Consider the following 72,089-nt stretch of genomic DNA (forward strand, 5'->3'; position numbering starts at 1 on the left):
CCCGATGGTCAGCCATTGTGTAGGGACCCTGAAAGAGAGCCGTTTAATCATCGCATTGATCAGCCTCGTTGGTGCCCAGCGGGTTTGACCAAATCACAAAAGAGATGTGTCCAAAGAATGCGTCAGTTGGAAATATTGGAAGAAGAACAGAAATAGACTCTTAGCAAGAAGAGATTCAAATCCCAAGTCTGGCGCGTCAAGCCAAGAGCCGATGATAGGCAGGATCCTGGTTCATCGGATGCGCCTATCAACATGGTTTTCATGCTGCCAAGAGAATTTATGGCACCTGCCGATAGTGATGAAGAACCGGAGTTGGAGAAAGCAGTGGCTCAGTTAGCCTTGGAACCTGTATCGGCTACATTTGAAAAGCCGAAAGATGAAAAGTGTCAGCATCTTAAGGCCTTATTCTTGAAAGGGGATGTTGATGGCAAACCAATCACAAAGATGCTGGTGGATGGAGGCGCGGCAGTGAATATAATGCCATATGCTATGCTGTGTAAGCTTGGGAAAAGCAATGAAGATCTAACAAACACGGACATGATGCTCAACGACTTCGAGGGAGTCCTGTCTCCAGCTTTGGGGGCATTATGCATTGACTTGACAATAGGTAGTAAGACTCTCCCTACTACTTTCTTTGTTATTAATGGCAAGGGTTATACAGTTTACTGTTGGGACGAAATTGGATTCATGCCAATTATTGCATCCCGTGTCCACTATGCATCAATGTCTCATACAATGGATCGGCGATACTGTTGAGATGGTCTCTGCCGATTTGTTGTTCAGTATAGCATCAGCTGAAGCTCACACATGGAGCTATGAAAGAGTAGGCTGTTTCTCTGGTCAAGCATGGGAGACAAATTTCTTGAAGGTGGCCGATTATGAGTTGACACCGATCCAAGCAGTCGGTTCTCCAGATGATTCTTAATGGATGAATTCCTAGAAGATGAAGGCAAGCTTGGGCATGGATTTACGCCGGCTGATGCATTAGAAGAAATTGACCTTGGAGATGGTGACAGGCCAAGGCCGACGTTTATTAGTGCTAAGTTAGATCCTGAGTATAAACATGAGTTAACAAAATTGTTGAAAGAATATAAAGATTGTTTTGCTTGGGAGTATTATGAAATGCCTGGTTTGATAGATCTATTGTTGAGCATCGGTTGCCTATAAAACCGGGATATCGGCCATTTCAGCAAGGTGCAAGATGTTGTAATCCTAAAGTTTTACTAGATATAAAGGCCGAGATCACATGGTTAATTGAGGCTAAATTCATTAGGGAATGTAGATATGTTGAGTGGATATCTAATGTGGTTCCTGTATATAAGAAAAATGGAAAATTACAGGTCTACATTGATTTTAGGGATCTCAATAAAGCTACGCCGATGGATGGTTATCCGATGCCGGTAGCCGATATGTTGATAGATGCTGCTGCAGGGCATAAAGTTATTAGTTTTATGGATGGTAATGCTGGATATAATCAGATATTTATTGCAGAAGAAGATATTCATAAGATTGCATTTAGATGTCCTGGGCATGTCGGCTTATTTGAATGGATTGTGATGACCTTTGGGCTGAAAAATGCTGGTGCCACATATCAGAGCGCTATGAATTATATTTTCCATGAACTCATCAGCAGAATCGTGGAGATTTACATTGATGATGTCATGGTTAAATCAAAGGGGCATAAAGAACATCTGGCCCATTTACGTAAAACTTTGGAATGTACACGAAAGCATGCATTAAAGATGAATCCAAACAAATGTGCTTTCGGTGTATCGGCTGGTCAGTTTTTGGGATTCATGGTTCATGAACGTGTGATTGAAATTAGTCAGAAGACTATCGCAGCAATCGATAAGGTCATAGCCCCGGACATTAAAGTTGAACTTCAATCATTGATCGGCAAAATTAATTTTATATGGAGATTTATTTCTAATCTGTCTGGGAAAATTCAGCCGTTCAGTTCACTGTTGAAGTTGAAGGCCGATCAAGAGTTTGTTTGGGGAGAGGAACAACAGAAGGCATTGGAAGGAATCAAACATTATTTAATATCGCCTCCTGTGCTAATTCCACCTCAAAAGCACAAGCCGTTTAAATTATACTTATCAGCTGATGAACGTGCCATCGGATCGGCCCTTATTCAAGAATTTGAGGGGAAAGAACATGTGATATGTTATGTGAGCAGAAGACTTTTAGATGCCGAGACCAGGTACTCCCCTGTCGAAAGATTATGTCTTTGCTTGTATTTTTCTTGCACCAAGCTTAGGTATTATTTATTATCGGTTGAGTGTGTTGTGGTAAGCAAAGATGATGTGATTAAATACATGCTATCATTGCCGATATTGAATGGGAGGATTGGTAAATGGATTCTAGTTTTGTCTGAATTCGACTTAAGACATGAATCGGCTAAAGCAGTTAAAGGGCAGGTCATGGCCGATTTTGTTACCCAGCATTGTGGGCCAAATATGAATATTGTGGATCTTGCTCCGTGGACATTGTTCTTTAATGGTTCTTCATGTGGAGTCGGATTTGGCATCGGCATAGTATTGGTGGTTCCTCGGGGGGCAACTTTCGAATTCTCGTTTCTGATTGAGGTTTCTGCTACTAACAACCAAGCTGAGTATCGGGCTATTCTTAAAGGAATCCAACTACTCAGAGAGATTAAAGCCGATGCGGTTGAAATATTTGGGGATTCTATGCTGGTAATTAATCAATTGATTGGAGAGTATGAATGCAGAGATGATATTCTACGAGTTTATCATGAAGAATGTCTCCGATTATTGAAAGAATTTAAAAATTTAACTATTGAATATGTTCCCAAATTGTATAATAGATGCAAATCGGTTGGCCCAACATGCTTCTGGGTATCGGCCGATGGATAGCGTGCTGGCTTTAGAGTTAGTGGCCGATGACTGGAGGAAGGAGATTGCCGATTATTTGAGGGATCCAGCCAAAAAAGTGGATCGGAGAATTCGATTTCAGGCAGCCAAATATGTGTTACTTGAGGGGGAATTATATTATCAAACGATTGATGGAGTATTGCTCAGATGTCTTGATAAAGAAGAATCCAAAGTTCTGATGGGAGAAATACATGAAGGTGTTTGCGGATCCCATCAATCGGCTTTCAAGATGAAGTGGGTGATTAGGAGAAATGGATATTTTTGGCCGACAATGCTGGAGGATTGTTTCGCATATTATAAAGGATGCCAAGAATGTCTGAAATTTGGTAATGTACAGAGAGCCCGGCATCGGCTATGAATCCTATAATCAAACCATAGCCGTTCAGAGGTTGGGGAATTGATTTGATCAGCCAGATATATCCGCCATCTAGTAAGAATCATAAGTTTATATTAGTGGCAACAGATTATTTCACGAAGTGGGTTGAAGCAATTCCTTTAAAGAATGTGACATCTAGAGATATGGTGGAATTTGTTAAGGAACATATTGTTTATCGGTTTGGTATTCCTCAAACCATTACAACCGATCAAGGGACTATGTTCACTTCTGGGGAATTTGAAGAGTTTGCCGCTAGTATGGGGATTAAACTGTTGAATTCTTCGCCATATTATGCTCAGGCTAATGGTCAAGCAAAGGCATCTAACAAAGGAATTATCAAGTTAATCAAAAGGAAAATTGATGAACAGCCTAGGCATTGGCACACTACGCTTAATGAAGCTTTGTGGGCATATCGGATGGCTTGTCATGGTGCTACTAAGGTGTCTCCTTATCAATTGGTGTATGGGCATGAGGCTGTTCTCCCTTGGGAATTGAAAATAGGCTCCAGATTTGTGACATTTCAAGACCAGGTAACAGCCGATGAGTATTTAGCATTAATAAAAGATGAATTGGAGGACTTGGCTGGTCATCGGCTAAGAGCTCTTATAAGTGTGGAAACAAATAAGGCTAGAGTGGCTAGATGGTATGATAAAAAGGTCAAAGTCAAAAGTTTTGCCCAAGGGGATTTAGTATGGTCACCTACGTGGGAAGGCCCATAAAGGTGTGTTCCTGGTAATGCGTATATTCTGGAAACACTCGAAGGGGAGGAATTTTCTAGAGCCCTTAATGGAAAATATTTGAAAAGATACTTCCCTATCATATGGGTAGATGCATAGCTGATAGATGGTTGTATCGGCAGAAATATGAGTTATAGCCGATACAAAAGTATCGCCTTTAGTATAAAAATATATGATGAAGAATGTTGGAAAGCCGATTGTGATTCGAGTGCATCAGTTGCTACATGGCCCATGCGATGTGCATCGACCTTAGGGCGATAAGAAAAATTTAGATAAAGGGGTAACAATTATTTTGGGAAATTGATGCTTGCATGATGAATATATGCTGCAAAATATTGTTCACATCTCGATTTGCATTACAGAGAAGTTAAGATGTTTTTCAAGTGTATGGCCCTAGATAATTACAGTAATCCAAGGGAACTCTGGATTACATTTATCGCACGCAGGCGAATTTCATCGGCTTCCTGGATTTCTCTATTATCATCATCGGCCGAACCAGGGATCGGCTGGAGGCTTCTGTGTAGCCGATAAACTTGATGGGCCTGCTCTTGCTTCTCTGCTTCAAGCTTCTCAAGTGCCGATGGGATTTGAGATTAAGTCATTATCTACATTGGTAATTTCTTGATTGATTCGGTTCAGTTCTTGGAGGAGCCGATCGCGCTTGGTTGTCAAATCAGCTTTGGTTTTCTCCATATTGGCCTGAGACTGATTTAGTGAATCAATCTTGTCACGGGTTGAGTCTACAAGGCCTTTGAGATCATCTCTTTGCTTGATGATTTGTTCTTGCTGAAGGCGATCGGCAAGGCACTTCTGGGCTTTGAGAACCTGTGCTCGGCGACTCTCGATGAATGCTGCAGGGGTTAGTGCCACTTCGATTGGTTCCGGAAGTTGGCCTTCTAGGGTTTTAAAGATGGCACGAATCGGCTCAGCATCTTGAACCAAGTGGCTGATGTCTCGACTCAAGAAAGAGAGTATCTCCTGCAGTTTGGCTCTGACATCTTCCGATAATACTATTGACTCGGCCAATGATGCCTCTTCTTCCTGGGAAACTTCTCCGATTTGAAAAGAAAACATACTGTTGTCGGGAGTGTCTTGCGCCTGAAAAGGAAAATGAAAAGTTAGCCGATGGAAATTTCAGAGTATTATGAAATCAACTGAGAAAGACCCTTGCCTGTTTCATGTTTATTTCATCAAAATTTGATCCAAGAGGGGGAGGAAGTACTGTAGTCGGTTGAGCAGGAGGTACGGTCATCGGCTGAGGGGGATTGGTCCCAACATCAGGAGCATCATGGAGTAGAGCAGTTGATTGGCTGGGAGTTTTGAATAGTATCTGCTTGGAAGTAGTGTCTTGTAAATAGTTGTTATAATCGAATGATGACTCAAAAATGGAGGATCAGGATTCTACCTAAGGAGTTGAAACAGCCAATCTTGCCCTTTTGGGTGCTGGGGATAATTTCTTTATCTAAGAGTAGTTGACAAACTTTATTAGTTTGAACATGATATGAGAGAAGAAAGGTAGTGTCGGGATGAAATTACTTGAGCCAAAGGAGATGACAATGGTGATTTGTCATGGATTTCTTCTTCTCTTGTTCCTGTCGCCTGACTATCGGCAATATTGTGGGCATCCTCAACGTGTTCTCCAGCTGACGATGCAACTGAAATTAAGCATAAGAAGTTGGATATACTAATTTGTTTTGGCCTTGGAATTGAAAGTGAGATGATTACCTGCCAATGCAGAACCTGGGACATCTATGATTGGGAGATTAGCAGTTTGTGCCGATGATGCTGCTGTCGATGACTGGATCGGTTGGTTTGAAGAGCCTTGGATCGGCACTTTGTGAGCCGATGTCTTGGTACTGGTAAACTTGCGCTTTTTCCCAGCCAAAATATCATCTAAAGTAGGAGCACCATAGCCGATGAGGGGATACTCTGTTGAAGGAGCATATACGATCGGTCGGTTGCTCTTGCTAACTATTGGAGGGGACATGCTGGGGGCCTGTCAGATAAATTTCAAGATCAGCCAAGGAAAGAATGAATGTTTAACTATTAGAAAATAGAGAGGCATGTACCTCATTCTCGGGTTCTTGGTAATCGGCATCAAAGTTCCTGCAGTAGATACTTGCCGATATGCATAATAGGTGTTCCTGCCACTCTGACCACCATTGCCTGAAAAGGATTGTTGTGAAGGGGATGGTCTGCCAGTCACCCAGTTCAATGGTACTTGCGTCAGGCTCTAGATTCTTCAGCCGATTGTATGCTAGGGCACTTTTGATGGTATCTCTTGCTTGAACTCTAACGGCAAAGAAGAATTGGATCGGCACCTGGCCAAATCCTAGTTGCCGTGCCACTACCGATGGATGGTAAAACTCAAAGCAACAAGTGCCTCGCACTGATGTGAAGTTAGCAGGCAAAATTCATGGAGCAATAGCTTCTCTTAAGCTGGTATTGGTATATTCATCGTCTTTCCAGTCATCAAGCTGAAACTTTACTGGGTTTTCAAAGCTGTGATTTTCATCAAGATAGGCAAACCAGATGATGGAATCTTCAGCGAAGCCGTTGTAGAAACATCTGAAGAACTCGGTCACACCGAAAACTTGAGGATCATTGATTATCATTGATGCTGCCTCACCGAAAGAAGTACATCGGCGAGTTTGGGGATTTATTCCCTCTGCAAAATTCTCCGATGGGAACGACATCTCCCTTAGATTTATGCCCATGGTTCTGTGCATATAAGTGTTCAGCCATAAATGAATGAACCACCAGGGTCCTCCGAGGTTGCCGAGCGGTTGATCGGCTCTGAGTTTGGCTGATACTTGATGGAGTAGGTAATACACAGATCCAAGGAGGTGTTTTCTGAGTGGGATCATGTTGCCTTCTGCCAATGTTTCTGCCATTTTTAGATTATTGGATGTTGGGCCAACGGTCTTGCCGCAAAAAATGTACTTCTCAAGCCACATATTCAGAAAGGCAATGTGCTCTCTGTGGTCGGCAGCGCCAGACTTGGAATTTCTTTCAATATAACCTTTTCAACCTCCGATATTTCTAGTTTCAAGTTTGCAGGATGCTTTGGATAGAAAATCGTAAGATCGGTCGGGGGCAGAAATATTGAGGCCGGTTAGCATCAGAACATCCAACAATGTTGGCGTCATCGGTCCATGGCCAAACAGAAAGACGTTCAAAGCATCAGACCAAAAGTAGGCAGCCGATATGAGCATCGGTTCATTCCTGACCATTTTCGATAAGGATAGAGTAATGCATTGCCCTATATCATAGGTATCCCAATCGGTTTGATGCAATCTGACCATGCGGCGAAACTAATTCCTCCATCTTGGAGTGGGACTTGGCGAAGATCTAAAAGTTTGGGACCAATCTAGATTCATGTTGGTAGTTTTGAAAGGGATCCTGTTGGTTTCCAGGTTGATCAAATCTGTGGTATCTGAGTTACCCACATGACCTAGACAAATCATGCTCGGTTGGTCTGCTAATGGGATGGTAATGTTGTTCCTAAGTTCCTAGAAAAGAACAAGCAGTAACGCGATGAGCTTGAGGTCAGAAATAGTAAAAATGGCGGAAGAAATGGAATAACATACCTGTGGAATATCAGAGAAAGGAGCCATTGTTAAAGAGGAGTGATGAGTTCTTGTTGCCGGAGAAAAGATCACTTGAAATTTTGGGGGCGGCGGGGCAGATCTGTTCTTGAGGAGAGAGAAGAGGAGAGGTGCCGGAAAAGGAGTACTGGCGAGGAAGAAGACGGAATGGTAAGGCAAGATATTTATAGTGTCTGCCCTGAGGGGTATAATGGAAATTTGATACGCCGCCCACACGAGGTACGAGGATTGGTTTGAACACTGTTTGAGGCACCGGTTCAGAAAGGCAATCATGACTGGAGCAAGTTTTGGAGCAAAAAAGATATATTACTCCGAAACTGGGAGGTATATGTTGACGCCATTTTTTAACACGTGTCAAGATGAATGTTGGGGTGGAGAAGGCTACCAGGTTTGGAACGTGTTGTCCATTTGGAAGGTGTTGCCGATTTAAAGGAAGGACAACATGCTCAGAATGGAAAATGGCTGATGATGTCGTTGCCGATGAAGACTCTGTTGAGCGATGGGATTGGACAAGATTCTAGTAGAGTCCGAATCTGGCTTGGTTTATTTTCAATTTGAAAAGTTTGTTTCTTTTGCATCAAGTATTGTATTTACCGTGATCGGCTAGGAGTCATTTTGCTTAGGGTATAAATAGTGGCCCTGCGGGGTCTGGAAAAAACTGATACACATCCAATTAAACAAACCTTTACAATTTCCTTGCAATTTACTTTCTCGTCGATGACTTCGCTATTTTCTTTTTTTCGCAAGTTCTTTCGAGTTGATCAAGGACATCTCACATTCGAGCGACTTGATTTGCTGGTGAGTCTTCGTTTACCGAGTAAATCTGAGCTTTAGTTAACTGGTGCATCGCTGTTGCTTCGTTTAGATCTATTCAATATTTATCGAATATTATCTAGGATTTGATTCCTGGCGCATCGCTGTTTTCTCGTCTAGAGTTATTCACAGTCTATCGATATTTGCTAGATCCATAGGTTTTTCCTGTTGTTTTAGCTTTTATCAGATCTATCCAGCTTGGAGCATGTTCATATCAGCTACTAATCTTGTTACATCGTCAAAATTATCATAAAGCCGATTAGATCTGTTTCAAGTGCTGTCTCGAGTAGCTTTGTTTAAGTTGCACATTCATAGCTTTCACATCGCTCCACGTGTGTAATCAGCTGCCCTAGCCGATTTGTCGTTTCCTGTATCGGTTGCAGTTGCTGATACGCGTTCGTAATCCTTCATACTATTTTATACTTCCATCGTTGTTTCTAGCCGATTTGTCGTTTTCTGGATCGGCAAATCTTGCCGATACGCTGTGTGAGAGACATTCAGAAATCCAGTCGATACGCTCTCGAATTTAACGTTTACCGATTCCTTGTCAATTCACAGGTCAAATTGACTGGCATGCTTGGTTCGAAGGAGTCGTAGTCTGAGCTTGGCGAACGGTGCTCTCAGGCTTTAGTGTGTTGTTTTTCTGCGTCAACAACCTTAATAGGATGACCTATCAAGAAATTGAAGTCGAGATCTTCAAAAACATGAAAGTTTAGGTGCACCTTGACATCATCATGCCAAAAAGACACGTTTTTGAGTACCCTGTAGCTGCTCACAAGAGAACCAGAGGGTCCCTTGAGCTTCCTATCTGTCAGAGTTAATGTCCGATTGCCTAGAAGGGCTAGCGCAAACTCATCTGACATGAGGTTGGCTCTGACAGTGGGGTTGTAGAGAGCATCTACGTCATGATCTAATAGACGGCAACGGAAGGACGAGGAGGGGGAGTCAAGCTGGATCAATTCCAAGGATGACTCTCTTTCCTGCATCCATTCGTTGCTCATTAGAGCTGTCAACTTTTGAATCATCTTCCGAATATAGTCCTTCTTGGAGGGATCCATGGGAATGATAGAGATTGGTGGTTGCTTCTGACAGAAGTAATTCGAGGTGTTTCTGAAATCTTCAAAGAGATCGTCCTCGAAACATCAAAGAAACTCCAGAGGTAGAAGATCCTCTTCCTCTAGTGTTTCGAGTTTAAGTTCAGGAGAGGGTTCAGGAATCGAATCTATTGATTGGCTTTCTAAAGGCTCCGATTTGAGTTTTGAAACTTCCTCTTGACACACCTCGGGTTCTGCTGGGGTTGGCTCGTGTATACAAACAAAAGAAGTTCTGTCAAAAATCCTGTTAAGGACTTCCCTGCCTTTGGTTGGGGTAAGATGAGCGAAAGAACCTCCAGAAGTGAGATTGAGGTGGTGTGCTGACTCCTTGTCAAGAACAGCATAAAAATGCTGGAGCAGTAAATGCTCGGGTAATGACAAGTCAGGGCCTGATTGAACCAGTAAGGTAAATCTTGGGTAAATGCACGGGTAAATTCCTTGTCGCTCTGACGGAAGGTTAAAACTTCCGTTCGTAGAGCGCATATTCGGGAGAGTGGAAAGAATGCAGAACAAAACATGTTCCAAAGTTTATTCCAGCTACCATTTACGCATCCTACAACACGAATGTACCATTGTTTCTCTTCTTCCGAAAGGGAGAAGGGAAACAACTTCCATTTAAGAGTTTTATGTGTCATGCCCAAAATTTTCTGACACGAACACACTTTCTCAAACTCACACAAATGATGGTAGGGATTTTCACAATCCCTTCTTGAAAAGGAATTTTCCTAAACTAAGGCTATAAAGCTTGAGCTGAGTTCATAGCTAGTAGAAAGGATTGGGTCAACGGGTGCTGGTGGCTCATAGAACTCGCTCTTGGGTGTAGAGAGCTATTGAAGGGATAGCTGCTCCAAGGGTAGCGGGGGTTGAGATAGAAGAAAAGAAAATGAAAACGCTTCGAGGATGACTGCGTCCAAAAATAATGTAGCTACCGTTCCCCGGCAACGGCGCCAGAAAGCTTGTTTGTATTTTGTAGCGTCATGAATAAAATCCGCAAGCGCACGGATACCGCTGTAGCTTTCACCCAGGAGTATTCTAGGGTATCGTATCCACTGAGGAACGTGAGTACACTATCTACAGATTCAGGCTCATCCAAGGACACACACGTGTAGGATTGACAGGATAGAGAGGATTTCCTAAGGTTTAGACTCATAGTTTAAAAGAAGAAAAGCTTCGCCTCGTACCTTGGGCTACCGGGTTCCCTGGCTAAATACCAGACGCTCCGAAAACTATGTACTATTTTATGTAACTGAACGTGGAGAATTACTGGGCATGGACAGGGCTATCACCACCTGCAGCTACCTCTACAAGCCGTGGGAATACTAAACAACCAAGTGGTAAAGTCTAGCCTAGACACCACGTCTATGCTATACCATACTATTCCTAGCCCTGGCATGGATTATTCGTTTCCATCAGGAGTCTTAAGCTAGGATCATTTGCTACTTTAAGCAAACACTCAATCCAGTAAAAGTTAGAAACTAGTACTAGCAATTAAACTCTACTACTAAATAACAAAGGAAGTCACAAACACTTACTATGATTGATATGAATCCGTCGTGGTACAAGAGGAGAAGAGTGCCGACAAACCCAGCACTTCCCCCGACTCCTCCTCACTCTCTCCCTATTTTCCTACACACTTAGGCTGCCTAGAGCACCTAGGATGAGCTCTCAAGCTCCAAATGAAGAAGAGAGGTGTGAAGCTCCAAGGTGTGGTGTTCTCATTTCTCACCCCTTCCTCTACTATTTATAGGAGGGAGCCACCTGAGTTCTGCTGGGAATTTGAGCTGACGCCTGCTGGAACTGCCATTCTCCACCAATGAGGAAGCAGGACATGGCAGTTGGAGTCGGTGGGGCCCACTGGGCCGTCGGCTGACTAGGGTGGTCGGCCGGCCACCCAGTGGCACCAATCGCCCCCATCTTGTCCTGATGGGTTGTCCTGGGGGCCCACATGTCATTGGCATGTGGCATGGCCCCTAGTTATGTCGGTTCCCTGCTCTGGTGGGCCCATCAATCCATGTGATGACGTGTGTCGTACTCTGATTGGCCGAAACATTGTGTCTTGGATCATGCCTCACCCTTTTGCTGCAATTTTAGCTCAAAATTACCTGCACACATTCTGAAACCAGCATTTGTGGAATTTGTTAATATATAACCCTATACTAGCATTTATCCCATGATTTGCTTGATTTTTGTGCAGGGGTTGACGATCAAACTGGGTCAAAATAGACCGTCAACAACCATATACACCTTGTTATGCTTCTATGAGAAGTTAGCATTGTACCATCCATCCATTCCACAAAATAAATGCTCCACAAATTGTGTTGGTCTCTATCTCTCTCTCTCTCTCCAGTATATTGAAAAAAAAATATGGACACATGAAGGTCCAAGTATTGAAAAAAAGGAAGAAAGAGAAAAAAAAATATGGACACATGAAGGTCCATGAAAAAAAGAAACAAAGAGATAGCCATGCTCTCAAAAGAGTTTCAAGAGAGAGAGACCATACAAAAAGGAGTCCCCATTTCATCCACCATAATCCATACACGTGCACATCTTGATCTGATTGTGTGATTTGTTTTTCTCTTTGGGTCCCATTTTTGACTTTGCAATACATGTGATACAAGTATGCCTTATCCTTCATATCCTACCTTGAGCTCCACATATAGCCATCACTAGAAGTAGGATGAAGAGAAGGCAAGTCAAATGCCTTGGTAAGGACATATACACATTGAGCGACCTGGGATAATTAAATGAGGAGCTAAGCAAGGTTTATTTTGAAAACTTATTGAAAAATCCCAAGCTGCTTGACATGAGGAGTAGAAGTGATTTGATTCAAGACCATTCCATGCCTCAACCACCCAAGATGGCATGATAGACACTTCATAGTTCACAAGTGCAAGGTATGGCTCGGAATATGTCTTATGCTTGCTTCATACCCTTGAAAGTCATGTTTTACCTTAGTCCTTTCTCCTTTACTCGAGGATCAGCAAAGGCTAAGTGTGGGGGTGTTGTTGACGGCTCCTAAACACCAAATTTAGGCCATCAATTCCTGCATAAGTATATAAAATATGAACATCAACCTAGTGGTAGGGGTTTATTACTAACCATTTCCACAAGTGTTGGTAAATATTTGTGTGCAGGTGTAATAAGGGAGAAAACACACCTCATGAGCAAGGAAACACACTCCTTAATCCAAGACAAAAGGCATCGACCAATCAGAGTGTGCTGTTCAGCCTCACATGGATCAAAGGAGGCCCTCATGAAGAAGTTAAACAGCTTAAGACAAGGCCTAACACATGGATTAAAGAAAAGGGACGCTAGGACAGCCCACCTGCCAAAGTTGGGGGCGGTTAGTGGCAATGGGTCGTCGGCCGACCACCATGGTCGGCCGATCAGCCTGAGGGCCCCACCACCTCAACTTAAACACGTGGCTGCTCCTCATTGGCTCACAATGGCGGTTCTTGGAGGCTTAGCTGCTGAAGGTCACCGTGCTGCCTGTGGCTCCCTCCTATATATATGAGAGGGGGGGGTAAGAATCAAGACATACCACCAATTGTGAGATTTACACCTTCTCTTGTATTTAGAGTTTTCTTGCAATGGCTAGGGGTAGAGGTACTTAGGAGGGGCGCTGGTCTATCGGCGCTCTTCTCCAATTTGTACCTCTATGAGAGTGAGAGATAGTTCGGGAGAAGTGCCGGGGTGTTGGCACTCTGCTCCCAGCTTGTACCTCTACGGATGCTGCTATATTCTTCGGGTTTAAGTAAGCATTCGTGGTTCCTATCTATAGTATTTTACTTGGTACAGTATATGCTAGTAGTGCTTGTAGTTGAGTGAGATTGGTTCTCTTACTCGCGGGTTCATCACTCCGTATTTCTACGGAATGTTGTAGTTTGCTACGGGTCGACATACGTAGTTAGACTGCAGTAGTAATCAATAGCGTAGATGTGGTGTCTAGGCTAAGGGTTATCCTTCGTTTGCCTTATATCCCACGGTTTGTTAGAGGTAGGCCGTAGGTGGTGACAGCCCTATTGGTCCTCTGTAATCCTCCATGTTCGGATATAGTGTAGAGCTGTTGGCCGGAGTCGCTTGGTAGACCAGGTGTAAGCCGATGCCTGAAGCAAGTATTGTGCCAGAGGGATCGACCTTTAACTCACCTACAATGCTATCTTAGGAATCCTCTCTACCCTTGCCACCTATCTTGGTGTGTCCTTGGACCGACTAGAATAGGAGTTAGGGCACACACGTTCCCTGTGGATTCGATAACCCTTGGAATACTCTGAGGTGAAAGCTTCAACGGTATTCGTGACGCTAAAATGCCCAACACTAGGCCAGCACATTCAGTCCACCCAGGACTGGCAGCGACACACATGCGAGAGGATCCACACCATGGAGCAGCAACAGCAACAGATGCAGGAGGAGTGGAGGGCTTACTACCGTTGGGCTGGGTTTAACCCCAACCAACAGCAGTGAGCCTGAAGCTAGCTTGGGGGAGGACCCCCACGAGAGGTATCTTATATCAAACTCTACCCTTTTACCTCTTTCAAAACCTTTGCATGAAATCAAATAAAAATTTGCAAAATCTAGAAAATCTATAAAAATCTGCATAACCAAAACAAAATAAAAATTTGCAAAGCTTAGAAAACCCCAAAAATATTTACTTGCTTTCTAATATGTGTAGTAAGCATGTGTAGTTTTTCCTTGCTGATATGATGAATAGTTGCTCTGTTAGTTCCTTTCTCATGCCTAGTTACAACCTTGTGCTCTGCCTAAGTTTTGAGTTTGGTGGTTAAATGTTCAAACCTTAAGCTTGAAACCTGTGGGTAGCAAAAAGTAAAATCTAAATCTAGGTTGTTGTGGGTTATGATATGGCTAAGTAGAGTTGCTATGATGTTCTGCTACACGATGCTTGATATCCAAAGTATTTCTTTTCAAAAATAAAAATAAAATAAAAGTTTCTCGGTGATATGAATTTCCTATCCAGAGCCATATGAGTCACAATTTCAAAAAATACTTTCCACATATGCAACTTGTTTTCTCATTGAGCTTTGTCAAACTATTGTGATCCTTTGTGAGATTCATTTCATACTCCCATGATCAAGATCACATACACGTCCACCCACATGCTATACTTCTACACTAGAAGATAGCAAGTACACCCATCCATCCACCCACAAATAAAACTCCATGTCACGCCATGACACTCTCTCTCAAAAGTTATCATCAAAGGTATGGGCTATGCAAAAAAGAAAATAAAATATGCATACCCAAAGAAGGTATGCCACATGCTCACAAGGCATGTCAAAAAAAAAGAGGCACAAGAAAAGATGCATACCCAAAAAAAGTATGCCACATGCCCACAAGGCATGTCAAAAAAAAGAGAGAGAAAAAAAATAGCCCATGTCCAAAGAAAAATAAAGGAGAAAGAGAAATCAAGCAAAGGAGTTCATCCACCATCCACGAAAAAAAATCCACACACTTGTACATTTTGATCAAGGTTTATGACTTGTTTCTCCTTTGGATCCATTTTTTGACTTAGCAAAATATGAGAAGCAGGTTTGCCTTCAAATCCTCCATACCTATAGCTCCACCAAAAAGAAGCCTTTAGGAGTAGGATGGAAAAGAAAGACACATGAAAAGGCCTTGATGAGGAATAAAACACATTGAGCGATCCGAGAGATCATCCGAGGAACTTACAAATTTCTTTTGAAAAACTTTATAAAAACCTCCGAAAAAAGAAAAATGGTACTCTACAAAGTCGTTCTGACCCTCAACCGCCAAAGATGAGGATGATGCTATAAACCCCACGGGAGTAAGGTGAAAGGTGCGAACGAGGCCAACTTATTCAAAATCAAGGTGAGAACACTTGGTTGTGCCTTGAGCATAAGTCAGGAATGTGACATTGTAGAAACTCCTGATCAACAACCTAAGTCTAAAACTTTGCTCAAGATGAGCAAAGGGCTAGCTTGGGGGAGTTGCTGATGGTCCTTAAGTGTGAAATTTGACCGTCAACTAGACTGAATAATAAAGGAAAACTATACACCTTACTCACATATTTGTATCACTAACCTTACTCCACAGTTGTTTTGAAGATTTAGCCATTTCAGATGAGCAAGAGTGGAATAAGATGAAAACACACAGCAGGATGCCACAAAGCTACGCAGAAGATCGCATCCGGCGTCACCCACTTACAAAGAGGGCCCATCTCACAGAGCAAATGGGTGCACCACGCAATATGCACGAGAGGATAAGGTTCAGGGCCCACCTATCAGCCTGCCAGAGGAAGATGAGTTCTGGGGAGGCTCACCTGGGGTCGGCCGAACCTGGACTGAATCCAGTCTAGGTTCATCTCAAGGAGGAGTAGCTGTGAAGGCACCTGATCACCTTCCATATATGCATTTGGCGGGAATCGGCCCCCAGCACTATAAACAGGCCTCTCCTCCACCCCCCCTACAAACACACACACATTTCACACCACTCTCTCCAAGGAGGCTCTCTCTCTCTTTCTCTTAGCTTAGGTAGTGGAGCTAGGCTAGTTTCCGTTAGAGAATCAAGTCATCCTCAGAGTCGGCGAGTAATCCTCGGCTCTCGGTATGGCTTTGTATTCTAACTGTCAGCATTCTATTCATAATATAGAGCTTTGCCATGGTTTCATTACTACTTCGATCGTTTATCAATCCATGCATTGGTTATTCATGAGTTATGCTAAGGATGTGGTTAGGCCAGATGATTCGGGTACAGATATCTGTTCGTTGTGCTTTTGGGCTTGCTCTAGCGTTTTACTTGTCTATCCGAAGGGTGGGAGTCCCGGGGACGCTAGGGTAGTGACCTCATACACGGGCATGGTGCTCGGGTATGCAGGATCCTTCAGATATGACCGTACTCCATGGTGTGACTAGGGTGGACGGCAGGTGATGACAGCCCTGTCCGTCCATCGTAATAGTAGTGTTGCGATTGGCATACTCCCCGACGTTCGGGTTCGGTGTAGGAGTTTATGCAAAGATGTAACGACCCTAACAGTACCTGGGTCGGGACATTCTCCCCGATATTTCCAATTTCCTGGCACCTGCAGCCCTAACCATGTGCTAACATAACCTCTGCTTTGAATAGAAGCACTACGACCCTCTAACCTAGCCTAAGCTCTAGCTAACTTAACATAGGATGGTTTAGTTCATTCTTTTGTTCTTTCTCTCTTTTATTCCTTTCTTCCTTGAGAGTTGGTTGTGTGTTCGTGTCACATTACCCTTACTTATTTCTTTATCATGCCTTACCCCTATCACAGTTTGCCTATTGCTTACGGTACAATGTCATGATTGATGCTAAGTACAATACCTTTGCCACTGCCATCCATTGGGAAAACATAAATCACAATACCCTTACTCTCCGGGTGAAATGCTACAATGGTATATCTGTGCGCTTGTGGATTCCTTCTGTGATCATAAAGTTATACCACGAGAGTGGGCGTTCCTTGGTGCCGTCGCTGGGGACGGGCTTAACACCCCCATTCCTAGTGCTTTCGCTAAGGAATGCTAACAGGCATTTTTGGCGCCGTTGCTGGGGACACAAACCTGGAGCGACACTAAGAAATGTCAACTTGTCGTGCAAAAAGTATTTTCACATTCGAAAACTAATGCGTGTTAATGCTGAGTTACGGGTTCTGGATGAACCGGTCAGACCGATCGATGCAGCTGGTCTGACTGATGATGCTGTTGAAAACATAAATTCGGCCAAGAAAGTTGATAAAATCATCAAGGCTGAAGTTGGAGACTGGAGAGTACCTATTATCACATATTTGAAAGATCTAGGTCATGCTCCAAAAAGGAATATTCGGCGTTTGGCATTTAAATACATTTTACTTGACAATGAGCTTTATCGTTGGATCACCGAAGATTTGCTTCTTAAATGTTTGGATTCAGATCAGGCCAGAGTTGCTATGGGGGAACTTTATGAAGGCATATGTGGGACACATCAGGCTCCCAAGATGAAGTGGTTACTTAGAAGAGTCGGTTTTATTAGCCCAGCATGATGGCTGATTGTTTCAAGTATTATAAAGGACGTAAAGAATGTCAGCGGTTTGGTATTTTGCAACTGGTACCTGCTGCGTTGATGCATCCTATTATCAAGCCATGGACATTCTAAGGTTGGGTGTTGGATTTTATTGGATAGATTAATCCTCCTTCTTCAAAGGGACATCACTTCATGTTGGTGGCTACAGATTATTTTACTAAATGGACTGAAGCGGTTCCTTTGAGGAATATTACACATAGAGAGGTGATTGAGCTTATTACAGAGCATATTATCCATAGACTCGATATTCCTCAAACTTTGATAACTGATCAAAGTTCTTCATTTATATACAAAGGAGGTGCGTGAATTTACCAAATCTTATAAAATTAAATTGCTCAATTCATCTCCATACTATGCTCAGGCTAGTGGTCAGGCCGAGTCCAGTAACAAGATTTTGATCAAGCTTATCAAGAAAAAGATAGAAGAAAATTCTAGGAGGTGGCATGAGGTTTTATCTGAAGCTTTATGGGCTTATCGTATATCTAGACATGGTGCTACTAAAGTTACTCCTTTTGAGCTTATGTATGGTCAAGAGGTCATTTTGCCCGTTGAGGTGAATCTGAACGCTTATAGGTTGGCCAAACAAAATGATCTTTTCGTGTTGATTACCATGACTTGATTATGGATAATATTGATGAGGTGACCATCAAGCGTTGAAGGGCTTTGATGGAGATTGAAAAAGACAAACTTCGGGTGGCTAGAGCTTACAATAAGAAGGTAAAAAGTAAATCTTTTCTGGTTGGTGATTTGGTTTGGTAGACGATTTTACCACTTGGGATGAAAAGCAACAAGTTCGGCAAGTGGTCACCAAGTTGGGAAGGTCCATACAAGATTGTCAAAGTTATCTTTGGGAATTTGTATATGGTGGAGACATTGCAAGGAGAGCGTTTAGCCAGAGCTCTTAATGGAAGATACTTGAAGAAACACTTCTGTCACTCTCTCGGACACCAAATGCCTCAGCACGATGCCTTCTCAGACCATAAAGTGGCACTTTTCCGAATTGAGCACCAGGTCCTTCTCTTGGCATCTCTGCAAGATCTCGTCTAAATTCTCTAGACAATGATCGAAGGTCTTTCCATAGACCGAGAAGTCGTCCATGAAGACTTCCATAATTTCTTCAATCATATCGAGAAAATGGACATCATGCACCTTTAAAACGATGAGGGTGCATTACACAACCCGAATGACATCTGTTGGTAGGCATAGGTTCTTGTGACATCCCAGAGTTTTAGAATGCTAAGCAACAAATCTTGACATGCTATTAACATGTAATGCCAAATAAAATTTAAATATATGCATTTTATGCAAGCATGTGTAGTTTAAACATTGCTTTGAGTTGCAAGTTTGAAATTCAAAATTATGCCAAATTAAATAACTAGGATTTTAAATTCTAGTTGTAAGACATTTAAAATAACTTTCGAACCAATGCAAATGTTGGCTGGGCAGACTATCCGCGGTACAATAGCGGACCGTCCGCGGTAGAAACGCCTAGCCCAGCTGATGTTCAAAGGGCGGACCGTCCGGTTCACTAGGCAGACCATCCTCTTTGAAACATTCCGATGTCTGAACCTTTTTGCATTAAACTATTGGATGTCCGAATGTGACGGACCGTACGTGGGCCATTGGCGGACTGTCCACTTCACATTATTTTAGCCAAGTCCAGTGTTCTTTCCAAATACAGGCAGACCGTCCCCACTTATGGCGGACAGTCCACATGGCCCTGTCCTTTCTCTCTCCCTCTACTCCTCTCTCCCTCACAGTGTGCTATATGCCGTTGGCGCCCTTGGACGGCAGCCTCAGGGTGGGTTCCAACGCCGTCGGCCATGTGGGCCCGCGTGCCCCCAGTTTAGCACCAAACCGCTCCTCCCTAGCCTCACACGAGCACGACACGTGCCCTGCCAGCCATCTGCTCGCCACGCCGCTGATGCCGCCATCGTGTGTCGTTGCCGCACCGTTACTCCCTCTGCTGGCGCATTGCCCCGGCGACACACGCACCCCTCACCAGCTCTCCTCGACTCCCTCCTCACCCAGCTCGCGCACGTCACGTGGCGCAGTGCCCCTGTGTGCACGCGCCATGAGGATGGCCATCAGCCGCGTCACGCCCCTGCCCTCCTTGTCCCGGTCATTCCTTCACCACTAAGCCTCCCAGCACCCCCTCCTTCCCTCCCTCGTGCACCTATAAAAGGCCAAGCCGAGCCCCAGCACCACCCAGAGCCACCACTGCCGGTGAGCTCGGCCTCGCCGTGAAAATCACCACCCCACCCCCACATTGCCCAAATTGAACTCTCCACTACCTTCCTCGCCTACCATGGTGCCCACCCGACCCAACCGTCGCCGCCCTCCCTCGCCGTGGAGCTGCCGCCGTGGCACAGCCCCACCGCCAACTGTCTTCTCCTGTGGAGCCGCCTCCTCATCCCACCCCGACCCCAGCCACGAGCACCCACAGGTGCGCATCGACCTCCTCTACCTCCTCCACCCCCTAGCCCACGCCGCCGGTGAGCCCCCTCGCTGGAACACGGCAGCGAACCCTCTATCCCCCATCCAACCTCGGCCAAGGGCCTATTTGTAATGGATTAAACTCCTTTTAGGGTTCTCTGTGGAAGATTCCAGGGACTATATTGAAAACTTGAACTTGAATGTTGAATCTTAATCTGTGAACTTTAAAAATTGATAACAAATCATAGAAAAATCCTAAAAATGCAAACTAAAATGTTTTGGAATCCTTAGAACAAGATCTACAACTTTGTCAACACGACTATGTGCAGTTTCTAAATAGTTTTAGCTTTGGACTTAAATCTAGTTTAAATGGTACATAAACGTTCTAGGAGTTCTACATATGAACTGAGGGAGATTTTTGGATGGTAGCTTTACTTCTTTTATTAGGGTCTTACATCAATTTCTCGTGGATAGAAACCAACAACAACTAGGTGTTTCACTAAATCTTGTTCGAGGCTAGGGTTATAAACTATATTTTGGTTCTTGATGTTCCACGAGATATTTTTGGATGAAAGTTTGTTAGTACACTTTAGATGCTAAAAGAACAATAGTGTAAAAGTTTGGAACCCATTGCAACTGTTTAACTAAGGTTTTGATTTAAGTCATGATTAATGGTACTATTTCATGATAAATAGTTCTATTACTTGGAAAAATATGAAACTTTTATTAGTTGCTATTCCTGAGTAGATGAACCTGTTAACAAAATTTAAGAATCAAATCCTTTGTAGAACAGAAGTTGCATAAAAGCTCTTGTTATGCTAGATCTAGAATGTGTATTTTGTTCTTGATGTTCTACTATGTTTCTTGAGGTGAATCTTACGGAGAATCATGACCTTACAATATAGAAACCACACAAAAACTTTGGAAACTGTTGCTCAACTAGATCTTGATAAATAAATTTTGTAATGTTTAACTAAGAAAAATCAAAACAGATAGTTTCTTTAATGGATAAATGGTGATCTTTTTATCAGTGAACACTTTTGAGTAGGGAATTCTGTAGAAAAGGTTTGAGACTACAAATCCCCCTAGAAGTCTCTGTAGAAATATATATTGATAAATAGCGCTTTAGTTTGAATAAATTATTGCCTCTGGAACTTACTTAGGAAAATGTGAAAAAAATATAGTATGCTTTGGATGATATCTGGAACACTCAGTAAAAATTTGAGCACTAGTGCATGCATACTTTGCTCTGTAGAAATGAATCTTGTTTTTGACAGAAACTGGTTAACTTATTTTTCATGTTTAAACTGTTCAATATTTTTAACTGAAATTTACAGTAGCTGTGCCTTTAAGTTTTGAGCTCGACATAAAATTTGTAGCAACAGAGACACGTCCTAGTAATGATAATAAACAACTAAGCTTTCTATATAAAAAATAACAAAAGACAAACATGACCAACCCACCTTGTTTAATGAGATTAAGTAAAATTAAGTACTACTCTATAAATGATTGCCCAGAAAAATGTAACTAAGAAACTTCATAACAAAACTTGTGTTTTGTTGGATTACAACTTTGTAGTGAAACAAATAAGGAAATTTCATCATCACAATAACTCGTGCATATGCATTCATATAGAATCGACGACTCTAGCTGACGGAACTTACGAGCTAGTACCGGAGCATGAAGGAGAACACCCAGACGCCCAAGTGAATTTGACTGAAGTCACCAAAGACCCGAATCCAAATTCGGTTGCGAACCAGACTAACCGTGCCCACGAAGGCAAGCCCCGGAGCATAAATCCCCGTATTTTCAACTTATGCAATTTATGTTCCTCTATATATATGTTTGTGCATTAAGTTGTAGGAATTGGATGAAAACTTAGCTGCATGATCCTAGGTACCCATGTTGAGTACTAGAGGTTAAGTCCGAGTAGTAGCTCTGCTAATAGGACCGGTAAAAGTCGAGTGATTTCCTGTCACTCGCGAGAAAATAGGAGTTGAATGTCTACTATATACTGCAACTATAAGGTCTAGGGGCGCGGTTAGGGTACTATGTTCTGGATGGGACCCCGTCTATTTAGTAAAAAGATGCTAAGGCCGTAGTGTGTGGTAGTGGTGGTTAAGCGTTTGAACATACTAGCCACATGCCAAGAAATATGGTAATCGGTAAGCTTAAGTACCTGATTGGCCCATGGAGTGGACTTGTCCCTCAACCTCTTTGAACTTCGGTTCAGATGCGCGCAACATGCGGGTGCAGAGTCGTCGTACTCTGTAGTCGAGGGGGGTGACCCTGATTCACGAGCCGAAAAGAAAGGGGAAAAGTCGTGTGGGTGACTTGGTTCCCCATACGTGTGTGTTAGGTCTGCCTTGCAAGGTTAACAAATTTGAATCAAATCGTCCGTTTCTCACAGTCATTGAGACTGCTTAACCGTTTTACCACATAGAGTAACAAGAGGAACAATAAGGAGGATGAATATGGATGGATGATTATTTGTTTCCAACATGCTTTAGTAGAGATAGATGCTCATTTAGAATGGTTAATTGAACTAGAATATTGAAAGCTAAAATCTGAAAGTAAGGATCTACTCTTTGTTGCTTTTCGGCAAAACAAACCCCTCAAGCCAAAAGCCTTGCATGTCTAGATACTTGGCTAAGTATATCAATAGTCGGGTAAGCCTTGCTGAGTATTAGTATACTTAGCCTTGCTTGTGGCATTATTTTCAGGTGTGTCATTCGAAGATTTGATAGCCGGGTTGACTTGGCCTTGTACTCTGCCGCCTGGTTGGTCCGTGAAATGGGATACATCCCCGGCCAACGATGACCCTGCCGAGTGATGTCACGTACGAGCTTCATCATGACATCCATACCGTCATTAGTTGTCATGTTTTATTTCCGCTGCAATAAAGAACTCTGATGAATTTTCTTCTCGTTGAACTTCAAAAGTACTGTATTAAGCCTTAAACTCGGTTTGTAATAATAAAGTCATGTCGAACTCTGTGATGTAATAAGTTGTGGAATGTTGTACTCTCTGGACTCACCTTCGTATGAGTTGTATGTAAGCTTTGGGTTCGATCAAAGCTTAGGTGGTTTCATTGGGATCTTACCCGACTGGACTGTCAGATTATTCCGTTTGAAGTGCGAGTCAGACCAGGTTGTCCTTGTGGCATTGGTCGTCGCACTTGAGCCGGATTAATTTAGGTAGTTCTGCCATAGTTCCATAGGGGCATGTCAACATGGTCTTGCTCTAGTCATCTGGATGGATGGGAATTTGATGGTAACCAGAATAACCATCAAGGAAACAAAAGTAGGAGTGCTTCGCTAGTCGCTCTAGCTTCTCGTCAATGAAGGCAGCGGGAAGTGATCCTTCTTTGTGGCCTTGTTGAGTTTTCTGTAGTCGATACACATCCTCCATCTTGTGACGGTCCATTGTGGAATCAGCTCGTTCTTGCTATTTTCCACTATCGTCATACCTCCTTTCTTGGGCACGACCTGAACGGGGCTCACCCACTCGCTGTAAGGAACGGGATAGATAATTCCAGTGTATGAGCTTCAGGACCTCCTTCTTTACAACCTCCCTCATGGCATTATTCAACCTTCATTGAGGTCCCCTAGAAGCTGCTATGTCTGGATCGAGGGGGGTTCTATGACTGCAGAGAGTAGGGCTGGTACCCTTGAGATCCTTTAGAGTGTAGCCGAAAATAGAACGATGCGTATCAGAAAACAGCGATGAGTCTTGCAGTCTCGACAAGAAAGTAAATTGCGAGAAAGTTGTAAAGATTTGTTTGATTGGATGTGTATCCTTTTTTCAGACCCCGCAGGACCTCTATTTATAACCTAAACAAGATAACTCCTAACCGATTACGACACACACAAGACTAGACACAAAAGAAACAAACTCTATAAACTAAGAAACAAACCAAGCCAGATTCGGACTCTACTAGAATCTTGTCCAATCCCATCGCTCAACAAAGTCTTCATTGACAACGACACCATCGGCCATCTTCCATCCTTCCGAATCGGCAACATTTTCCAGAACGGCAGCACTTTCCAAATTGGCAACCTTCTCATTCCAACATTTATCTTGACACGTGTTAAAAAACGGCATCAACACAAACCTCCAGAGGTAGTCGGGCAGAGGTTCTCTGTCCATTTGGATGCATTGGAATTCCTCCACAGAGGTTTTGTCCATCTTTTTGAAGACTTGGAAATCTTGTTTCAGCTTTTCTTTTAGTTGGAACTAGCTTGTAACTGATAATGGTTGGAGGTATGAGTACCAACTTGCAACTAGACCTTCGCAAGCCATGACAAAGGATTTCACCATGATTGGGTCATCTCGACCAGCAGAGGCAATTGTGGCTTCATAGGTCATTAGGAATTGGGTTGGATCGACCGATCCATTGTACTTTGGAAGCTGGGTAGGTTTGTAGTCGTAGGGCTAGGGTGTTTTTTGTAAAGCAACTGAAAGTGGGGAAGTTGGGTCGACTGGGTAGTTTGCCTGGTATTGATGATGGGTTTGCTCTAGGTGGATGTAATTTGTCTGGTGAAGGTTGTGGGTTTCTGCCTGGTGGGGTGTTTCTGCTGAAACATGAGGTGGGACTTGGTGGTGATCTTGCGTGTCTTCACAAGGTTTTTGCAAGTTTTTAACTTCAGCTTGCATTGCGGCCAGTTTGTGCTTGGCTTCGGCCAGCTTCTTGGCTTGGGTAACTGCTCTTTGCTTCATTGCTAGTTGGGCATTGAGGTTTGCTTTCTCCCTTTCAAGGACTTTGAATTTGAGCATGGTTTCTATGAGCTCATCGTGCTGCCCCTGCGGAGGTTGGTCATCTTCAGACTCTTCTGAGTTGCTTTGTGTCACTGCTGCCTTCCTCTTTTCTTGCAGTGCTCGCTGGACTTTGGCATGTTTTTCCTGCTCAGCTATTTGGGTGAGGGTTGGGTCTGTGGGGCATGTGGCCTGTCCGACTGGGATGTCATGAAGGTTAGAACCTTTGGGTTCTGTGTTGCCCGGGTCTACGGCTTTTTTCTTTGCTAGAGACATCGTGGGTTGGTTTTTGAGCTGGGAACACGGTGGGCGCCTCTGTTGGGCTCAAAGGTCTTGACCCCAAACAGACTAAGGGAAATGCAAGTGTCAAAACTAAGGAACGGTGGCACAATCGTAAATTGTATAGCAATACAAAAAGATTCAATCCCCCTGCAGGTAAACAGAAGGGGGTATTTATACTATCGACCTTCATCACAAGTTCCCGGAAAAGTCCTCACCCGCTTTCACGATCCTAGGAATATTCCGGGCTTTTGGACATTTCCAGGGGTTTGGAGTGTACAAATTGTCTACTGTTACAAAATCACGTTTCATACATGCTCTTGAGGGTACTTTTGACCTTCGGATTTTCTGACTTCACGTTGTCCTCGTACTTCTAGTGTACTATCGAAGCCATTCCCGAAGGTCTTGAACTTTGCCTCTTGATCTGAAGATCGGAGCTGTTCCTTACATCTCTCAACGTCGCTTGTTCTTGTTGGACTTCAATCGAAGGTATCCGAAGGTTCGGCCCAGCACTGCGGGAGCCACCCGAGACCTTCGCCCATATCTGAGGTTAATCCCTGAAACATAAGAGTATCCTGTGACAAATATCTGCATGAGACCGAGGGTCCCCGACGCTATGCCTGGCTTGTTCTCAGAGGAGTTACAACCTTCGGCTCCCTATCTCCTCGGAGGTAGCAATCCCGAACACACATGACAATTGTTGATGATGAGAAAAGTATGGAACAAATTATGGCGTTGAATCTTGTCGGATAGTACAGGTTGTGCACTCAATGCACGCTGAACCAAAATCGACCTCAAATGTGAAGTCATTGCATTGGAATCAATGGTGTCACCATCTTCCTCAGCTGCCTTTTCTTCTGCATAAAGTTTAGCAGCAACTCGATATTCATCTTCAACATCACTAGCACTCTCATACCCACCATCACCTTGCTGGGACAGTTTCTCATCACATGACTCATGCCCTTGCAGCAATGACAAATGATGTTCGCTGATCTACTCAAAGAAGGAGACAAATGTGATGTCTTCTTTGTTGACAGTCCCTGCAAAACAGGTTTACTCACCTCAGGTACCTGTGGCACCAATGTGGAAATCATCTCCTTTTCTGAAGTACTCCGTGGGGGAAAAGGTTTGCTGGAATTGCCTTTGAAAGAATGTTGATGGCCCTCTACTTCCCTTTCAGCCTTCAAAGCAAGATGATACAATTGACTGAATCTAGTCCATTCTTTATAATCAAGAATATCCTGAATACCACGGTTTAAACCACCTATAAATCTAGCAGATAAATTTTGATCACCCTCATGTATATCACAATGAGCTAAACCCACAAGCAACTCCTGATAATATTCTTCTATGATTTTACTACCTTGATTCAAATGTTGTAGTTCTAAATGTAGATCACGCTTAAAATAAGGAGGGACAAAACGAGATTTCATACGTTGTTTCAAAGCAGTCCAAGTCTGTGGTAAAGCATTAGCATTGTTGTTGTCACAAAGATCAATCCACCAGAACAAAGCAAAACCAGTAAACTTACTAGTAGCAAGTCTAACTCCATGCTCTTTAGGAACTAGGTGGGATTTAAATTTTTGATCAACAATAATTTCTCAATCTAAATATGCCACAATATCAGCTTTACTAGCAAAACGAATCTATTGACACCGTGATTTTGCACGTGTCAATCTGTTGGGCAATCGGCCAATGGAAATGGGATGGCGCTGGATCAGGAAGAGGAATGGAAGACATTGGGCATTTGGGCTAGGAAGGGCGTCAAAGTTGATGGAGCTACGGAAGGGGCCAACAAGATTTCGTTGGCAAGGTTATCTTTTAGATTCTGTGTATCATTTAGTTAGGCAAGTTTGTTTCTTCATTCGCAAGGTGTAATCTCGTTGTATCGGCAATAGGGTCTAAGTTTAGCAATAAATAGAAGACCTCCATCATTTGTAAATGTTGATCAACCACATCCAAACAAAACTCTATGTTTTTAGCACATCTACTTTCATATCGGCGGCTTCGCCAAACCCCCTAGTTGCAGTAGATTTTTCTCTTTACGAGTTCTTCTCAGCATGTATGTTCCATCGCTTGTTGATAAGTTCCGAGTAGAGTTGCGTAGATAGGTCTAGGTTGATGGCGCATCGCTTCTTCCTCTATCTATGGTGCTCAAAGTTATCGAGCATGCTAGATCCGTCCAGCGGGGTTTAGCTGTTCACCAGTTATCGAGCTCTCTAGATCCATCCGGTGGGGTTTAGTTTGCTCACCAAAGTTATCGGTAGAAGTCGTCGATCCGTTAGATTAATTGATCTGTTAGTCTAGCTGGTTGCTGCTTTTACCACAACTTATCGACATTTGCTTAGATCTTGCTAGGTTGACTTGTTTAATCTAGTTTGTTTTAAGTTCTTGTCACAAGTTATCCAGCCTAGATCTACTCACTATCAGCTTGTTTTGTGTCGTCCCGACCATAGTCGTCGGATCTGGATCTAGGTGTTGTCTGCAGGTTACATCACCCCATGCATGGTTTGCCTCCTTTAGAATTGGCTGAGGGATAGCCGATTCCTTGACATCATCGATATCGGCTGGCAAGCCCAGGTACAACAACCACCTGCCCCTTAGCAAGTCGTTGCGCCTCAGGTTGTTGATTGGTCAGCACGGATAGCCGATGTGATCATAAATCAATTCAGCTTAAAGCCCAAAGAGCTGGCATTGATGTACCGTAAGCCTTACCCTGAGGCTTATGATCAGATTGCTCTAGCACCCCGCTATAGAGTGCCGGATTTCACCAAGTTTTCTGGATAGGACAACATGACTACTATTGAACACATCAGCCGATTCCTGATCCAGTGTGGGGACGCTTCTGCAGTCGATGCTCTGAGGATTTGGCTATTCCCACTGTCGCTCTCTAGATTGGCCTTTGCCTGGTTCTCCTCCCTACCAGCAAACTCTATCATTACATGGGCTGATCTAGAGAAGCAATTCCACAAGTACTTCTTCGCTGGAGTACACGAGATGAAGATCACCGAATTGATGGCGGTCAAGCAAAGGAATGATGAACCTGTCACCAACTATATCCAGAGGTTCAGGGACATCAAAAGCAGATGCTTTAGTTTGTCTCTCAGTGATAGCCAGTTAGCTGAATTGACTTTTCAGGGATTGCTGCCTCATATCAGAGAGAGGTTCTCATCTCATGAATTCGAGAGTTTGAGCCATCTCGCTCAGAGGCTTGCATATGTTGATGTTCGAGCCCCGGTTCAAACGAGGACGACGTTCCAGAAGAGATTAAACTTTGCTGGAGATTCTTCTGATTCCGAAAACGAGGCGGAGATTGGCTTGGCCGAGTGGACCAAGAATAGAGAGCCAGTTTTGTGCCCGTTTGCAAAAAAGCAAAAGGAGAAGTATGGGTTCAACATCACAAAGGCCGACCAGATCTTTGATCTGTTACTTCAGGAGGGACAGATCAAATTATATGCAAATCATACGATTCCGTCGGCCACCAAGCTAAAGAATCTCAAGTATTGCAAGTGGCACAATGCCGTGTCACACAGTACTAACAAGTGCATAGTGTTCTGCAAGGAGATCCAATCGGCTATCGAGGCAGGAAGAATCAAGTTTGGCACGCCAAAAAAGCCGATGAAGATTGATGGTCATCCTTTTCCAACCTACATGGTAGAGGTGAGCGATCATGGCGCCAAGACGGGGCTCAAACTCTTGACTTCTGAATGAGCCAAATGTTCAGGAGCCACAGACCCCAAGGTGTAAATATCGGCCAGCCAGCTCGGGGGGCATGACCGATATGAACAAGGAGGAGGTTCCAAGAAGCCTCGCCGACGCAAAACATCCCAGATGCTGATCAACAAGTATCAGCATCGGCAAGAGAAGGAAGAGCGCCAGCAGCAAGAGCGAGCTTGGCGAGAGGAGAATCACTAGCGGTGCCCATTCTTTATGCACTGCTGGAACGAAAGTCTCGTATGCCATCGGTTGATGACTGCCCTGAATGCAACAAGACACAGGAGAAGCAATTCCCATACAAAAGGTAGTTCGATGATGGACGCAGCCAACAGCGGATTCATGTGGACAGACCAGAAAGAAGGCGCACTCCTGTCCATGATCGGCTGGGAAAAAAGATCGATCCTTTGGAGCAACTTGAAGCGGAAGCCAACACCCAAATTTCTGATGAGGCTTTTGTGCAATACCCAGAGATCCAGAAGGTTCACCATTATGCTTCTAAAGATCCTAATCAGTGGTGTCCAGGAGGATTGACTCAGTCTCAAAAAAGGAGAATGTAGAGGTTGCGCGATCGAGAGCGACAGCAAGACGATCATGCTTGTGAAGAAAGGCGCCCAAAATCTTAGATATGGCGCGTAAGAGAAAAAGCCGATGAAGTAGAAGCTGCATTGGTTAACATGGTTTTCATTCCGCCCAAGGAATTCAAGGCCCCATATGGTGAAGAGGTAGAACAGACCATGACTCAATTGTCCCACGATCCTATGCAAGCAACATTCATACATGTTGATGGCATTATTCGTACATTCGTACCAGGTGACAAAGAACGCAAGCATCTTAGGCCATTATTCATGAAAGGATACATTAATGGCAAGCCGATGATCAAGATGCTTGTTGATGGAGGGGCTACGGTGAATATGATGCCGTACACAACGTACAAGAAGCTTGGGCTAGGGGAGGATGATCTGATCCAAACCGATATGATGCTCAATTACTTTGAGGGAGCAGTTTCACCAGCCCAGGGGGCATTCTGCGTTGATGTGATGATTGGGAGCAAGCCATTACCAATTACCTTTTTCATCATCAGCGGCAAGGGATCTTATAGTACACTATTGGGCAGAGACTGGATTCATGCCAACTGTTGCGTACCATCTACCATGCATCATTTTGTTATTTAATGGATCGAGGATTCTATGGAAGTTGTGCATGCTGACTCATCTTTCAGCATTGCAACAGCTGATCCGGAAGTCTAGAGTGGTCAGGACATGAGGTGCATATCCGATGAAGCCTGGGAAGGTGAGATCCTGAAGATGGCTGATTTCAAGTTGGATACAATCCAAGGAATCGGCTCAGAAGAGTCATCCTAAACATCTACTAGGATGCAAGTCATAACCGATACTATGTATCGCCTTTAGCATAAAAAATTAAAAAGAAAAAATATTCTAGAAAGACGGATCTGCTAGCCAATTGTTATGAATGTCGGTTTATATGGCCGATATGATATGTATCGCCCTTAGTGCAAAAACATCTACAAACAAGATTTTGTTCTACTCAAAGTCATAATATTCTGATGATATCTTGTTTGTTTATCAAGTAATCGGCTGAGTTGCCTTTGGAAGATTGGGAATCATTGTTCGATTGTCTGCTACCTGTCTATTGGCATTGAAAGGAAATATGTTACTCAGGTCCAGTCGTTTAATATCCCATTGTCAGGTTTGGCCGTCTTCCAGCCGATTGGCCTTTGGTAATAGATATTGTAGCCAAAGTATTGATCGATGGGACTAGAAATTGCATGTTTTTCATTACAATCCCAGAATTGGAGAGAAATATCACTGCCGGAAAAGTTGATTCAAATTCAGTTCCATGATCTTTTCAACCAATTGACAGCTATAGTCTGGTTTTGAGACATCCTGTTTTCGTGCAGATTGGTTGAATATTTTCTGGATCAGTGGAGACTTGATGAACAGTTCTCATTAATGAAGCTGGTAATCTAATTCAGAAGATGCAGTTTCAAGAGGGATAGTTATCTTATGTTGATTGAGGATTGCTCATAGTATTCCTGCTATAGGCCTGATAACTCAGTATTCTGAAGAAACATGATGGAAGCATTGACAGTATACTGCCTGGTTAATTCAATTAACTTAGGTTGACTATATTAAGCAGATCAATACTGTGGCAGAACCACCTGAATTATTCCGGCTCAAGTGCGCAGGCCATCACCATAAAGGCAACACCGGCTCAAACGCACTTCAAACGGAACAATCCTTGGTCTGTCGGGTAACGTCCCGATACAACCACCGGTTTTTGGATCGAACAAACATACCCCGCACGAAGGCGAGTCCAGAGATATTACAACCACAATTTTACAACACAGGCATAAAAGTTATTACAAAACAGTTCAAACTATTATTACAAAACCAACTTAAGTAAAACAGTTATACAAGCCATAACTTAAGTTCAGAGTTTAGACAGCGGAAGATAAAACACGATGGCTTTAACACGTCGCAAAAGGATACCAGGCTAGCTCAAACATGGTATCACTCGTCATAGCCATTGCCGGTCGCAGACGTATCCCACTCTACGAACCAGCCAGGAGGCAACGAGCAAGGATAGGTCAAGCTAGCGATCTGATCCTCAAAACTCATACCTGAAAAAGGGTTTCAACAGCAAGGCTGAGTATTCTAATACTCAGCAAGACTTAACCGTCAACGGGTATAAGTAGCCCACCTTAACTAGACTATGCAAGGTTTTGTGAGGCTCTGGTTTTACTTTGCTGAAAAGCAATAAAGAGTAGATCCTTACTTTCAAGTTTTAGCTTTCAAGATTCTAGTTGATTAACCATTCTATGTAATCAACTACTATCCAATCATGGTAGAACTCTAAGCAAACATCAAGATTGATCATAATATTGTTGCTCTTATTACTCTGTGTGACAAAGAGATCAAGCAGTCTTATTTCATCATGAGAGGCGGACGATTCTGAATCGAAATTCAACCTTGCAAGGATAACCTAGCACACATGTCTGGAACACCGTCGGGTCATTCCCAAACAACCATTGACCTTTCTTTCCGGCTTATGGATAGTGCCACTCTCCCCGACTACAGGACTCCAAGGCCGAACCTTGTCCCTTGAAGTCGTAGTGTTGCGCAACATAAAAATAAAACCTATCCCGGTCCAATCGGCTACTAGGCTTGCCGCGTACCATATTTACGGCATGTGGCTAGTACTTTCAAAAACTTAACCAGCACTACCACACACCGCGACCTTAGCAAGTTCATCAACACAGACGGGGTTTCACCAAAGGTCATGATATCGAACACGACCCCGTCCGTCGTCCTTATATTGATAACAGAAAGTAAACAAGCAATTCCTATAGAGCTCGCGAGTGACAGGCAATCACTCGACTTTTACCGGTCCTATAAGCTTAGCAAGTAGTCGAACTCAAGTCTAGTGTTCAGTACATAGATTCCTAGGATCATGCATCTGGGGTTTCAATTCAAATCCTAAGAACTGTAAATGCACAAGTAAGTAATACAGTAAATGATATTGATTTGAAGTATAGGTTATGTCCGGGGCTTGCCTTCTCGGTAGTTGCTAACTATTTCAGCTCTAGGCTCTTCCGAACTTTGGTCCGGGGCTTCAGTTAGTTCAGCGGTGGTTACTTGAGCTTCGAGATCACCTCCGTCAGATTCCGGGATCAGCTCGTACGTCCCGTCCGACAAAGTAGTCGTATCTATATGTAATGCAAGAACAATATTATAAATACACACATGGGCAATCGTTTATAGAGTAGTTAAATAACAAATTTAACTACACAAGGCATCATGATCAACAGCACAAGCACGTTATACTAACTTCATAAAATGATTGGTGGTTGATTCCTATAGCATTTAATTCAAGGTTTGCAAATTAAATAAACAACTCAGATCACAAAAAGCAATAAATCTAGCAAAAATTATCCTAGACAGAACATGAACAGGTTAAACTACCCTGTAAAAATCATGCCAAGACATGTAGCCATTTAATCACAACAATTCATTCATTCAGACAACACCTAGAACAAGCTTGAATTATACAGGTCAAACTAGAGCAAAGTAGAAGCTAAAAATTTAACAAGAGGTTGACACAGAAAATAACTAGCTACTGTGAATTTCTCATGATTTTATCTACATAGAATTAATTCTGAGAAAATAAACAAAACAGACATCAGTTTAACAAGATTCAATTTTAGCTCCTGTTATATTCATGAACTGAGACTCAAACTTCCTGGAAAAGCTAAGCTACTCAAAAAGAACATGCAGAAATATTTTCATGATTTATTACGAAAATAAACTATTTACCATAAATAAAGTCTATTAAACAAGGATTAAAACAAATAAATAGCTACACCAGAGAACTGATCATGAAAATTTTATAGCAAAACTAGTGTTACATGAGTAAACTACCATAAAAGTTTCACTGCAAGACATGTCTTTATACAGTAGTTAAGAAAAAGATAAAATCAACCAATATTTATGCACTAGTAACACAAATCAAATTCTACAGCAAAAACTTTCAACTAAAGCCTAACATATTATGGTTCTACTGCATAGAGCTCTTCAATAGAATTCCAAAACATCCAGATTTGCTATTTTACGAATTTTCCACGAATTGATATTGAATTTCAAAGATCACTGAAAAACATCACAAGGAAGTCCCTAGAGCACTATTCATATGTGTCTTGAGCTATTCAAATAACCCGCTGGGCTTTCTCGAATTCAAACCCGAGGGTCCTTGGCTGGGTCAGAGAGGGGAGGCGGGGTTTGACCGGCTGTTTTCCGGCGAGGGGCTCACCGGCGGCGAGGTATGGGTTGGGAGAAATGGAGTAGAGGTTGATGCGGTTCTCTAGAGGCTTTTGGGGCGCGAAATGAGGGAGCGAGGAGGTCGGTCCACGGCGAGCGGCGGCTTGCGGGGCTTGGAGCACAGCGGCGGGGTAGCTCCGGTGGGTTTTGGGCGACGAGAAGCGGCTGGGAAGCTGCTCTAGGACGAGGCGCGGCTAATGGTGGGGGCTATTGGGGTGGAGAGGGTCTGTGGTGGCGGCTCCGCAGCGGGGTGAGCTCGCCGGCGTTCAAGCGGGGCGGCGGCGGCGTTCTGCGGTGTGAGAGCGAGGGGAAAGCAAAAGAGAAAGAGGAATGGATTTTGGGGCTCTTGTAGTGCTCAGGCGCTCGCTAGAAGAGGGCGGCGGCTTCTGCAGCGGGCGCTCCACCGCGACGGCGAGGTGGCGGCGGCGCGGACGCTTCTGGGCTCGGCGGCTGCCGGGGGGGCTCCAGCGCGAGGCAACAGGAGGGGGAGGAGGAGCAGAGCGACGCGTGGGTGCCAGCGCGAAGCGAAGTAATGGCCGGGAAGGCTCTCCACGTCGCCGGCGGGCGGCGCTGTTGGTGGGCGGCGGCGAGAAATAGAACAGGGAGGTGGGGGAAGGGGATAAGGGTCATTTTGCAATTTCCGAAAATTCCAGGGACTAGTCTATAAAAAAGCAATAACTTTTAAACCAAAGCTCAAATGGAAAAGTGGCCAACATGAAAGTTATTCAACTTTTCAAGATCTACAACTTTGATGTTGTGCAAAAATTTATTTGACCAAAGATTCAAGAGATAAAAATTAAAAACATTGTAGGAATTTTGAATTCCAAGGAATTTTGTCTTTTTTCAATGCAAATTCACTTTAAACTTACACTTAAAAGCAAATTTTGCTGCCATGCATTAAATGCACTGAATTTTGCAAAAACACCCTCCACACAAGTTATAATTACACAACCTATTCAACATAACTATAGAAAGGACCTTGCATAAAATTATAATTACACATATAACCTTTTATAATTACCAAAAGATCCTTTTTAAGCAATTCAAGCACATGATGCATATAAAACATACACAATTACTGTGCAGACACTTTTTTAATTACTGTGCAGACACCTAGGGTGTTACAAATACAGGGGGAATTCATGCATATTGGAAATGAGCACAAATAAAGAGGAAGAGCCAATTCATTCATCAAAAATATATTACAAAAGGCCGATCCATATGATCACGAGATTACATCGGCTAACTACTACCACTACTAGTACTGATCTAGTCATCGGCGAGGACATTGCTAACTACTGCATCAAGGCTAACTTCCTCGCTGATGGCAGTAGCAACCACGCCGAGGTCGTTGATGAGCTCCTCGAGGTCTTCCCACGCCTCGCCTTCGGGGGAAGATTGGATGCAGGGTCCGAAGGTCATTTCCGGACAGAGTCTGCACCATGGCGAGGGCAACAGCGGCTCCTCGGTAGACTCCATGGCCAGCGATCTCCCGGACATGATTGGGGATATCCTGCAGGCGAGCTGCGACGGTGTCGCCCTGGGCATTCACCGCTTCTGTGGCGGTGGCTGCTGCATTGAGGAGGGTCTGGATTTGCGATTCTCCGACTGAGAAAGATGTAGACGATGATCAAACAAAAATCAATGCTGTATCAAAAGAGGGTTTTTTAGTCGGCTACAAAGAACCACTACAAGGTTTTCGCCCTGATGCAAGGGGAACTTTATGTTGCAATATGCCCTATTTGGATGCAACAGGTGATATTGCAACCAAAAAATTTGGTAAAAAAACCCTTGAATAAAGCTCCGTAGTCTAAAGTTTGGACCACGAATCATTTTTTTCCTTGCAACGATTTTCCTATTGCAACATAATTAAGCCTGGCAAGACACAGATAATGTAACAGTTGTGTTGGTGGTAATAAACTCTATTGCAACATATTTTGTGTTGCCCTCGATAGGTTTAGTTGCAATGAAATAGGTGTTGCAAAAAACTATATTGACATGCTCGCAGTTTGGGTGCTATAGGTAGAACTCTCTATTGCAATGCAAATTGTTTCATTGTTATAGGTGGACCCATCTATTGCCACTCTAAATGTTTGGATGGGATAGGGGAGCATCTCTATTGCAACCCTAAATGTGTGGTTGCTATAAGTGGGCAGTCCTATTGCCACTGCAACAGTTTGGATGCGATAGGTGAGTACTTCTATTGCCACCATAAATGTTTGGTTGCTATAAGTGGGCACCTCTATTGCCACGTTTAAACTTTGGATGCGATAGGTGGACACATCTATTGCCACTCAAAATGTTTTGGGTGCTATAGGTGAACTCCTATATTGCAGCTCTTCATGATTGGTTGGTATAGGTGAACCCCTCTATTGCCACGATTCAGGCATGGTTCGTAAAGGTGGTCACCTCTATTGCATCGATAAAAGGTTTGGTTGCTACATATGCAACCTATGTTACCACGATAGACGTTGGGTGGAGATAGAATGAAGCCTTTATTGCCACATTTTTGTTTGGTTGGTATACATGTTGTTCCAAGCCAATTATTGGAAACAATATATGATCAATAATAGAGCATTTACACCCATCAAACAATATTCATTGATTGAACCATCCAATGTCAAATTCGGGAACATACTCAGTTGTAGCAAGACATAATGTCTAACACAGAAACGATTGAGGACATCTGAAGGTAAAAAAGTAGCAGTTCATCAAAGACTTCACGTCGACATTCTCAGATCACTTTTGTATCCTCTCACTTTTCATTTGCCAGCTTGCTTCTTCTTTGTGTTTGGTCGTTTCCTTGCAGCTGCGGTTTGTTCCCTCAGCTGTTGTGAACTAATAAAATTCCCAGCTGTACTTCTAGTACTATTGCGCGTACCAACTTTAGACGGGATAGATGGGAGTTGAGGTTCCTGCAGTGTGTTGTTTTGTTGGTTATGCTGCCAAACAATAAGTCGGCGTTAAACAATTATGCTCCATTATCTGCAGTATCCAATGATTCCACGACAAACATATCTCTTGTAATCAGAAACTACCTGGGGTGAAGAATCTTAAGGATGTGCTGTTTGTTCATTTCCTACATTCATGTGTGTTGCAGCTGCCACCTCTGCAATTTCATCCCCATCATTGCTTGCCTGCATTTATTGTATGTTTAGAATAATTACATTAAATATGCAAGTTAAGATTTAGAATTATATTACAAGTACCTGCTGGAACGCTGCTTGACCTTGTGCTCCCTTCATCATTGTGAGAAGCTCTTGCTTAAGGGCTTTTTTATTAGCCTCCCTTGCCTTCAGCAGTTCTTCGACCTGACACTTATGTTCTGCTCTTTCCGCTTCCAGTTGACGCCTGAATTCTTTTCTTTCTGCATTCCTATCAGCATCTTGTGTTTCCATTGTTTCTTGTAGCTTTGAAAATGCTTCCATGAGCTCTACATGTTCCTCCTCACTTGAGACTTTGTTCTGGTACTCCTTAAGCAGTAGCTGCTTTCGAGTTGGGTACACTGACATGTATCCATTACCATGCAACTTGCCTGATTTGTAGGCTGTGACTTTATCGGTGTTTTACCGCCAAGCCTACCATGGGTATCCCCAAGATAGTTCATTGTAGGCAGGGAATCACCGAGATCTAGAACTTGAAGGTAAAAGCAAGGACACAAGACACAAATTTAGATAGGTTCAGGCCGCCAGAATAGCGTAATACCCTACGTCCTGTGTGGTGGTTTGTATATTGCGCCCTGCGCTGGTATGTTGATGATCGTGTGTTTTGGAGGGGTCCTGCCCGCCCTTCTATAGTCTGGGGGGACAGGGTTATAAGGAAAGTCCTAGCCGAATACTAGCAAAGTCCTACTCCAATAGGGTCGGGTAGTTTCCTTGTATGTCGACTAGTTCTACTTCTGTACGAGTAGTTACAAGAGGATAAGGTATATGCCATGCGCTATCCCTTACTCTTGAATATTCCACGCCTGTAAGCAGTCCCGCTGGCCCGGGTCTGACAAGCCCCCGAGCTTTTCGTAGCCGAGTCCTGCAAGCATCAAGTACTTCTAAAGACGTCTTCGAGTGCTTTGAGTGCTTCTGGAATTCCCGTCAATGCTTCGAGTAGTCTTCCGAGTACTTCCTTGGCTGTATCAAGGCTATGAGGTGCTCAAGCCCCGAATCTTCTTTTATATGGTGCGCGATGAACTCGCGCTCCATATGGAGTAGCCCCCGAGCCTTAGGTTGAATCGCAGAATCAGACTGAGGGTCAAATCAGGCTTCAAATCTTCTGGTCTTTATCTTCCAAGAATTTGAAAAATAAGTTGTCGATGACAAGTATCCCACAGCCCCCGAGCCTTGAATCCAAATTCCAAGATTTGGAATTAAGGATCCAAAAGTTGTGGCACACGATATAGAATTTTTCTCGCCTCCAGTCTTCATATGAAACAGCATTGGGTAGTTTTGCGGCGTCCAGCCCCCTAGCTTGGGAGCTAGGCGAGCCGTAGAAGCCACATCGAGTTGTGTGTGCCGACGAAGTGGTAGCCAAGTAACGCAGCTCTCGGGAGCATACCTTACCCAGCAACATACACCAGGTCCAAACTCCTTTAAGACAAATATAAAAATATGTTGTAAAATGATATACATGATATCAAGTTCCAACATTGTATAATGCATGTAAAAGTACGGGAAATAATTGAAGTAGATAGTCCTTTACAAGGACAAAATTAGATCCCTCAATATCAAGTAGGCATGAGAGCCTAAAAAACTACTCGATTCTCCTTCCTTTCCTTTGAAAGGCTGGGAATTCAAGTAGAATATCCTTTACCCTACTCGATTCTCCTTCCTTTCCTTTGAAAGGCTGGGAAGTCAAGTAGAATCAGGTGGGCATCGTGACCCGCATCTACTCGATTCCTATACCTTTCCTTTGAATAGGTTAGGAATTCGAGTAGATAGTCGGTGAAAGTGCAGGTCACGCACAAAATAGTCGGCGATAGTGCGCGTTGCACACAAAATAGTCGGCGAGAGTGCGAGTTCCGCACAAAGCAGTCAGCGATAGTGTAGCCCCCGAACGTAACTCAGGTCGAGAGGCATACCTCAAAAAAAAAGTAGCTGATCCTGTGAAAAACAAGTAGGAAAAGGTATAAGTGACTTAGCTTGATTGGTGCCGAATAGTAAGAGTCGATTCCGACTAGTTGTTGATGGTACGAAGCCCGCTCTCGATTAGTTTTCTAGTCGACATAAGTAGTCGAAGTAGTCGTCGGCGCATTGGCGAGTAGTCGAATTAGTCAATCGCTTGTCGGCGAGTAGTCAAAGTAGTCGACGGCACGAGCTGGAGTTGAAGTAATCGACAGAGTATTGGTGAGTAGTCGAAGCAGTCGATGGCGCAAGATGGAGTCGTGGCCAAAATGTCGAAGCTGCAGCACAAGCTGCAGTCTCGTCGACGGTAGTTGAAGTCGCGGCACGAGCTGAAGTTAAGCAGACGATCTGGGCCTCCAAGTCTTGTTTGGTGGCCTCTCCATGTGCATGTAGCAATTTTTGAATTTTCCTTTGGATGATGCTGCAGCTTTCCGCATTGAGGCACAACTCCTCTCCAATCGGATCAGGTTGGGACTCGTGGTACTGATTTGATGCGACCCGGGAGCCATCAAATCTTCAGCCAATAGCAACTAAAACATCCTCTATTTCTGTTCGTATTGCAAAAAATTGAACTTTGCACATGCTTCTGGTAGCACAGCTTGTACAATCAAGTACAACTGCATGGCTTGTGTGCATGTGCATTAATGGCACATGCATGTGCATGTAGGGCTTGCGGACACCGTATTGGACTTTGTCTTGACTGCACATCGGATTTGCTCCTCTGCTTCATACTCGAGCAATAGGGACAGTTCGACGATGGGCGTGTTTGTCCGCCTCGGACCCATATTTGACGAGAACAAATCTTTCTCCACCTTAATCTTGATGCTGTGGCCGAATAAAATACCAAACAGCTTCGATTGATTGATGTTGTGTCTATTGACTCGCCGACTAGATTGATTTTTTTTATGAGGTCCCTCAAGCTCACCCAATGATCGCGACGATCCCCTACTTGGCGCGCCAGCTATCGGTATTTTATCGCTAAGCCTACCATGGGTATTCCCAAGATAGTTGATTATAGGCAGGGAATCGCCGAGATCTGAAACTTGAAGGTAAACGCAAGGACACAAGACACAAATTTAGACAGGTTCAGGCCACCAGAGTAGCATAATATCCTATGTCCTGTGTTGTGGGTTGTATATTGCTCCTTGCGCTGGTATGTTGATGATCGTGTGTTTTGGAGGGGTTCCTATCCGCCCTTATATAGTTCGGGGGATAGGGTTACATGGAAAGTCCTAGCCGAATACTAGCAGAGTCCTACTCCAATAGGGTCGTGTAGTTTCCTTGTATGTCGACTAGTTCTACTTCTGTACGAGTAATTACAAGAGGATAAGGTATATGCCATGTGCTATCCCTTACTCTAGAATATTCCACGCCTGTAAGCAATCCCACTGCCCCGGGTCTGATAGACTTGCTTGTATGCTTGCTGAAAAATCTGGTTTTTCTCTTGTTGTGTGACGACACCGTTTTCACCTGCATTTGATTCCCTCTTTGAAATTTGGGTGCTTGCTGTTTCCTAACATGGATAAGGCACAGATGAACGAGTTAAATCAACTGAAATCAAGCACAATTAGGAAGGCATGTAAAAATGTAACTTGAACTCACATATACATCCCTGGATGTTTCATTTGTCCATGTCCTATCCTTACTGTGCGTCATCAACCAAATTTACAAATCATTGGGCTCCTCCCCAGTTTGTGCGTTTCTCTGATTTTGGGAAAAGAAAACAGATTACTAATGTTTGCTGTTAAAAGGGTTGTACATGTACTTATCAAGTATGTAGCTTCTCATAGCTAAACTGAGAAAAGGGATTTGACCCTGTCATATGTTGTGTCTTTTTTAGGTGCCGATTCTCCAAATTCTTCTTGCTGAGGCGCTGCACAAAGCGGTGACAGATTAAATTTACATTACCTCAAACATAGTAATTTTCCAAGAAATTTTAATTTGTAAGAAGACAATACATGTCATCATACCTGGAATCTAGAAGTCCCAAAATATTTCACCAGATAGTGTCATTCTACAATGTTCAAGTCTTCCGGCTTCCTTCGCATTCTTTCAGCATATCTGTTGTATGCCTTGTACGTAGCACTCAAAGATGACCACCATCCTGTGTAACGTTCTTGAGCAATGGTCCATATCTTTGACCTTGTATCATAATTATCCTCAAGGTCCCACTTTGCCAATTTTTAAAGAAAAGTCGAGCATAGAAATACTAGATCATTTGTTGCATTTTTGGTAAATTAAGTGGCTAAGCAACCACTAGAACTAGAATCTTACCAAGACATCAGATGCTATTAAGTCTTTTACATGTTGGTCGATATTTTTCCATGATCTGACTCCAATGAGTGGCGCCCTTTTCCTTGTAAAAACTACTATTTCATCAACAAAGGTGTGTTCGTTCTCACCTACAGGTCCTCCAAGTCTTGAGAATTCAATTTGCAGCTTTTGATTCCCAGCCCTAGCTCTCTTGTTGATTGCTTTCAATCCTTTCAATGTACCACGCCGTCTTTTCTTTGTATTTTCTATGCCTTTTGCATGGAAAGAATGTACAATGAAATAGATTTGAAAAACTAGATTAGTTGTAGTTTGGGAACAAAATAACTGAAGCAAACAAATTAGAAACACAATAAACACTGATTACCATTTCCTTGTTGTTTGCTACGACGAGCATGAGATGGTCTCTGGACAGGTGATCTGTCGTTGCTGTCTTGACTTGAATGTACATTTATCTGAGGGCTAAGATTCAGATACGCATCTGCCGACAACATTGTCATATGAGCAATTAATTAAGAGCCTGCGAAGGAATGATAATTAGTTTCAGAATTGGGAGAAACATATTACTAATTTCATCTAGTTTTCCTTCCACCCTCAACCATTTTTTGTATGTCTCTACAGTCTCTTCCCTTGTTGTATCTCCCAACTCTGAAAGATAGCACTTTTATCAGTCATCAGTACATTGCAAAAATCATCTATAGTAGAGACCATCAGCATATAACTCACCCATTGCTTGTTCCCTGTCATGCATATAAGAAAGCCAATCCTTGTATGCATCAATGGAGTCATCATCTTCCATGTCTTCATCAGGTGATGTATTAGTTGCAGTTTTTATAGGTGTTATGGCCACAGTTCGTTCTCTCATTTCATCCGAGGACAAAACTATTCTGAGCTCTCTCTCACGTGCGTTACTTTGTATCATTGATATAAAACCTGCCTCGCGATCGATATCCTTTAGTGTTGCCACAGCATTACCACTTCTCATCTTATAGTAGAAGAAATCCCTAGCCCCATAGCCCAGATCTGATTTCATTGTTATTAAGTTACCATACGACAGATCACTCCTTTCAATTTGATATTGCTGACAAAATTCATCTCCCTCTGGACCCAGGTATGTGAATTTCAGAGACCAAGTATCCTACCCTCTACAACGTGACCACGTAATTGGCATTCATGCAAAGGCATTGGTAAATAAAATTCAGGCATCAACATCGTAAGCTAACATTGAATCCAATCTGGACATTGTGGGAACTAGATACTGTACCTGCCGTCGGTCTCCAGCTGAGACGAAGTTTGCCCAGATTCTGGATCTGGACTGCCATCACCTAAATCTTGATGGCCCAAAGGCTATGGCGGTGCCAGCCTCGACGAAGGTGTCCGAAAGAGTGACATTGTTTCCCTAGGTCATCTGCTCATCGTGGAGGCAGGCGCAGTCAGTGGCCCAGTAGTTGGCATCAACATCGGAGGTGCCATCGTCGCCGGGGTGCCTGATGACGAAAGTTTCCCCGCTGCCGTGTCCCTGGACGCAACTCCGGAGGGGTCGGCAACGTCTTCCCCTTGTGCATGCGAGAACCCTAGCTGCGGCGATGTGGGTAACCCTAACTGGTTGCGGGGACTCCCGATTAGATTTGTGAGGGTATTAGCAAGTGCCAGACGAATTAGGGGGTGGGACCAGGCAGGGGACGTGGGCAGGTGATTTTGGCGATTCGCATTCGGGAAGGAAAATAGCGGGACTTTTTCATTTGGAATGAATGGCGCCACTATTTTGTCATTTGGATTGCTAGGGGCAGTTTTAAGATTTCGTCAATTTTAAAAATGGGAGTCCATTGAGCTTTCAAATCTGAAACCATTTGGTTTAATTTTGTTATAAAAAATTGAATGCCCTGAACTGACACGTGTCCAAATTAAAATAGAATCAAATACATGGAGTTATCAAACAACCTAATTGTATTACACGTGAACACAAATTATATATATTATTCATGTATGTACAATATACAATGTTATGATGTATGTACAACAATTTCTTCGTAGAAGCCTCTGATCCATCATGTTATTTATGATGAATTTGGCAACGGGGTTTTGCTTAATTTCAAGTGTACACAAGTCCAAGTGTATAGCTATTTTCAAACTCGCTCTCATCCTACGATGTTTGTGTAATGAAGCTATAACCAAATTTCTTGTTTGATGCATATGACATTTGTTAATTGAATCCAAGATGGCATCCATGCTCATAGGAAGTTAAATCAAGTCTCACATCCTATGTGCTTTGAGCAATATGAGGTTTTGTTAGTACAATCCAAGAGTAGGTTAAGAACTACACTTGGGTATAAACATGACATTGTATCTTCTTTTCATGTATACTTCGATATGTAGAGTTAATGGCCAACTACATCATCATTGTAGTGGAAATAATATGACAGCCAACATACCAACTGGCCAGGCGTGGTTGCAGCCAGTACCTAAAAAAAAGGTTTCTCATGATGAAAATGTATGCATTTGGTAGGAAACTTTCTTCCAAACATTTAGAAAAAAATGATCTTATTTTGACAACATATGACAAATATAAACATGTTCAAAGTTTTGTTTCGAAATCAAAACAAAAAGAATGAACAAACCAACCACAATAGCAAGAACTAGCTGTTGATGCTGTTTTTTAACACGTGTCAAGATGAACGTTGGAGTGGAGAAGGCTGCCGGTTTGGAAAGTGTTGCCGATTTGGAAGCTGTTGCTGATTTAAAGGAAGGACGACATGCTCAGAATGGAAAATGGCCGATGATGTTGTTGCCGATGAAGACTCTGATTGAGCGATGCGATTGGATAAGATTCTAGTAGAGTCCGAATCTGGCTTAGTTTGTTTTTTAATTTGTAATGTTTGTTTCTTTTGCGTCAAGTTTTGTATTTGCCGTGATCGGCTAGGAGTCATTTTGTTTAGGTATAAATAGCGGCCCTGCGGGGTCTGGAAAAAACTGATACACATCCAAGTAAACAAACCTTTACAATTTCTTTGCAATTTACTTTCTTGTTGGCGACTTTGCTATTTTCTTTTCTGCGAGTTCTTTCGAGTCGATCAAGGACACCTCATATTCGAGCGACTTGATTTGCTAGTAAGTTTTCGTTTATTGAGTAAATCTGAGCTTTAGTTAACTGGTTCATCGTTGTTGCTTCGTTCAGATCCATTCAATATTTATCGAATATTATCTAGGCTTTGATTCCTGGCGAATTGCTATTTTCTCGTCTAGATTTATTCACAATCTATCAATATTTGCAAGATCCATAGGTTTTTCTTGTTGTTTTAGCTTTTATCAGATCTATCTAGCTTCGAATACGTTCAATCGGCTATTAATCTTTTATATTATCAAAATTATCATAAAGCCGATTAGATCGGTTTCAAGTGTCGCTTTCAAGTAACTTTATTTCGGTTGCACATTCGTAGCTTTTGCATTGTTACACGTGTGTAATTGGCTGCCCTAGCCGATTTGTCATTTCCTGTATCGGTTGCATTTGCCGATACGCGATCGTAACCCTTTATACCGTTTTACACCTCCATCGGTTATTTCAACTGTTTTGTCGTTTTCTGCATCGACAGACTTTGCCGATACGCTGTGTGAGAGATATTTAGAAATCCAGCCGATACGCTCTCAAATTTAACATTTACCGATTCCTTGTCAATTCGCATGTCAAATTGACTGGCATGCTTGGTTCGAAGGAGTCGCAGTCTGAGCTTGGCGAACGGTGCTCTCAGGCTTCAATGTATTGATTTTCTACGTCAACACATCTTTTGGCACGCCTGGTGGGACCAGGAAGAAATTTCAACATGTCCATGTCCAAAAATATTGCTGGTATCAGTGAGGAAAACTATGTTCTAGTTGAGGAAGACAAACTTAAAGATGAGCAGAAAGCTGAGTTGGACAAAGCCATGGAGATGTTCAAGCGTGAATGCCTCAAGTCTTTCAGCGCTACTAGGGCTGGTGAAGTGGTCAAGAAATTTGAATTCCCTGCACTCCAGCCGCTAACTAAGGTACAGCATGAGAACAGGATGTTGGACATGGCGCATCAAGCTGTGGAGCACGCATTTGTTAGTCATGCACCAGTAATGACCAACACTATACATGATGTCATCATCAAGACGCTGAGCGAAGGTGCTTTCCAAGGCTACACAGGACCAAGCTATCAGCAGCCTGGTTAGATGGGTTTCACTCCTATTGGGTCAGCTAATATAACACCGCCATTGGTTTCATCATGGGGGGGTATTGGTTCTACGCTCCCACAACCGGCCAACACAACATTACCACCTCAGTTTAATCCTTTCTTTACAAATTCTCCGCCGTTCACTACATCAGTGCAAGGAGGGACTGCATTAGGATTACTGTCGGGATGGGACCCAGTTACTGGGCTTGGTATGCCTCCTGGATCGTTTACTCCATCAACACAGTGACAAACAAGTGCGTCAGCTTCTCAGCCGATGGGTCATCAGCAGAACGTATCGGTTTCATAGCCGATAGAACAAAGTGTATCGGCTTCACAGCTGATGGTTCAACATCAGCATATTGTTTCTCTGATTCAACCTATTACTCCTACAGAAGTTTTGATGTCACGATTGCCTCATCGGAATGGAGTAAATTGGGTGTTTCATGATCCTGTAACTGGGAATTTACAGCATGCTAATATGCCATATGCACATCCTTTGGCTCAGCAGTCGATCAATCAAGCGGCATCACAACAAAATACTACCAATGAGATGGTATTGTATCAACAGCCATCCAATCAGATGACTCAGCATACACCACAGATGGCATCGGTTAATCGGCCGATGACTTTAGGTTCACCACAACCAGCATTAGCTGCGCAGCCGATGGGTCAGACTAGTGCATCGGCTTCGCAACCGACAGTTTCAGCTTCGCCACAACCAGCGCCAACTGCTAATCAGCAAGTTGATTGGACTTCTAAGGTAGTTGAAGTAATGAGAGATCAGTTTGGCCTGAGGCCAAAGCAGCAGTCTTTCATGTACAAGACTCCGTACCCACCTGCCTATGATCAAATCCCACTACCCCACAAGTACAAGGTGCCTGATTTCACTATGTTTTCAAGATAGGGTGATGTCTCCAAAATTGAACATGTTAATAGATTTATGATGCAATGTGGAGAAGTAGGAAATCAGGATGTGCTAAGGGTACGGTTATTCTCTATGTCTCTGTCAGGATCGGCCTTTGCGTGGTTTACCACACTTCTAGCTAACTCTATCCTATATTGGGCCGATCTGGAAAAGCAGTTTCATCAGTTCTTCTACTCTAGTGTTTGTGAGATGAAGCTAACAAATTTGACCAATCTGAGGTAGACGAATGATGAATCGGTGGCTGCATTTATACAAAGATTCAGAGATGTCAAGAATCGGTGCTACAGTCTTGTGTTGTCTAATCGGCAGCTAGCTGAAGTTGCTTTTCAAGGACTCTTTCCATATATCAAAGAAAAAGTATGCTTTGCAAGAATTTGATAGCATCAGCCAAATGGTACATCGGATGTCAGGGGAGATTCAGCCTTATGAGCAAAAAAGGAATAATTTTCAGAAGAAAGTTAACTATGCAGATTGCTCCAATCGTTCTGATTCCGATGACGAAGAGAAGATGGTGGGATCAGCAGAATAGGTCCAGAATAGAAAAAAGCCAATCTCATGTCCGTTTGGGAAGAAAGAACCTGAAAAATTTGGGTTTGGTATTACAAAGGCTGACAAGATCTTTGACTTGCTGTTGTCGGAAGGGCAAATCAAATTGAAGCCTTATCATAAAATCCCATCAGATCAAGAGCTCAAGAATATGATATATTGCAAGTTGCATAATGCAACATCTTATGATACTAATGATTGCAAAGTCTTTCGTCAGCAGATTCAATCGGCTATTGAACAAGGGAAGCTCAAATTTGAAGTTCCCAAAAAGCCGATGAAAATTGACCAGCACCCTTTCCCTACAAACATGGTGGATATTGGCAGGAAGAAAAATGCCCTCCAAACCAAGCTGCTAATGTCACAATCAGCTAAGGAGTCTGGAGCTGTTGACCCTAGAGCTCAGATATCGTCCAATGATGTCAAAGGGAAAAACCACAAGAGAAAGCTGAATGTTCTGTAGCACCACAAAGAAGGGTTATGTCTCAGATGTTGTTGAACAAGTTTCAGCGTGATCGTAAGAAGCAGCAGTTTAGAGAAGAGACAATGCGTCGTATTGAGGAGCACTAGAGATGTCCTTTCTTTATATATTGCTGGGAAGAAGGGTTGACGTTACCATCGGCTGATGATTGTCCTGAGTGCAAAGGTCTTTATCGTGATAGCCGATCATATAAGAAGCCGCGTTTTGACGATGGGCCTCGTGGGCCGATCATAAGGGAAAGACGTGAATATGAAAGGTGTATTCCTGTACACGATTGGCTAGGGGGCAGAGTCCCTGTACATGATCGGTTGGGGGCAAGACCATGCTGCGTGAATCATCGGAGGGTCGGATTCCTGCGCATGTTTGGTTGGAGCAGACGGCTAATGATCTGGTACCCGATGATCAGCCGTTGCGTAGGGATCCTGAAAGAGAACCGTTTAATCACCGCGTTGATCAGCCTTGTTGGTGCCCAGCGGGTTTGACCAAATCGCAAAAAAGACGTGTCCAAAGGTTGCGTTAGTTGGAAATATTGGAGGAAGAGCAGAAACAGACTCTTAGCAAGAAGAGAGTCAAGTCCCAAGTCTAGCGCGTTAAGCCAAGAGCTGATGATAGGCAAGATCATGGTTCATCGGCTGCACCTATCAACATGGTCTTCATGCTGCCAAGAGAATTTATGGCACCTGCCGATAGTGATGAAGAACCAGAATTGGAGGAAGCAATGGCTCAGTTAGCCTTGGAACCTGTATCGGCTACATTCGAGAAGCCGAAAGATGAAAAGTGTCAGCATCTTAAGGCCTTATTCTTGAAGGGGTTTGTTGATGGCAAACCGATCACGAAGATCCTGGTGGATGGAGGCACAGTAATAAATATAATGCCATATGCTATGCTGCGCAAGGTTGGGAAAAGCAATGAAGATCTAACAAAGACGGACATGATGCTCAAGGACTTCGAGGGAGTTGTGTCTCCAGCTTTGGGGGCATTATGTGTTGACTTGACAATCGGCAGTAAGACTCTCCCTACTACTTTCTTTGTTATTAATGGCAAAGGTTCATATAGTTTACTACTGGGACAAGATTGGATTCATGCCAATTGTTGCATCCCGTCCACTATGCATCAATGTCTCATACAATGGATCGGCGATACTATTGAGATGGTCTCTGCCGATTCGTCATTCAGCATAGCATCGGCTGAAGCTCACACGTGGAGCTATGAAAGAGTAGGCTGTTTCTCTAGTCAAGCATGGGAGACAGATTTCTTGAAGGTGGCTGATTATGAGTTAACACTGATCCAAGCAGTCGGTTCTCCAGATGATTCTTGATGGATGAATTCCTAGAAGATGAAGGCAAAGCTTGGGCATGGATTCATGTCGGCCGATGCATTAGAAGAAATTGACCTTGGAGATGGTGATAGGCCAAAGCCGACGTTTATTAGTGCTAAGTTAGATACTGAGTATAAACATGAGTTGACAAAATTATTGAAAGAATATAAAGATTGTTTTGCTTGGGAGTATTATGAAATGTCTAGTTTAGACAGATCTATTGTTGAGCATCGGTTGCCTATAAAACCAGGATATTGGCCATTTCAACAAGGTGCAAGATGCTGTAATCCTAAAGTTTTACCTGATATAAAGGCCGAAATCACATGGTTAATTGAGGCTAAGTTCATAAGGCAATGTAGATATACTAAGTGGATATCTAATGTAGTTCCTGTATACAAGAATAATAGGAAATTGCGGGTCTGCATTGACTTCAGGGATCTCAATAAAGCTCCGCTGATGGATGGTTATCCGATACTAGTAGCCGATATGTTGATAGATGCTGCTGCAGGGCACAAAGTTATTAGTTTTATGGATGGTAATGCTGGATATAATCAGATATTTATGGCAGAAGAAGATATTCATAAGACTGCATCTAGATGTCCTGGGCATGTCAGTTTATTTGAATGGATTGTGATGACTTTTGGGCTGAAAAATACTGGTGCCACATATCAAAGGGCAATGAATTATATTTTCCATGAACTCATTGGCAAGATTGTGGAGATTTACATTGACGATGTCGTGGTGAAATCAAAAGGGCATCAAAAACATCTAGCCGATTTACGCAAGACTTTGGAATGCACATGGAAGCATGGATTAAAGATGAATCCAAACAAATGTGCTTTCGGTGTATCGGCTGGTCAGTTTTTGGGATTCATGGTTCATGAGCGTGGAATTGAAATTAGTCAGAAGACTATCACAGCAATCGATAAGGTCATAGCCCCGGAGACTAAAGTTGAACTTCAATCATTGATCAGCAGAAATATGAGTTATAGCCGATACAGAAGTATTGCCTTTAGTGTAAAAAATATATGATGAAGAATGTTGGAAAGCCGATTATGATTTGAGTACATCGGTTGCTATATGGCCGATGCGATATGCATCGACCTTATGGCAATAAGAAAAACTCAGATAAAGGGGAGACAATTGTTTTGGGAAATCGGTATTTGCATGATGGATATATACTGCAAAATATTGTCCATATCTCGATTAGCATTACAGAGGAGTCAAGATGTTGTCAAGTGTATAGCTCAAGACAATTACAACAATCCGAGAGCATTCTGGATCGCTCTCATCGTGCGCAGGCGGATTTCATTGGCTTCTTGGATTTCTCTGCTATCATCATCGGCAGAGCCTGGAATCGATTGAAGACTTTTGTGGAGCTGATAGGCTTGGCGAGCATGTTCTTGCCTTTTCTCTCTGAGTTTCATGATTGCCGATGGTATTTGAGATAATTTGTCATTTACATCGGCAATGTCTTGGTCGACCTTGTTGAGCTCTTAGAGGAGAAGATTGTGTTTGGTTGTCAATTCATCCTTAAATTCCTCTAAGCTTTCTTGGGATTTACTTAGTGCGCCGATCTGATTGCGGGTTGTGTCTATGAGACCCATGAGGTTGTCCCTCTCCTTGAGAATTTGCTCTTGTTTGGAACGATCGGCGAGACGTCTTTGGGCCTTGAGTACTTGCACTTGGCGGCTCTCAATGTAAGCAGCAGGGATCAGAGCATCTTCTATTGATTTTGGCAGTTGACCTTTGAAAGGCTTCAGAATGATCCGGATCGGTTCAGTATCTTGCACAAGTTGGCTGATGTCTTTGCTCAAGAGATGGTGAATTTCTTGAAGCTTGGTCCTGATTTCCTCTGATATTGCCACAGAATCGGCCGATGATACTTCTTCCTCATGTGAAGTCACTCCAATTTGAAATGAGAACATGCTATTATCGGGAGTGTCTTGCGCCTGAAGGGAAGAATGAAAAGTTAGCCGATGGAAATTTCAGAGTATTATGAAATCGGTTGAGAAGATTCTTGCCTGCTTTAGATTGATTTCATCGAAATTTGGTGCTGATGAAGAAGGGAGCATAGTTGCCAATTGCGGAATGTTGATTCTAGCATCGGATATACTATCGCGAGGGGCGATCGGTTGGCTTAAAGCTTCAACCAGTGCTTGCTGGATTGCAGCATTTTGAAAATAGTTGTCAGAAAAAGCGTAATAATTGAAAGTAAAGGGATAGAAGTTCTACCTGAGAGGATGAGGCGATCGTTCTCAGCCGCTTGGATGCTGGAGTTAGTTTTATCTAAAAAATGGATGAGAACCGGTTAGTTTAGAATGATCGGTAGGTTTGAACAGATGCTTATGAGGAGATAATTACCTGAACAATGGGAGATGATGATGGTACGTTTTCTTGGATTTCTTCTTCTCCTGCCATGATGGATTGGTCGGCAGCTGTTTCTTGATCTCCTTCTGTGCGGTTTTCAGCTGATAGTACAGATGAGTTAGAGTAAAAATTAATGGTGTTTGTTATGGATGAGTGGAAAGCTGGTTTGATGTTGATTACCTACCGATGGAGAGTGGGGGCATCCATCAACGTCAATGGATCGGTAGGTGGTGCCGATGCTATGGTTACCGATTGACTTGAAGAGCTTTGCAGGGACGACTTGTGCGCCGGTGGTTTGGTACTTGTGGCCTTGCGTTTCTTCCCCGGAGTGATATCTTCTAGAGTTGGAGCGCCATAGCCGATGTTTGGATTGTCTGATGGCAAAGCATAGGCGATCGGATGGCCGCTCCTGCTGGTAGTTGGGGGATCCATGGGTGAAGCCTATTGGAATGATTTTCATGACTTGTTAGAAAAGATGCTTTGAATCAGGAAATACATAGTTGAAGGATATCGATATGGTATATACCTCGTCATCGGCTTCCTCATAATCGACATCTAGGTTTTTGCAGTAAAACCCTGCCGATTCGCAAAAGAGATGCCCCTTCCATTCTAACCACCATTGTATAAATGGGGTAGTAGTGAATGACGTGATCTACCAATCGGTGAGTTCGGTTGTACCGGCATCGGGTTCCAGGTTTTTTAGCCGATTGAAGGCAAGGCCACTCTTGATAGTCGGCTGTACTTGGCTGAATCCTAGTTGCCTGGCTGCTATCGATGGGTAGTAAAATTTGAAGCTGTGCTGGCTCCATCCTGATGTGAAGTTAGCAAGCAGAATTCTTGGGGCGATGGCTTCTTTCAAGCTGTTGACATTGTATTCATCATCTCTCCAGGTGTCAAAATGGAACTTGATTGGGTTTTCATAATCATTGTTATCATCATGATATGCAAACCAGATGATAGATTCTTCAGCAAAGCTGTTGTAAAAGCATTTGAAGAAGTCGGTGGTGCCTAAGTTCTGGGGGTCATTGGCTATCATTGCTACTGCTTTGCCGAAGCAAGTGCATCAGTGGGTCTGAAATGCTGCCCCTTCTGCGAAATTTTCCGATGGGAACGCCATTTTCTTTAAATCCATTCCCATAGTCTTGTGCGTATACATGTTCAGCCATAGCTGAATGAACCACCAGGGCCCTCCAAGGTTGGAAATTGGTTGATCAGTCCTAAGTTTGACCGATACGTGATGGACCAGGTGGTAGACCGATCCAAGAAGATGCATGCCGATGGGGATCATGTTCCCTTCTGCTAATGTTTCAGCCATCTTGAGGGTGTTGACAGTTGGGCCAACAGTTTTGCCACAGAAAATAATTTTTCGAGCCACATATTCAAGAAAGCTATGTGCTCCCTGAGGGCTACGGGACCAGTTTTGGCGTTTTCAGCAATATAGCCTTTCCATCCTCCAATGTTCCTGGTTTTAAATTTGGAGGTTGCCTTGGCCAGGAGATCATAGGATCGGTCGGGAGCAGAGATGTTAAGACCAGTTAACATCAAAACATCTAGTAGGGTTGGTGTCATCGGTCCGTGGCCAAACAGGAAGGCGTTGAGGGCATCGGACCAGAAGAAGGAAGCCGATATGAGCATCGGCTCGTTTCTTATCATTTTTGATAATGAGAGGTTTAAGCATTGACCGATGTCATATTCCTCCCATTGGGTCTGATAGGAGGCGGCCATCCGACAGAACCAATCTCTCCATCCAGGAGTAGGGCTCAGCCAAGACCTAAAAGCTTGGGACCAATTTGAGTTCATACTGGAGGATTTCAATGGGATCCTATTGGCTTCGAGATTTATCAAATCGGTTGAGTCAGGATTTCCCATGGGACCTAGACAAATCATGTTGGGCTGATGTGACAAAGGAATAGTGATGTTGTTCCTGAGGTTCTAAAATAAAGAAAAAAAGGTGATGAGTTGTGAATCGAAAATGGCGGCGGGAAAGAGAGGAATAGAAGGTTGCGTACCAATGGGATCTCCGATATGGAAGCCATTGCTGGAGATTTGATGAATTCTTGCTGCCAGAGGGAGTTCACCTGGAATCTTGGAAACGCGGAAGCAGATCTGTTCTTGAGGAGAGAGAAGAGGATTGCTGGAGAATGGGTGCCAGCGGAGAAGAAGATGAGGGGTGAAACAAGATATTTATAGTGTCTGCCCTAAGGGGTATAATGGAAATTTGATATGCCGCCCGCACGAGGTACGAGGATTGGTTTGAACACTATTTGAGGCGCTGGTTCAGAAAGGCAATCATGACTGGAGTAAGTTTCGGAGCAAAAAGATATATTACTCCGAAACTGGGGGGCATGTGTTGACGCCGTTTTTTAACACGTGTCAAGATGAACGTTGGAGTGGAGAAGGCTGCCGGTTTGGAAAGTGTTGCCGATTTGGAAGGTATTGCCGATTTGGAAGCTGTTGCCGATTTAAAGGAAGGACGACATGCTCAGAATGGAAAATGGCCGATGATGTTGTTGCCGATGAAGACTCTGATTGAGCGATGGGATTGGATAAGATTCTAGTAGAGTCCGAATCTGGCTTGGATTGTTTTTTAATTTGTAAAGTTTGTTTCTTTTGCGTCAAGTTTTGTATTTGCCGTGATCGGCTAGGAGTCATTTTGTTTAGGGTATAAATAGCGGCCCTGCGGGGTCTGGAAAAAACAGATACACATCCAAGTAAACAAACCTTTACAATTTCTTTGCAATTTACTTTCTCGTCGGCGACTTCGCTATTTTCTTTTCCGCGAGTTCTTTCGAGTCGATCAAGGACGCCTCACATTCGAGCGACTTGATTTGCTGGTATGTTTTTGTCTACTGAGTAAATCTGAGCTTTAGTTAACTGGTGCATCGCTGTTGCTTCGTTCAGATCCATTCAATATTTATCGAATATTATCTAGGCTTTGATTCCTGGGGCATCGATGTTTTCTCGTCTAGATTTATTCACAATCTATCAATATTTGCTAGATCCATATGTTTTTCCTGTTGTTTTAGCTTTTATCAGATCTATCTAGCTTCGAATACGTTCAATCGGCTATTAATCTTGTATATTATCAAAATTATCATAAAGCCGATTAGATCTGTTTCAAGTGTCGCTTTCAAGTAACTTTGTTTTGGTTGCACATTCGTAGCTTTTGCATTGTTACACGTGTGTAATCGGCTGCCCTAGCTGATTTGTCGTTTCCTGTATCTGTTGCATTTGCCGATACGCGACCGTAACCCTTTATACCGTTTTACACCTCCATCGATTATTTCGACCGTTTTGTCGTTTTCTGCATCGGCAGACTTTAACGTTTTCTGTGTGAAAGATATTCGGAAATCCAGCCGATACGCTCTCAAATTTAACGTTTACCGATTCCTTGTCAATTCGCAGGTCAAATTGACTAGCATGCTTGGTTCGAAGGAGTCGCAGTTTGAGCTTGGTGAACGGTGCTCTCAGGATTCAGTGTGTTGATTTTCTGTGTCAACACTAGCGCCGACTCGGGGGACCCAAAAGTCAGTGGCCTAGTTGAAAGCGCAATCGGAGAGTACTTCCTCATCACCTTGGCACCGACATGCGGGACCCTATCGTCAGTGCCTCATTATGAAGCGCACTCAAGAAGGCTGTTGGGCCGTTGGCAGATTCAGCCCAACATCTTGTGCGACCTGGGCGCTGGTGGTGCTGGAAACTTTAGTCCCACATCGTGTTCCCAGGGTGAGATAGACCGATTTAAAAACTTGCCTGCAGCTAGGCCTTCTGAACTTACGAACACAGCTGCCCTTCCCTCGTAAAGACGCCTGGTACTTAAGACTACGCTGCTTGCACTGTTCCGCGCAGTCTTGGCATGTCCCTCTGTATCGGGCACTTGCGCTGGGAAATTTTTTACACTTCCCAACTGTAATAGACTTGAGTTGTGGGAACTAAACAAATTATTTTCTAAATGAAAACATGGAAAAATTTGAAACTTTTGAGGTTTGTATTTTTTCTTAAATTCAGGTTTGCAATCATTGTTTCATCTGAAATCAAATGTATATTAAAACAAATTAATTGAAGAAAATGTTAATGAACCTTTTATAACATTCCATATAATAGGCCCCACCTGTAATAGACTTGAGTTGCGCAAACAAAAACAAATTTTTTGTTTGATGCATGACATTTGTTAATTGAATCCAAGTTGTCTTCCTATGATGTTTGTGGTATGATGTGGTGTTACAATGCACATCATAGACCTCCATGTTCATAGGAAGTTAAATCAAGTCTCACATCCTATGTGGTCTTAGCTATATGAGGTTTTGTTAGTACAATCCAAGATTAGTTTAAGAACTACACTTGGATATATACATGACATTGTATCTTCTTTTCATGGATACTTCGATATGTAGAGGTAATGGCCAACTACATCATCATTGGAGTCGAAATAATATGAGAGCCAACATGCAAAGTGGAAAGGCGTGGTTGCAGCGACTACCAAAAAAATAAAGGTTTCTCATGATGAAAATGTATGCATTTGGTAGGAAACTTTTTTCCAAACATTTAGAAAAAGAAACTACCTCATTTGGACAACATATGACAAATTTAAATATGTTCAATGTTTTGCTTCAAAATAAAAACAAAAAGAACAAACCAACCAGAATAGGAAGAACTGGAACTTGAACAACATATGGGATGTGCGAGCGTCCACCTTGGCACCGACATGTGGGGCACACATGCCAGTGGGCCATCTGAAAGCACAGTCAAAGAATTCGCATCGTCTTCACCTTGACGCCGACATGCGGGACCCACACGCCAGTGGGCCATCTGAACTGGGCCCACATGTCATACGGTCCCTGATCATGTTGTCCCCACATGTCATACGGTCCCTGTTGATGTTGGCCCCACATGTCACTGGGCACCGTTGGTGTTGGATCTGATAAAGAATTGTACGCGTTTACATGTGTTGACATTTCTTAATGTCGTCACTAGGATTGTTAGTCCATAGCAACGCCGCTAGGAAATGCCGGTGGTAAATCTGAACGATTACAGAAGGATCCGCAAGCGCATGGATATACGATTGTTAGTCCATATTCAGAACGATTTTCAGGGAACAGAGGTGTAACGGTCTTCTAGCTAGTTCCCCAGGAGAACAAGGGTAAGATAGCCTAGGTAGCATGGTTTGTCTAAGGGTAAGGATCAAGGTAGGCTACACTCTGCGGCTATTCGTTTACTTCGGGCAACAGTCTGACCTTGGTCTGCCAAGATCCTCCGGCTATTACTCCACTAGCCAAGCCCGAACGTGCGGGACTGCACTAACCATGAAGCAGCTTCGTAGTGGACCACTACAAGAGATTTGACTATCCATGATGATCCATTATTGTCACAAAAAATATGGGTTTTCGTCATAGAAGCTTAATAGTGACATTTAGCCTGCGTCATGAGAATCGTCACAGAACGACCGTCACAAAATAGTATTGGTGACGTTCTTCATAGAATCGTCATAGAATGGAACTAGTTTGTGACGATTCACTTATCGTCATTCAAACATACTTTATGACAATTTCTATAACATCATGTAATGTATTTTATGACGATTACATTATCATCACTAAATTTATACATTCTATGACGATATTTTTTATCATCCAATATCGCCAAAGCATCACAAATCCTCTGCATACATAGCTATTCTGTGACGAAAATATCTCCACATTGTCATAAAAGGTTATCCAAATACACGTAGATGACAAATGAAAACCATTCAAAAGAATAAATATATATATTAGACAATCATCCTAGAATTCTTTTACTTATACAAGACCAGCACTTGGTCACAAGTATTCACCACCATATACAAATAAATATACACAAAAAGGACAGTGTGAACAAATGATCCTAAAGATGGTGGCCGCAATCATCGTTTGCCGTAGTTGATTCCAGTGTGCACCTAACGCAAACATGGTTGACCACTGATGTTGACCATGTGAATGTCGACACTCGGCATGGTTTTCCCTGCTCACACAAACATGAATCAGTTGCCTGTTTAGATACGTGAAAAGACAAGAAACCACAATATAGCTGTAACATGGTTTCACAATCCACCGCTCCTTTGAAAAAAAAAGATATCTACTCTAATTAAGGACATGAAAAGCTGTATAGAAGTCACATAAATTGATTTTCAGATGAGATAAACTTCAACTGAAGTAAATCAATGGAAGCCAATTGGCTTGACAGAACATCTAGCTCCACGACATGTCACATTAATGATGCCTTTTAACTAATATGTGAAATTTCTTTCAGTCATCAGAGAGGAGATTAAGGAAATGCATCTATGAATTCCTAAGATTTGGGGCATCTCACGCACATATGGCATCTCAGTGAAAGAAGCAATAGAGATTTGGGGCGAATGGAGTGATTGTTACCTATAAGCTGCCGGCGGTGCTTGAATCGTGGACAAAGTCAAGGGCAGCTTGGATTGGACATGACCCGAACTCCAAATCCTGTCACAGGGAGAGAGCATATCGTGACTCATGAGCCAAGAAAGAAACTGGATCTAAATTAAAGATCGAAATTAGTTGCAATGGATTGGGGGGATTGGGAGAAGTTGAGCACCTGCTCGGCGGCGTTTGAGAGGTAGTGGAGGCCTGCTCCTTAGTGTGATGAGTGATTGCCAACACGTGGAGTGGACTAATGGCATTTAGTCGCGACTCTGTGGAGATTGCGTCGATTTCCTGGTCTGTGGTGTGCAGGTATACGGATGGCGCGGTGGCAGCGAGTCGGTTTTGACAAGAGCGTGGCGCGTGCCGATGTACCATGTGGCGGCGTTGCGGTGGTGGGAGCTCGACGACCATGCGGAGGTGGGAGACCTTGCGGTGGCGTTGGAGGCCCAACCGGACGACCGTGCGGTGGAGAAGGGCGGCCCAGATGCTTGGGCCACTGCTGGGCCGCGAGGCGATCCACTCCTGGCGCCAAGGCGGGACGGCGTGGAGTTTGTTGGTACCTCGGGAAAAACCAACGGCGGGATGCGTCGACGTCGGCCAAGTCGAAGAGGTTTCGGCGGGAGGTCGAACACGTGGCGTCATCGGGCTTGGCGGGTGTGCCCGGAAACATCGCGCGGGAAGGTTTCGCGGTTCCTCCAAAACCGCACCCGAACTCGGTTTCGGCAGTTTTCCCAAAACTGCCCCCGCGAAGATTCCAGAAGGACGCGTGGCGACATTGGGAAGATTGCGTCGGGTCGAAGCAAACTACTCCAAGTCGTCGCAGCCGTCGGATGATCTTCAATGTATCTTTTCCGGTTTTGCCCCTAAGGGCCTTGTAGTTTAATTTCAGCACTTAGGGGTAGTCTAGTCATTAGAGGATGGCTTGGAGGGAAAGGAAAGGTGGGAGGGCAGCTGGCCTGGCTAGTGAAAAGGAAGGCGCCCCTCCCTGGGTTGCTTTGGCGCTCAGAACACAGAAGACAAGTCCCTGGCGCCCTCTCCTTCCTCCCTCCCGTGTTCTTCCTCCTCCCTCACCTTCTCTAGGGTTTAGGCATGGATTCTTGAAGAACTTGTAAGGAGAATTCGTGGGAAAGGAGGCCCATCCCTCCTTGTGCCCTCGGGGATTTGAAATCAAGGTTCGTTCCATGTCCTACTGAGCTCTTGTGCATGAATCATCCTTGTTCTTGATTTCTTTGTGTTGGTGTGTCTACCACTTGTTGCCGTAGTTCTTGAGGCTCTTCTTGACGACTAGAATCACCGTAGTCTTGTGCTAAAACTCATCTAGATCGTGAGCCTTCAAGAACTCAGTTTTGGAAAATTCCTGAAAACCAAGTTCTTCCTCGGTTCTTCGTCGATTCCTCTCAAACCATGGAGTAGGTCATCGATTCTTTTTGTGAGTAGGCTCACAAGGTCTTTGTGAGTGTGCCTGCAAATTTTGGAGAACTTTCGACCTGTTTTGATCGATCAATCTTCAAGTTTTTGGTCGTGCCGAGAGGGAAACAGAGGTTCTGCACCCGGGCAGGATTTTTCCTTAACGCCGGTTGAACCGACGCTGGCGTTCCTGAGCGTCGGATCAACCGGTGAGTGCTTTTGTCACGGGTTAGGGTTTTTGGGGTTTTTGTGTGATTGCACCGGTGCTTTGATCTCCCCGACGTCGGTTTAACCGGCGTTACTATTTTGGTTCGCAGTTTTGGGCGTTTGACCGACGTATAGGGTTTTGCCTACGTCGGATCAACCGGCGTTCATTTACTTTGGTTTTGTTGTCTCTTTGGACAACTGCTCCGACGCTCGAGGTTTTTGAGCATCGGTTTAACCGGTGTTCATTGCTTGGTTTGGTGCATTTTGTTGATCCTCTGGACAACTGCACCGACGTGAGTTTGCGATTTTGTCCGTTTAACCGACGTTCGATCACCGGTTTAACCGACGAGGTTCAAAACCCAGCGTCGGTTCAACCGGTGCTCACTGGTTGTTTGCTGCAGGCTCTGTATCACCGGTTTAACCGACGTCGTTCAAACGTGTGCGTCGGATCAACCGATGATATATACCTTGCTTGGTTCTTGCACTGCTTTCGTGCAATTGCTTCCGCGCTTGATCGCTTTGGTTTCTAGGCTTGTTTTGTGTTAGTGTAGCTCCCTTGTAGCTACTCTGCACATCGCCTAGAACTCTGGGGTTGGGGTGCACTCTAGAATTGTGAGCCGAAGTTTTTGATAGCGATAATTTTCGAAGGCTCCCATTCACCCCCCCTCTGGTCGCATTTCTCGGTCCTACAATTGGTATCAGAGCCGGGACGGTTTCTCTATAGCCTTCTCCGGTTCGAAACCGTTGTGCGACCATGGGTTCACCGGGCAAACCCCCGATCTTCGATGGATCCGATTACGACTATTGGAAGGTGCGCATGCGTGCCTATCTTTTGAGTCTAGGTTCCGAGGTCTGGGAGATTTGCGTGGACCCTGATTATGTGAACCTTGCGGTCCGCACGACCGAGCTTCAGGTTAGGAGACATGAGGTCAATAGCAAGGCGTACAACGCTCTCATAACCTGTCTCTCTCGTCCTGAGTTCGATCGTGTCAGCGACCTTCTCACAGCCCGGGAGATCTGGACACGGTTGGCCAATTTCCATGAAGGAACCAACCATGTCAAGTCGAGGCTGTATGAGACTCACCGGCGGGAGTACGAGAACTTTTCTCAGTTGCCGGGAGAGAGCATCGACACCATGTTCAGTCGTTTTCAGTCGATTGTGAACAAGGTGCGTGCGAACCAGCCACAGGGCACCCAGGCCTACTCCGATCATGAGAAGGCTATGAAGCTTCTCTATGCTCTTGATCGCAAGGTCTGGGAGGTGAAGGTCCAGACTATCATAGAGTCTGCTAGCTATGAGACCCTCACTGTGGATGAGCTGTTCAGTAAGCTCAAGGCTTCGGAGGTGGAGAAGCTCTCTCGAGCTAAGATGGAAGGCAATCATGCTGATGCCTCCGCCTCCAAGTCTATGGCCCTGGTAGGCAACTCTGGAGCTAACCCTGACTCCTCTCTTGGAGGTTTTTGCTTGTCTTCACTTGTGTCTGTGACAGATGAGCAGTTGGAGGTGCTTGGGAGCGAGGAGCTTGCATTGATCATCCACAAGTTCCAGCGTGCCTTCAACAACAGACAAGCACGAGCGAAGACCTGCTTCAACTGCGGCAAGACCGGCCACTTCGCTGCCGAGTGCCCCAAGAAGAAGAGTTCCAGGGATGATGACGGCCGCTCCAAGCACGAGGAGTACTGCGAGCACCGCCACAAGCACAAGAGTGGGCACTCCCACAAGAAGAATGGCGGACGCTCCAAGCGGCACCATGAGCGGAAGAAGAAGAACGTCGGCAAGTACAAGGACAAGCAGGCGTTCGTCGCCCAGAGCGAGGATCACTCCTCCACCAGCCAGAGTTCGACGTCTTCATCCTCATCCAGCTCCAGTGACTCCGACTCACACCACCGCGGCGAGAAGAAGCGGAGCTCCAAGAAGAAGGCCACGAAAGGCTTCACCGGTCTTTGCCTCCATGCTGGGAAGGCGGCCGGTTTCTGCACCATGGCCATCGACTCCGACACCGACGGGACTCCTTCCACTACGGCAGCGCCTGCACCTCAGCCAGAGCCTAGCTATGAGGTACGTCCTGAGCACCCCACTCCTGAGGAGTTGGAGGATCTTTACACTGCTTTAGATAATCAGGATTTGATCATTAAGGATGCTAAGAGGCAGTTTAGGGCGTTGAGACAGGAGCTGAAGGAAGCTAAGTTAGCTTTAGAGATTGCTCAGTCTGCCCTCGTAGTGGAGGATTGTGTTGAGGAGGATGAGTGCAGTCAGTGCATCGGTTTGATGTCTGACCTGTCCGAGCTCAGGAGCAAGTATGATGAGAACTTGCTCAAGCTCGAGGAGGGCAAGAAGGCCATGGATGAGCTCAAGTCCCGGCCTACCCTCTTGGGTGCTTGCAAGGAGTGCCCAGCACTTAGAGAAGAGCTTAAGGAGAAGAATGTTGCTTTGAGGAAGTTGGAGAAATCCGCAGTTCCTAGCTCTTGCTCTGCTGATTGTACTGTGTGCCCAAGCCTGATCTCTGAGCTTGAGGAGGCACGGAAGGACAAGACCCGGATGGAGGAGGAGAACTCCCACCTTCGGGAGATTCTCAGTTGGGTGTCCGCCTGCGAGCCTCAGTTGGGCATGATGGTTCAGCAGTTTAAGCGTCCTGATGGTGTTGGGGTTGGTTTTGCTTTTACTCCTGCTGACTTTGTCCAACCCTATGGTAAGATTGGTGAGATACTTGAGCCGAGTGTGAATGTACTCTCTTCCACAGCTTCACCAGTTCCTAAGCCAGCACCAGTTAAGGACGGAATCCTCACTGAGCCACCTAAAGCTCCACCTAAAAATCCAGTGTGGGTTCCCAAGCCTAACCATCTCAAGAACCGACTGGATACACTCCCTCCTAGTGGTAAGCCAATTCCTAAGCTCAAGGTGAGGACTCAGCCCCCCAGAGTTCCTCAGAGAGCCCCAACTTCTACACCACAGCCTACACACAAGAGAGAGCCTTACCTGTGTGAGTGGTGCGAAAGGGAGGGTCACTTGGCAGAATTTTGCTTCCGGAGGTTGAGGTTTGAGCGCAGGTAGTCTGAGAGGCGCGCTCCGGAAGTGTTCCACCAGCCTACAGGTGGACACACTCCAGCTCGACGTGGGCAGAGGCGGGATGCCAGGCCACGTCGTGTAGGTGGAGGAGGCGGAGGCGGTGGTGGTTACCGCGCTCCTGTTGGTGGTTTCGCCGGCCCTGTTCCACACCGTGCTTTCGGTGATGGTCAGCGTGGCCGAAGCTTTGGTGGCGGAGGCGCACCATGTTTTCCTCAGCGTGGTGGTCGCCAGCCACAGTTTTCGTTTGAGGATACTTACCCTGCTTTCGAGCAGATGGCACGACACTGGTTTGCTTCCTTCTGTGCTAACCCCAGTGTCGGGCCATTTGCCCGCTCTTTCTCTTCTTACTGAGCAGGACACTCGAGGCCTGGAGGACATATGGCTCATGGACTCCGGTTGTTCGCGCCACATGACCGGAAGTCACAGATGGTTCTCCAGCCTCACCCCAATGAAGGACAAAGAGTACATCACCTTCGGGTATAACAGCAGAGGAAAGGTACGTGGAGTTGGCGCTATTCGGATTTCAGATGACTTCACCTTGAGAGAAGTTGCTCTTGTTGATAAGCTAGGTTTTAATCTGCTCTCTGTTTCACAACTTCTTGATGATGGGTTTGAAGTGAGTTTTAAGAGAGGTTGCTCGCGTGTTCTTGATTCCAGAGGTGATTTTGTTTGCGGCATTGTTCCTTTTGGTCGTGTGTTTCGCATTGACTTTTCTGGATCTTCTTCGAGCACTTCTCACTGTCTGGTGACTGGTCAGTCCTCTGAGCTCTGGAGGTGGCATAGGAGACTCGGTCACTTGAGCTTTGATCTACTAGTTAGGCTCAGCTCACTTGGTCTGATCCGAGGATTGCCCAAGCTGAAGATGGACAAGGACCTTGTGTGTCACCCGTGTCGTCACGGGAAGATGGTTTCCCTTCCACACCCACCTGTAAATCAGGTGATGACATCGCACCCTGGCGAGCTTCTTCACATGGACACCGTTGGTCCTGCTCGCGTGCGCTCTGTCGGTGGGAAGTGGTACATTCTTGTGATCGTTGACGACTTCTCTCGGTACTCTTGGGTTTTCTTCTTGGAGACTAAGGATGAGACTTTTCAGCATTTTCGTGATCTTGCTTTGAGGTTACAGAACGAGCTTCCACATGCCATGAGGGCTATCCGCAGTGATAATGGAACTGAATTTAAGAACACTCGTTTTGATGACTTCTGTCGTGACTTTGGTCTTGATCACCAGTACTCCTCTCCTTATGTTCCTCCACAGAATGGCGTGGTTGAACGCAAAAATCGGACCTTAGTGGAAATGGCCAGGATGATGCTCGATGAGCATAGGACTCCTAGGCGTTTTTGGGCCGAAGCGATCAACACCGCATGCTATGTTGCCAACCGCATCTTCCTTCGCTCTTTCATGAAAAAGACTTCGTATGAGTTGCGGTTTGGTCGACAACCCAGAGTGTCCCACCTGCGTGCTTTTGGTTGCAGATGCTTTGTTCTGAAGGAGGGAAATCTTGATAAGTTCGAGTCTAGGAGCTCTGATGGCATTTTTCTTGGCTATGCTCTTCAATCCAGAGGCTATCGTGTTCTTATTCTTGAGACTAACCGGATCGTCGAAACTTGTAATGTAACCTTCGACGAGTCCACTCCTTCTTTGTCTGCTTCTTTGGAGTGTGCAGGTGATGATGAGTTTGGCCAGGACATCTTTGAGGATGAGGATGAGCCTGAGGCCTTTGAGGATGTTGGTGGTGTCCCTGCGCCGGCTGCAGGCCCACTTCATGGAGATTCGAGTTCTGACGACGATGGCGGCCCGCTCCCCACAGCTTCGACTACGCCCGATCCACGTCCAGCTCAAGGTTCTTCCTCCGGGACCCATGTTGAGGGCGGCGGCGAGGCGACTTCATCAAGAGAAGCACCACGACACATTCAGCGTCATCATCCACCTCAACAAATGTTAGGTGACCTCAACGAGCGAATCACGAGGTCCAAGGTATCAAGTATCTCTGGATTTGCTCATTCGGCGTTTGTTGCCTCCTTTGAGCCCAAAGATATTGGACATGCTTTATCTGATTCTAACTGGGTCAATGCCATGCATGAGGAGCTAGAAAACTTTGAGCGAAACCAAGTCTGGGTCCTTGTAGAGCCTCCACAAGATTGCCACCCTATAGGTACCAAATGGGTTTTCAAGAACAAACAGGGTGAGGATGGGATGGTTGTGAGGAACAAGGCTAGGTTAGTAGCTCAGGGTTACAGCCAGCAGGAGGGGATAGATTATGAGGAGACCTTTGCACCTGTAGCTCGTTTAGAGGCCATCAGGATCTTTTTAGCCTTTGCAGCTTCGAAGGGGTTCAAGCTGTATAAGATGGATGTTAAGAGTGCCTTTTTGAACGGGTTTATAGAGGAGGAGGTCTATGTGAAGCAACCTCCTGGCTTTGAGAGTCCCAAGTTTCCAGACCGAGTCTTCAAGCTTCAGAAGGCTTTGTATGGTCTGAAGCAAGCCCCTAGAGCCTGGTATGCGAGATTGAGAGCCTTTTTGCTTAAACAGGGGTTTGTCATGGGATCGGTAGATAAGACTTTGTTTCTCCTCAGGCGTGGTGCTGATTTTCTGTTGGTTCAGATTTACGTGGATGACATTATCTTTGGTGGCTCCTCTCACTCTCTTGTTTCTAGTTTTTCTGATGACATGAGCAGGGAGTTTGAGATGTCTATGATGGGTGAGCTTCAGTTCTTCCTCGGGTTGCACATCAAGCAAACCCGGGATGGCACCTTCGTCCACCAGGCCAAGTACACCAAGGACATGCTCAAGAAGTTCGACTTCGGGGACCTCAGTCCCATGCCGACTCCCATGAGCACTTCTACGGCGCTGGATGAGGACACTGAAGGTGTTGCTGTGGACCAGAAGGAGTATAGGAGCATGATCGGCTCGCTCCTGTACTTGACGGCCACCAGACCCGACATCCAGTTCGCGGTCTGTCTCTGCGCGAGGTTCCAGGCTTCTCCGCGCACTTCTCACAGGAACGCTGTGAAGAGGATTTTCAGGTACCTTCGATACACTCCTGAGTTTGGCTTATGGTACTCTTCTTCCTCTTCTCTTGCGTTGGTTGGCTTCTCTGATGCTGATCATGGTGGGTGTCGGATTGATCGCAAGTCGACTTCAGGCACTTGCCAGTTTCTTGGAACTTCTCTTGTGTCTTGGTCTGCCCGCAAGCAAACTAGTGTAGCCCTTTCCACCATAGAAGCCGAATACATTGCTGCTGCTAGTTGCTGCTCCCAGATCCTTTGGATGAGACACACTCTCAGTGATTATGGCCTAACCTATGGCAGAGTTCCCATTTTCATTGACAGCACCTCAGCCATTAGCTTAGCCAAGAACCCCATCCTACACTCTCGCTCCAAGCATATAGACGTGAGGTTCCACTTCCTGAGAGATCATTATGAGAAGGGTGATGTTGAGCTGACCCATGTGTCCACTGATAATCAAGTAGCTGACATCTTGACCAAGCCCCTAGAACAAGCCACCTATGCTCGCTTGCGGGGAGAGCTTGGCGTGTGCTACCCATTTTGAGTTGGGTAGTTGTTTTTGTAGTTTAGGTTTTGTTTTTCCTTTTTTTTCCTTTTTCTTGCATTTTGTGTACATACCATCTTGCATTGCATTTGCTCATATGCATTACACTTGCACTAAGCTTCTCATGTATGATATCTGCATTTGCTTGTGCCTTGTGCTATGCTATGAGTTGTATATATGCTTTGACCATGAGTAGCTAGCTCCTTTGAATATGTTGTATATTGGTTCTGAGCTTAGCTATTTTCTTCTCTGAAAATCATAAAACATGGTCACCTTCAGGGTCTGCTACTAGCATGTGTAGGTTTGTATGCTTATGCTATCTTGATCATGCTTAGTGGCTAGGTCCCTTGCTCTCACATGCAACAAGATGCCCTCTTTTCTGTTGGGATAGTTTAATTGGTATCTAATTTCAAAAAGTCCAACAATTTGGTTTATCTTGGGTTGCTTTGAGTGAAAAGATCCAGGTGGGATTGCTTGCACCACTGTTCTTGTATCGAGACTGCTCCTCTGGAGAACTTGGACGAGGCTGTGGATGACTGAGAGTGGTGTCTTAAGCTTCTGATGGTCCTTGACCTAGGCTTGGCACATTCGTTAAGTTAAGCGCCTGCAAGCTTTCAACCCCTGGCACCGAAATTTGAAAGTTTTCAATTGGTATCAAGGCTGCTTGAGTGGCAGTTGCTGTGATATGGTTTGGGTAGCTCACCTGTATGTTCTTGCTAGCTCTAGCATGCTTGCTTGCCTTCTAGTATGCTAGGTCCTTTATGGTGATGCTTTTCTTTTACAAATGACAAATGCTTGCTCATGATCTGTATAGATATATTCTTATGAGCTTCTTCATGCATTGTCTTTGTATATGCACCCTCATATGCTGTGCTGATTTGACCCTTGTAAATGCTCTTGTTCTGTACCTGGAAGCTTTTAGGCACGCATGCTTGCACTTCATGGCATATTTCCAGGGGGAGCATCTAGACAGGGGGAGTTTCCTTGTTGTGTGCTTTGTCAACAAGGGGGAGAAATTGGTGTCTCTTGTACCTTAGGGGGTTAGGGGAGAAATTCTTGTTCCTTGTCCTAAGGGGGAGAGATTCAGATTTAAGTGTGCACACATCTGGGAAGAGTTGCATAGTGAGGGGGAGCTACATTTCAGGGGGAGTTTTGAGCATGAAAAGCTTTGTGATGCTTATTTTGCTGGTTGCGTTGAGCCTTACCTCTTTCTGGAGGAACCAGATTTGCACATGCTTGGCTGTGTTGAGCCTTGCCTCCTTCTTGAGGGGTCAAGCATGTTTTGGAGTCAGTGCGTCGAGCCGTTGCCCTTGTCTTAGGGGCTGACTCTTTTGGCTTTGCTATCGTCAAGTGATCTTTTCTTGCTTTCATTGGCTTTTGGTCACTTGAGATAGTTCTCTCTTGTTTTCTATTTCTTTTTGGTTATCCTTTGTGTTCACCAGTGCCCGTGTGGGGGTGTGGTGTTGACAATGCACTCATCAAGGGGGAGTTTGAGAGGCAGTGGAGGCCTGCTCCTTAGTGTGATGAGTGATTGCCAACACGTGGAGTGGACTAATGGCGTTTAGTCGCGACTCTGTGGAGATTGCGTCGATTTCCTGGTCTATGGTGTGCAGGTATACGGATGGCGCGGTGGCAGCGAGTCGGTTTTGACAAGAGCGTGGCGCGTGCCGATGTACCATGCGGCGGCGTTGCGGTGGTGGGAGCTCGACGACCATGCGGAGGCGGGAGACCTTGCGGTGGCGTTGGAGGCCCAACCGGACGACCGTGCGGTGGAGAAGGGCGGCCCAGATGCTTGGGCCACTGCTGGGCCGCGAGGCGATCCACTCCTAGCGCCAAGGCGGGACGGCGTGGAGTTTGTTGGTACCTCGGGAAAAACCAACGGCGGGATGCGTCGACGTCGGCCAAGTCGAAGAGGTTTCGACGGGAGGTCGAACACGTGGCGTCATCGGGCTTGGCGGGTGTGCCCGGAAACATCGCGCGGGAAGGTTTCGCGGTTCCTCCAAAACCGCACCCGAACTCGGTTTCGGCAGTTTTCCCAAAACTGCCCCCGCGAAGATTCCAGAAGGACGCGTGGCGACATCGGGAAGATTGCGTCGGGTCGAAGCAAACTACTCCAAGTCGTCGCAGCCGTCGGATGATCTTCAATGTATCTTTTCCGGTTTTGCCCCTAAGGGCCTTGTAGTTTAATTTCAGCACTTAGGGGTAGTCTAGTCATTAGAGGATGGCTTGGAGGGAAAGGAAAGGTGGGAGGGCAGCTGGCCTGGCTAGTGAAAAGGAAGGCGCCCCTCCCTGGGTTGCTTTGGCGCTCAGAACACAGAAGACAAGTCCCTGGCGCCCTCTCCTTCCTCCCTCCCGTGTTCTTCCTCCTCCCTCACCTTCTCTAGGGTTTAGGCATGGATTCTTGAAGAACTTGTAAGGAGAATTCGTGGGAAAGGAGGCCCATCCCTCCTTGTGCCCTCGGGGATTTGAAATCAAGGTTCGTTCCATGTCCTACTGAGCTCTTGTGCATGAATCATCCTTGTTCTTGATTTCTTTGTGTTGGTGTGTCTACCACTTGTTGCCGTAGTTCTTGAGGCTCTTCTTGATGACTAGAATCATCGTAGTCTTGTGCTAAAACTCATCTAGATCGTGAGCCTTCAAGAACTCAGTTTTGGAAAAGTCCTAAAAACCAAGTTCTTCCTCGGTTCTTCGTCGATTCCTCTCAAACCATGGAGTAGATCGTCGATTCTTTTTGTGAGTAGGCTCACAAGGTCTTTGTGAGTGTGCCTGCAAATTTTGGAGAACTTTCGACCTGTTTTGATCGATCAATCTTCAAGTTTTTGGTCGTGCCGAGAGGAAAACAGAGGTTCTGCGCCCGGGCAGGATTTTTCCTTAACGCCGGTTGAACCGACGCTGGCGTTCCTGAGCGTCGGATCAACCAGTGAGTGCTTTTGTCACGGGTTAGGGTTTTTGGGGTTTTTGTGTGATTGCACCGGTGCTTTGATCTCCCCGACGTCAGTTTAACCGGCGTTACTATTTTGGTTCGCAGTTTTGGGCGTTTGACCGACGTATAGGGTTTTGCCTACGTCGGATCAACCGGCGTTCATTTACTTTGGTTTTGTTGTCTCTCTGGACAACTGCTCCGACGCTCGAGGTTTTTGAGCATCGGTTTAACCGGTGTTCATTGCTTGGTTTGGTGCATTTTGTTGATCCTCTGGACAACTGCACCGACGTGAGTTTGCGATTTTGTCCGTTTAACCGACGTTCGATCACCGGTTTAACCGACGAGGTTCAAAACCCAGCATCGGTTCAACCGGTGCTCACTGGTTGTTTGCTGCAGGCTCTGTATCACCGGTTTAACCGACGTCGTTCAAACATGTGTGTCGGATCAACCGATGATATATACCTTGCTTGGTTCTTGCACTGCTTTCGTGCAATTGCTTCCGCGCTTGATCGCTTTGGTTTCTAGGCTTGTTTTGTGTTAGTGTAGCTCCCTTGTAGCTACTCTGCACATCGCCTAGAACTCTGGGGTTGGGGTGCACTCTAGAATTGTGAGCCGAAGTTTTTGATAGCGATAATTTTCGAAGGCTCCCATTCACCCCCGCTCTGGTCGCATTTCTCGGTCCTACAGCGTTCCTTGCGCCCAATGTAGCCATCCGCCATGGCGTGCGAGTACTCCGGGAGCCCGGCCGTGTACCCATTCTTGCCGCTGCGTATGGCCCCAGCAAGCAGTGTGTGCACCTCGCCGTAGTCCGCTCGCATGCTCTGCTGCGCAACAGGCTGAGGCTGGCGGTGATGGAGGCCAGAGCGACGAGGCAGGCAGAGGGCATCACCCCGCTGCGTGCGCCGGCGCAGCGGCGCTACGCATGGAACTTGGGGAATAGGCCAGGCGCTTGGTTCTTGGTGCTGGTGGTGTGTGGTGCTTGGTTCTTGGTACTGAGGAGGGAGAGAGAACAGACGAGGGAGAGACGAAGGGATAAGAAGGGAACGTGTGGACAGGAGCGCTTGGATTCCAAATTTTGAAGGCGCGCGCGCAGGAGATAGCGGGGGTATTTTCAGTTCTGACGGATGGAAGGTTGGCCGCCAAAACTTTCAAAATAAAAGTTTGGCCGCCAAAATTTTAGGTGCCGAATGTAGTATGTCTGGTCTTTTTATCTGAAAATAATATGGGACTCATATTTTGCCTAAGAATTTTGCTATTAAAAAATATTTGAACTAATAATCACCTTGTATCACAAAAATATTGAACTACTAACAAATTAAATGATTCTATCAAATAGACCTAGTGAAAAATACTAATAAAAAAATTGAACTAATAATCACCTTGGTCTGTTTTGATCTATGGGTTATTTTTTAGCCCACCCCCGAATAGCCAAAAGGGAGCCAAACAGGAGGGCTATTTCATTTAAGGGTTATTTTCTTGAGTTAAACTTTAGCCCTCAAAATAACTCTTGGCTATTTCTTCCGAACAGGGCTCTTGTATCAATGTAGCTTGCTAGTCAATATGATAACTATGAATGTACGCTGTCAGTTAACACTAAATGGGATTACCTCTTTCGTTTCATTTTTAAAACTTTTTTGGGACCTTAAAAAAGATGCATGCACCGTAACCATCCCTACCATCCTAGAGTAGCCGCTATTGCTCGTCGTTGCTCGCACACATATGAAAGAAGTGTGTCCTTTTGAAAATAGTATTATTGAGTAAAACTATTAATAGTCTTTTTTATGTAAGCAAACATATGAAATAAGGTTTTGTTATATTTTAGTGTGAAGAAGTAATGTTAGCTCTTAATCATATTGAGAGGGAAGACTAGGACTTCAAAGGTGTACTCTCCCTAGAAGGCTAAATGAAGAATAAGTTTATGATGTTTGGTATTTAGTGACGAACCTACATTTATCATGAAACAAAAACGTCACTAACTATTTGATATTTGACGACAAATTTGTCATATCGTCATTGATTGTTGCATCTTTTGTGATGAAAATTCATGTTCGTCATTAAGGTACTCGTCTACCTTAGATTAGTGACGATATTGCTTAAATCGTCACAGAATGGCAGCTATTCTATGACATTTTCGTTTTTCGTCATTTAAATTTTCGTCACGGATACTCATATTTCTTGTAGTGGACGGACAGGGCTATCACCACCTGCCATCTACCCCTCAACACCGTGGGGCTCGGAGCAAACAAAGGAAATCTAGGGCCTAGACACCACGTCTAATCCTTCGACTACTGCTCTAGCGTCGATCAGGGTTTACCCGTCTTTATCAAGGGCCCTCTACTAGAGCATCCGCTACAAGAACGGACGATGATCCCGCACATGAATAACAATACAGAATAACTTTACCAGGAACATAACTGCTTAGATAAACTTAGGTACTTACTCAAATGATTCGTACCTGATGAGGTACAAGCCGAAGAAGGATGCCGACAAGCCCGACATTCCTCCACACTTCTCCTCACACAGTCCCTATCCTAATCTTGCATCTCTTCTCCCCCAAAGTGTATCTTGTGTTGTGTCTTTCCTTGTGGGGGGGGGGCGCTCTTCTCCTCCTTATGTAACCTTTCTAGGGGTGGATCCGCGGTTGCACTCATGGGGTGGTACTATCCCCATCTGGAACAGGCGTAGGGAAGCGGTGGAAGACTGCAGGAGAAAGTTGGGCCTGTTTAGGCCCAGTGGGGGGTCGGCCGAACCCATGGTTCGGCCACACCCTTGTTGACGCCATTTGGGCCCATCTTCAGTCGATGCACTCCTTGTGGGCTTCTTGTGTAGATTTCTGGGTGCTCGCCTGAAGATATGTTGGTTTAGCATGCTGTTTGGGCCCTAGGATCCATCTGCCTGCCTCAGAAGTGTCTCTTGGGCTTGATTTGCTTCAAGCTGTGGGCCCTCTAATTCTCGTGCTCGCGTAGAGTGCTCTGATGTGTACTTTTCCCGTTGTTTGAGCATGGTTTTCCTCCATATGCAGAAATGGCTTTCTATAAACAGTGATTCACCAAAACTTGTGGAAATGATTAGTATCAATGTCCTAATTCTAGTTTGGTGTTTGTTTTGGCACTGATCTTTTCAAGAGTTAATGGTTAGATATGACACTTAAGGACCGTCAACAACACCCCCACACTTAGTCCTTTGCCTGTCCTCGAGTAAAGATTGAAGGACTAATTAAGGTGGATGCAACTCATTTGAATGTAAACTGCATATAAGTTATTCCAAACTTCTTCCAATCCTTGTGAAACATTTTGAGTGGCTACCATGCTATCTTAGGTAATTGAAGAATGGAACAATGTAGAATTCAGGTTCCTAGCTCTTCCTTCTTAGAAACTTGGGTTTTTATTTTTGAAAAGAAAGAATAGTCTTGCTCCTCCAATTATTCTCTCGAATCACTCCTTTTGTTTTAGACCCTCACCAAGGCAAAGTTGTTGCCTTCTTTTCTCCTATCATCTAATCAGGCTTATGTGGAGCTCAGGGTAGGAGTAAAGAGGCATGCTTGCTTTGCTTATGTTGCTACGTCAAAGACTAGATCCAAGAAGAACCAAATCATAAACCTTGATCAAGATGTGCAAGTGTGTGTTGATATATTTTTTTTTCTTTTTGGGTGGATGGTGTATGAACTCCTTTTCATGAACCATCTCTCTCC

At 44.4% G+C, this 72,089-nt stretch overlaps 1 protein-coding gene across 1 annotated transcript; it reads left to right on the forward strand.

Moving 5' to 3' along the window:
* Positions 1–27,843: 27,843 nt before the first annotated feature.
* On the forward strand, positions 27,844–28,761 carry LOC120669368. The gene has a single exon (XM_039949133.1). It carries the CDS (start codon positions 27,844–27,846, stop codon positions 28,759–28,761), a length of 918 nt encoding a protein of 305 aa, XP_039805067.1.
* Positions 28,762–72,089: the final 43,328 nt, after the last annotated feature.

This window comes from Panicum virgatum, chromosome 4N, assembly GCF_016808335.1.
Source record: "Panicum virgatum strain AP13 chromosome 4N, P.virgatum_v5, whole genome shotgun sequence".
NCBI classification, from domain to species: domain Eukaryota; kingdom Viridiplantae; phylum Streptophyta; class Magnoliopsida; order Poales; family Poaceae; genus Panicum; species Panicum virgatum.

What these genes read in the sequence shown, in the direction of transcription:
- LOC120669368 (XM_039949133.1), top strand. Translation starts at nt 27,844, where the DNA reads ATGACTACTATTGAACACATCAGCCGATTCCTGATCCAGTGTGGGGAC.